The sequence below is a fragment of the Carya illinoinensis genome, chromosome 1 (genome assembly GCF_018687715.1).
Source record: "Carya illinoinensis cultivar Pawnee chromosome 1, C.illinoinensisPawnee_v1, whole genome shotgun sequence".
In the NCBI taxonomy this organism is placed as follows: domain Eukaryota; kingdom Viridiplantae; phylum Streptophyta; class Magnoliopsida; order Fagales; family Juglandaceae; genus Carya; species Carya illinoinensis.
The window spans coordinates 37,653,891-37,725,003 of record NC_056752.1 but is presented as its reverse complement, the minus strand read 5'-3'; the positions used below and the strand labels follow the sequence as shown (position 1 = coordinate 37,725,003).

At 35.9% G+C, this 71,113-nt stretch overlaps 7 protein-coding genes across 19 annotated transcripts; 2 read left to right on the top strand and 5 right to left on the bottom strand.

The window, feature by feature from the left end:
* The first annotated feature begins 7,419 nt into the window (after positions 1-7,419).
* LOC122317396 (polygalacturonase At1g48100-like) lies at positions 7,420-10,748 on the top strand. Its single transcript, XM_043134476.1, has 6 exons — positions 7,420-8,061; positions 8,165-8,332; positions 8,435-8,479; positions 8,578-8,785; positions 9,375-9,456; positions 10,006-10,748. The coding sequence occupies exons 1-6, from the start codon at positions 7,648-7,650 to the stop codon at positions 10,505-10,507; spliced, it is 1,419 nt and encodes a 472-aa protein (XP_042990410.1). The 5' UTR covers positions 7,420-7,647; the 3' UTR covers positions 10,508-10,748.
* A 7,419-nt stretch (positions 10,749-18,167) lies between these two features.
* On the bottom strand, positions 18,168-19,795 carry LOC122317389 (glutathione S-transferase T3-like). The gene is made up of 2 exons (XM_043134463.1): positions 18,926-19,795; positions 18,168-18,844 (listed from the first exon to the last, which is right to left on the bottom strand). Exons 1-2 carry the CDS (start codon positions 19,100-19,102, stop codon positions 18,299-18,301), a joined length of 723 nt encoding a protein of 240 aa, XP_042990397.1. The 5' UTR covers positions 19,103-19,795; the 3' UTR covers positions 18,168-18,298.
* Positions 19,796-24,529: 4,734 nt separating this feature from the next.
* Positions 24,530-37,936, bottom strand: LOC122317366 (probable inactive DNA (cytosine-5)-methyltransferase DRM3). Of its 4 annotated transcripts, none has more exons than XM_043134430.1 (12): positions 37,740-37,936; positions 36,525-36,643; positions 36,332-36,430; positions 36,054-36,158; positions 35,610-35,706; positions 35,047-35,093; positions 33,986-34,093; positions 33,656-33,755; positions 32,685-32,797; positions 27,056-27,158; positions 26,622-26,701; positions 24,530-25,990 (listed from the first exon to the last, which is right to left on the bottom strand). In XM_043134430.1, exons 2-12 carry the CDS (start codon positions 36,525-36,527, stop codon positions 24,680-24,682), a joined length of 2,166 nt encoding a protein of 721 aa, XP_042990364.1. In that variant the 5' UTR covers positions 36,528-36,643; positions 37,740-37,936; the 3' UTR covers positions 24,530-24,679. The 4 variants fall into 4 exon arrangements, with proteins under 4 accessions (XP_042990364.1, XP_042990371.1, XP_042990379.1 ...); XM_043134437.1 differs by having other exon boundaries at positions 36,525-36,613; XM_043134445.1 differs by having other exon boundaries at positions 36,525-36,584.
* A 1,657-nt stretch (positions 37,937-39,593) lies between these two features.
* On the bottom strand, positions 39,594-46,543 carry LOC122317357 (YTH domain-containing protein ECT4). 2 transcript variants are annotated; one of them, XM_043134415.1, is made up of 8 exons: positions 46,369-46,543; positions 44,558-44,621; positions 44,270-44,456; positions 44,110-44,183; positions 43,486-43,959; positions 42,739-43,281; positions 42,391-42,603; positions 39,594-40,752 (listed from the first exon to the last, which is right to left on the bottom strand). In XM_043134415.1, exons 3-8 carry the CDS (start codon positions 44,352-44,354, stop codon positions 40,144-40,146), a joined length of 1,998 nt encoding a protein of 665 aa, XP_042990349.1. In that variant the 5' UTR covers positions 44,355-44,456; positions 44,558-44,621; positions 46,369-46,543; the 3' UTR covers positions 39,594-40,143. The 2 variants fall into 2 exon arrangements, with proteins under 2 accessions (XP_042990349.1, XP_042990340.1); XM_043134406.1 differs by having other exon boundaries at positions 44,270-44,414; positions 46,369-46,542.
* A 978-nt stretch (positions 46,544-47,521) lies between these two features.
* LOC122317320 lies at positions 47,522-62,331 on the bottom strand. Of its 9 annotated transcripts, none has more exons than XM_043134367.1 (6): positions 62,125-62,331; positions 59,153-59,316; positions 58,032-58,102; positions 56,466-57,145; positions 56,185-56,367; positions 47,522-47,904 (listed from the first exon to the last, which is right to left on the bottom strand). In XM_043134367.1, the coding sequence occupies exons 4-6, from the start codon at positions 57,021-57,023 to the stop codon at positions 47,884-47,886; spliced, it is 762 nt and encodes a 253-aa protein (XP_042990301.1). In that variant the 5' UTR covers positions 57,024-57,145; positions 58,032-58,102; positions 59,153-59,316; positions 62,125-62,331; the 3' UTR covers positions 47,522-47,883. The 9 variants fall into 9 exon arrangements, with proteins under 9 accessions (XP_042990301.1, XP_042990327.1, XP_042990310.1 ...); XM_043134393.1 differs by having other exon boundaries at positions 56,466-57,217; positions 59,134-59,316; positions 62,147-62,331; XM_043134376.1 differs by having other exon boundaries at positions 59,134-59,316; positions 62,147-62,331.
* LOC122296285 lies at positions 59,675-60,743 on the bottom strand. The gene is made up of 2 exons (XM_043105895.1): positions 60,103-60,743; positions 59,675-59,852 (listed from the first exon to the last, which is right to left on the bottom strand). The coding sequence occupies exons 1-2, from the start codon at positions 60,741-60,743 to the stop codon at positions 59,675-59,677; spliced, it is 819 nt and encodes a 272-aa protein (XP_042961829.1).
* A 6,015-nt stretch (positions 62,332-68,346) lies between the features above and the next one.
* Positions 68,347-69,222, top strand: LOC122296220. The gene has a single exon (XM_043105785.1). The coding sequence runs from the start codon at positions 68,347-68,349 to the stop codon at positions 69,220-69,222; it is 876 nt and encodes a 291-aa protein (XP_042961719.1).
* The last annotated feature ends 1,891 nt before the right edge of the window (positions 69,223-71,113 follow it).

Sequence of the window (71,113 nt, the reverse complement as noted above, 5' to 3'; positions counted from 1 at the left end):
ATCGAGGTATGATTGATATCTTATTATATTTAACAGCCAGTATACTAGATATTATGTTTAGTGTGTGCTTATGTGCACGCTTTCAATCATTTCCAAAAGAATCATATTTAATTGCAGTTAAGCGCATTCTTAGATATCTTAGTGATACATTTAACTTAGGGTTATGGTACCCTAAGCACACATCTTTTGATCTAATCAGTTTACACAGATGCAGATTATGCTGGCTGTAAAATAGATCGAAAAAACACTAGTGGAGCATGCCATTTCTTAGGTCATGCACTAGTTTTCTAGTTTAGTAAAAAATAAAATTCTGTTGTACTATCTACTGCTGAGGCAGAATATGTTGTTACGGGTAGTTGTTGTGCTCAAGTTCTCTACATGAAGCAACAATTTGAATAATTTAAACTCATGTATAATCACATTCTAATCAAATGTGATAATACAAGTGCTATAAATCTTTCAAAGAACTCAATACAACATTCTAAAATTAAGCATATTAAAATAAGATATCATTTTCTTCGAGATCATGTGCAGAAAGGCGATATAGTACTAGAGTTCACAATCACACACGATCAGTTAGCATATATTTTCACAAAACTTTTATCAGAAGATAGATTATGTATGATCAGAAGAGAAATAGGTATGATGCATGCTATGAATATCTCTTAAAAGATAAACTAGAGTCAATAAAAATAGAGATAGATTTTTTAAATACTTTTACATAAACTTGAGATTCTTAGCCTCATGTTTGAGACGCTCATTCTCTTTATACAATATCATGTCATTCTTATCCATGGGAACCGGCAAGCGGAATGAAGAATCTAATAAAGATTTCAACTGTTTATTCTTCTGTCGAATGATTTCTTCCCTTGTGTGAGATTCTTGAACAATTCGTTGAAGTACAACAATTTGTTCTTTGAGCTTTTCAACTTCATGATTTCTGACTTGTAGCCGCTGGGAAAAAGCAACAATAGAGGAAGAGTAGCGAGTCTCAAGACTCACCAAGTCATAGATAGCATCAGAATCTGACTTATTAGCCAAACTATTATTTTCTTGCTGCAACATGGCACCAATGGCAGCTGCAAAAAGGACATGAGGTTGAGGTGCAGAATGTCTCATGGATGGATCTAGAGAAATGTTAGAAGAATGAGTCATTGAGAAAATAATAGAAGGCTTAAAACGAGAATGTTAAAGGAATGCAGATGAGTTATAGAGATGAGAAAAAAACTTGATGCGGATTGGATGAACTTTAAGACTAATTTTATAGAGATAGCATAAAAAACCAGACGAGCTATCATCAAAGTCAAAGAGCAATGCGATTTTTTTTCCGATCGGTGAAAATGACATTTTTTAGAAACTTGGAGCCTTCAATCTCGTTTGTCAACAACATCAGGCGATTTTTTTAAATCTCCAGCCACACTTGTCGGGTCACGGACGGATCCAATTTTTTTTTCAACTATCTACAGTGTCTACTAATGCACCGTTTTCTTCAGTCCATTTATTTGTTGCGGATCCTTTTTAATGATGTCAAAAGTAGGAGAAGTGTTAGACTAGAATATTAATATTATTTGAATTGCTAAAATTGTTATATATGCTTGGAATTATATTTATATTTTTGCTTAAATAACTAACGCACATTCTCAGGGGGAGCTTAAGTATTAATACAGGTTTCAGGTTCTATCAAGTATTTGTCATCATCAAAAAGGGGGAGATTGTTGAACCTAAGGTTTCAAGTTTTGTGTAATTATATATCTACACATGGATTTTGATGATAACAAATGAATTCAAAGGATAAAGGAGTTTCAAACTCAAGTTGTTTACACAATGGAGCCAAGTATATCAAGGAAACAGATATAAGTAAGAAGGGAATAAGTCCACATTAAAGTCATAGAGTAATGTTGTAAATCTCTTAAAAATTCGAAATTAGGATTAAGGTTCAAAATTAATATTTTATCATAAAACATTCAAATACATTTTCCACATGTGCATGAAGTTTTTGAAAATTAAATTTGAAAATTTTGAAAGATAATTAATTGTCATTTTTCACATGTGCATACTTTGATTAAAGGGTTGAACTTTGAAAATATTAAAGATGATTGATTGTCATATTTCACATGTGCATGTTTTATTTGAATATTTTCAAAAGTGATTGATGTTTTTTTTTACTTATGCAAAAGGTAGATGATTTTGTTTGAAATATTTGAAAATTAAAGTGTGCTCCTTTTGTCATATGCAAATAGTAAAAGATTAGGTTTGAAATATTTGAAAAGTAAAGTGTGCTCCTTTTGTCATATGTTAAAAGTAAAAGATTAGGTTTGCAATTTTTAAAAAATGAATGATGTTGTCTTTGACAATTGAAAAAGAAGAACCTTTTATTTGAATTTTTTGAAAAAGTTAATGATGTTGTCTTTGACATATGAATCTTTCTAAATTTGAATATGAAATCTCATGTGCCTATAAATAGATCATTTGAGAGCTTCACATTTACAACATCCAGACCATACAACATTCATTCAAAACTTTCATTCTCTCTTCTCTAAGCATTGAGCATTAATCTTTGTTCATTTTGAGAGATATAGTTTGCGCTGTATTGTTCTTATTTCACTCATTGATGAATGTTTTCTGATAATTTACTCACTATCAGCTCTTGTATCAGTAAAAAGGTGTGTATAACCCTTGTGCGTGTAGAAAGTTTTCTACACAGGGAATAGTTGAATCACCACGTGTAAGGTGATTGCAAGTGTAGAAGGTGTTCTACACGGATCCTTTGTAGCGGTGTTGTTTAAAGGTATAATAGGTTTTATCTCCATCTGAATGAGGTTAAATAGTGAATTTTGACATCATCAAAGGGTAGCTTGAGGCGAGAACGTAGGCAGTGGGACCGAACTTCGTTAACAAACTGAGTTTGCTTCTTTCTTACCCTTACTCTTTATATTTATTACTGTTTTGTATTTTATTTATATTTTATATTGTATATTTGATTTATAATTGTTATTTTTTTAAATATAATTCAATTCACCATCTTCTTATATTAGTCATTTGGGTAACAAATTTAAAAAATCCTAATTTATGTTAAGGTTTCGAATTAAAACTCTAAATTAGGATAGGGGTTCATTATGAAACCCTAACCTAATTTATGCTGTTAGAACTCCAAACTCAATAGTAGTTTCTAAATTGAAACCCCATAATGTTTTAAATTATTTGACAAATTTAATTTTAAATTCAATCGTTACGGAAACAATTTCGGGAAAAGCAACTCCATCTCGATTTACACAACCGCAATTTGACTTTGATATACCACGTCTTTTAACTTTGTTAATTGATTCTTTGTTAATAATGTTGTTATTTTTCCCTTATTGATATTTTTTTCATTTTGAGAATTTGACAAACCACCATTCATACTCTCATTTTTATGCCTTTGTTTCCAGGTTTTATGATGTTAATTGGAGTTGGCAAATGCTTACTACATGTTGTTAACTTTATTTCATTTTTTTAAAATGTATTGTAATTATTGTAACATTGTTATTCATTTAAGCTATTTGAAAATTTGTGATATTTATAGATTAACTTTTAATAGTTTTAGATTAATATGTAATGGTTTATATTACTTGTAATATGTTAAAATTATTAATTAGCAACTATATTAGGTTTATTTATATTTAGTGATAACATTTAATTTTATATTTTATACATTTAAATTAATTGAAGTAAAAGCAGGCTTTGGGTTAAAATTAGCTTAAAACGGATTTTAAGAGGAAAAAAAAAAAAAAAAAGCCTCAAAAACAAATTCTAGAGCCGATGGAACCATTGAGGCCCACTGGTGGGTGGACAGCCCTCCAATCCTCCCCTGGCATCCAAACGGGGGCACTGCCCAAGGGGCGGGGCCCAGGGCTCAACTCACCCCGTGCGATTGGGGTCCCTCGCCCCTATTATCTTGTTTCTTCTTTTGTATTTCATTTAAGTTTCTTTCGACCATAGTAACCTCACATCAAATACACGAGGAAGCTATGAAACTTTACCAACAATGGTCATTCTTTTCGTATCTTTTTGTTTCTTGTTTTTTTTTTTTTTTAATGCATTGAGCAATTGTTACAATTTGGACCTTTTTACTGTGCCGCCCAGTTCTTATTAGTGGACATACCCACTAGTACAATCTCACTTTTTTTAAAATATTTTTTAAACATTTTTAAATATAATTTTTAAATACATAAATTTACTATTAGTAACATTTTTAAACATTTTGAAAAAATTAAAATGCATTAATGATCAAACATGGGAGACAAACTGACATTTTCCTTACAATATATGCAACAAACTCAGCTTTAACAAAATAGGTGACAGAATTGATAAGATTAGACCAATAAATCGTTCTTGGTGATTATTTCCAAGCCATCTATTTAAGTTTAGATATAAAGATGGTTTTAAATTATTTTATCTTATTATTATAATATTTTTAAATTTTTATATAAAATATAATAAATAATTTAATTTTTTTAAATATTAAAATAATAATAATATTAAAAAATAATATTTTAATAACGTTATAACAAATGACAATTCCTTTTCTGTGACAAGTGATGTCATGTTTAATTCTCTCACCCGTGATACAATAAAAAACCAACCCGTGAGTTCGAGTTTACACTTGTCACCATTTCATCTTCCCTTCTAAAGAGAAGGATCTATTGTCAACCCTATTTTTGTCCCTTTCTTTATTATCCATTGTAGTCACCTCGAGTATCAGCAAAATTAACTTATAGCTGCATTTTAATTGATTTTTTGCTAGGGAACTCTCTCTTACTCTTCTATTATACGCGTGACAATTGTTGATACACTCATAATTTGTTAAGATATAAACTAAATAATAAAATTTATATTTTTTATTAATTTAATAAATAAAAATTTATTTATTTTCCCACGTATATAAATTTAAACAACTATTTTTTTAATAATTTAATATATACTTAGGGATTGATATTGGAATGAAATGAACAATAAAATTAAGATTCGAACGTCACATGGTAAATGGGGACGCCCACAATTGGCTTAAAGTTAAACCATGCATTGAAGTGGAATTTTAGCCGCTTCATTATAAGATAAAGGCTGGCCATTGTGGCAAGCAAGAAAATAAAGAATTATATGCGAAGAGAATGATCATTTGTAATCAAACAGACTTATTTTGATTAAAAAAAAAAAGTCATTTTACAGAAAATAATTGGCCATAATTGAACAGTTTTCTTTTAGTGAAGTTACTATGGTAAAAGAGAGTCTCACCTGACCATCTCGGCTAGGACAAAATATAGAGAAATGAAATCAATCTCTCAATGGATGGGTCTATGTTGAAATGGCTCTTAGCATGTGGAATATTGGAATATTGTCCATGACTCACTCCACCACTGAGGAAGATGATTTCAGACCAAAAGCATTGGTGAAAAAGTAGGTAAAACAACTAAATCAAAATCTAAGATTTACTTCTTGAGGTAAATGCTTCTGCTGTACATTTTATGCTTATGCTCTGATTCAGAATATCTAACACATAAGATATTGATTTGATGTATTATTAACTCATTATTTATCTCAAAAGAAAACTGATAACTATCAATAGATAAAGTTATTTCATTCATATTTTAGGACGTATGAAATCAATAAAGAGAGGGCTTGTGTGAGGTATAATTCCTAGCAGAATCCGAAGTATCATGGCTGAAAACCATGAACTGTCGTGTCACTTGTCTGAGGTAGTACGTAGTTACATAAAGCTCACCCCAAATTCTCTATCACAACTATGAACCAACTCTTTGAGTCTATTTTACTGAGTCCATCCGTGAGAGCGCCTACACGTGACAGATGCAGACAACAACATGTATTTGCCATCCCAAAGTTCTAACTTTTATGGCAAAGAAGTCGACAGTTTAGTATTTCATCCTTATATATATTTCATCCAAATGGAGCTTTGCTTGGTGACAGAAACTTTCCAATCTCAATTTATCGCTGTTGTTATTATTAATGTTCTAATGTATGTGTACTTGGTTTGAAGTGAAGTGTCATGATGTGAGATTTAAAAGCAGGCTGGGAAGGCTTCTTTTCCGGCCTTTGGCCGGCTATGGACCCATGTATGGAATTTGCAGGACGCACCCTGTTTTAATCCTGTTGTCTCAGTCGCACCTTGCTACTATATATATATATATACACACACACACACACACTTCGTGTCTGCTTTTATGGCCACAAGGAGCTAAACAACAAGAAAGAGTCACGAGTCCTGCTGCCTTTGCATGCATCAAAACCACCAGATTCACCCATTTGCTTCTATTCTATATATTTTCCTTTTAAACTCGGCTCATCCGCCAACTACAGGTGGATGTCTCTCTCAGCAATATAAAAGAGCCATGTAGGAAGAATGCAAATATTGATATCACATGAAATTTGGTACGTGATATTGACCTACTCTGCCTTAGAGTAAGTGGCAATGTACTGAGCTAGGGAATATAACATCTCAATCAATATTTGAAATTTATTTTTGGAGAGAGAAAGGGTGGGGGGGGGAGTTCAATAATACAAACGAGGAATTTCTGTACTAAAATTATTGATTCTGGTCTTATTCGGCGGCTGATTATGTCTCTTTAATTGGACAAAAGTCTTTGGAAAAGTTTGAAGACTCGTTCGTACATAACGTTTAAGATTTTAGTCGAGAGTTATTTGGGTGCTCGAGATGCCAAATGCTGACAAAATTCAGTTGCCATGCAATGATCAGGCCAATACTCTTTTGAGTCTTTCTCATTGTATGAGCAAATGATCTTTTATTCTCCTAGTGCATACGTATGTATAAATGCAGGGTTCTGTTCTTAACCAATAATAATAAAAAAAAAAAAAATGTGGCACATTCCAACGTATTTCATTAATCAGAGCCTTAATAGAGGTTGGAAATTAGGACTCAAAAGACTTCTCTTTCCATCGTGACTGCATTCAATTTATTTCAACAAGATTCCAATTATGTTATATCGATGTTCTTCCTTGATGGCACTCCATTTTGGAAATAAGAGCCTCAAAAATCAGATAGAAGCTCAAAACGAGTAAATCTGCAGTTCCTCACAGCTTCACCTCCACTAAAAAACAACAGAGAAGGAATAAACATGAGATCATCTTTGGACGACATGATGCTGAAGCTATAATAAAGAAAAAGCAGGTTTGAGACGACAACAAATAAATCCAGTACTGAAACTGAAGAACAAATACTACTTTGCTTAAGGTTGCCACAGAAGACCAACCTCCAAAAGCCCTACAAAAGCTTCCAACCGTTTTCCTAGCTAGGGACAGTGGCATTTCATCAACCGGAACTTGACACGTGTCAATCTTAGGCATGAGGTCACTTGTTCTGACAAAACTTTTAGCTTCAATATAAATGTGAGCCTTCAAATGTTACTTGCCTGCCAGGATACTTTATTTGAGGCCAGTAGAAAGTTGATTCGTTCATTCCTTCTTGCTCTTCGCTGCAATAAGAATTCTGACCCCTGAACTTTTTGTACTTTCCAGAGGAACACTTGGGTAGCTTTTTGATGTGCTTTCTACTCAAACATCCAGAGACATCCTTCACAGACTCAACAGTGTTGAAGAGTGGCTAGATAACCATAAGCCTTCAAAAAATTTCTTCTCATGGGCCTCGCTCGCAAGCTACTAGTCGTTTGGATCACGGCGAGCCTTCTCTTCCAGAATTCAAGCAATGTGGAAGGAAGATTTCATTACCACAAGAAGCAGACGATTATAAGCTCCCTTGCTTCTTCCCCTGACGCTTCTCCCCCTGACGCTCAAGGCCCTTCATCCCCAGACACTCCCCCTTCTGTTCCGTACCCAAATGACCCCGGGAATTCTAGTACAAACTGTGTTTTTGATGTAACATCTTTTGGGGCAGTCGGAGATGGTTATGCTGATGACACTGCTGCATTCACTGCAGCATGGAAAGCAGCGTGTGCAGTAGAATCAGGAGTGGTCCTAGCTCCCGCAGATTATTGTTTCAAGATCACCCCAACAATCTTCACAGGGCCATGCAAGCCGGGACTTGTATTTCAAGTACAGATTCCTTGTTCTTTGTGGCCATGTCATTCATTAGAGATAGATAGAGGTTTGGTATGTACATCTCAGTTCATTCTAAGCTTATTTCATTTGTGAAAAGGTGGATGGGGTCCTAACACCACCGGATGGACCAGATTCGTGGCCAGAAGCAGATAAACGCAAACAATTGCTTCTGTTTTACCAACTTGACCAGATGAGTTTCACAGGAAAAGGAACCATTGAAGGGAACGGCCAGAATTGGTGGGATCTCCCATGCAAGCCTCACCGGGTAAATTATATGCCAAAACTGTATTCACTGTCATCTATATATTTTACTCATCCATGAAAATGAATTATTACATTACTAAATGCTAGTGATATGCCATTTCAGGGTCCTAATGGATCAACAGTGTCAGGACAATGTGAATCCCCTGCTGTGAGTAGAATTATCAGAATCCCAACTCAAAGATTTCTGATAATCAAGAAGCTTTTTACTGACTTAATTACATCAATCTTATTTTTTTTCTTTTACAGTTAATCAGGTTCTGCATGAGCTCCAATTTGGTGGTCAGCGGTTTGCAGATACAAAATAGTCCTCAGTTCCATATCAAATTCAATGACTGTGAAGGAATATTGGTAGAAAAGTTGTCCATTTCTTCCCCAAAACTTAGCCCCAATACTGATGGGATCCACATTGAGAATACGAAGGGTGTGGGGATATACAACTCCTTGATAGCTAATGGTAAGAAAATAATTAATGTCTCACTCAATCCGGCCATTAAAATTCTTTAACAAGTCACTTACCCTTTAATGATGAGAATATCACGTGTCTAAATTTGGAGACTAAAGCCTCATTTGTTTACACAAATGAGATGAGATAAAAGTTCAATAAAATATTATTATAATATAATTTTTTAATATAATTTTTATTTTGTGATTTAAAAATTTTGAATTATTTATTATATTTTATACAAGAGTTTAAAAAAATTATAATAATTAGATGACATAAAATGAGATAAGATAGATATTTACTATTACATGTAAGAATGGTACTAGCGGACCACCTAGCACTTATTGCTAGGCGTACCACTAGGACAAATATGAGAATTATTTTTTTTATCTTTTTTTCGTAAATATTTTTTTAACGTATTTAATTATTAAGAAAAAAATTAAAAAAATATACAATCTCACTAATAATTACTCATTTAACCATTAAGTAAAAAAATTAAAATATATAAGCAGTAAGATTGAGAAGCTCCACTAATATTTTCCTTACTTGTAAACCTTTTGGAATGATGCGGAGACGTAATAATGGAGATTGATTTAAACAGGTGATGATTGCATTTCCATTGGACCCGGGTGTTCAGATGTTGATATAGAGGGTGTCACTTGCGGACCTAGTCACGGGATAAGGTGCTTATTAATTATTATTTTTCTTAAATGTGGGAAGAAGAAAGCTTGGTTTTTTCAACTCCCAACTCGAGTTGAGCTATCTTCTGCATTCATTACTATTCAGTACTCTTGCTATATATTATGCTAAAATTGAGTGATACTCTCTTATCTTTTAGTTTAGTTTATCTGAAAGCATGCATGTACAAGGGATGATAATTTGTGACCACTAGAATCTTCCGAGTAGCCTCTTGGAAGTATTATCTTCTGATCGTGACCTTTGCCAACCAAAATAAAGGCGGAAAAAGCAACCAAGTCTTGTTTACCAACTTGATGGGTTTCACGCCAAAATCCGTGCAACGGTAACAAAGAGAAAAAGGAAATTAATTTTACTGCTCATCATCTCACACACCACATATCATATATTAATAATAGTAGATATAATCTTACAAAATGTGAAAGTGTCGCGTATTCCATTTAAAAAAAATGGAGCCTACAATTAAAAAATTATTTTTTTTGGTATAGATTTCAGATTTAATATCCCTGACTAGTAGTCTCCCATGTTCTCTGCAGCATCGGAAGCCTTGGAGTGCAAAATTCACGGGCATGCGTTTCAAACGTAACAGTTCGAAACGTAGTCATCAAGGAATCAGATAATGGGCTAAGGATCAAGACATGGCAAGGTGGGACGGGTTCTGTAGCAGGCGTATCATTTGAGAACATTCAAATGGAAAATGTTATGAACTGCATGATCGTAGACCAGTATTACTGCTCGGCAAAGGCTTGCTTAAACCAGACATCAGCTGTACATGTCGGTGACATTTCCTTCAGGAACATAAAGGGCACCTACGATGTGCGCAGGCCTCCTATTCATTTTGCCTGCAGTGACACTGTTGCTTGCACTAATATAACACTCTCAGAGGTGGAGCTGCTCCCAGAAGAAGGGGAGCTTGTGGATGATCCATTCTGCTGGAATGCTTATGGAAATCAAGAAACCTTGACCATACCTCCCATTAACTGCTTGCAAGAAGGAGAACCTGAGACCGTCGTTGAGCAATCCACATATACATGCTAACTTAGGTGTTTTTGGTTTTTGCTGCTAGTTAATTTGCTAGAGAAATGCTTAGTTTACAAAGAAATTTTATAAAAATAAAATTTATAAACTGATGGGCACAATAATTATAAAGTTTTTTTATATTTAAAAAATATATATATTATATCATATCATATCAATATGAGTTTAAAAAAAAAAAATACTTGAGTTTGAACTCTGTAAACCTGTTACTTTGCTATACAAAATAATGTATTAAGCCCAAGGAAGCCCTCATCTGTTATGGGTCTTTATTATTTGCTACATACCTATTTGGGTTTCTCCCCTTATTGTGTGATGAGATGTGCACTGGGTCTACCTTTTTGGGCCTATACTGTATATTGATTAGATGCAGACATTGAAGTAATATTATCATGGCTATTTGATAAAGAATAAGGGAATGTTCAGACGGTTGGAGTATTTTAAAATTTTATAAGTGGTAATAAAATGATTTGGATAAAAATATTATATTGAATCTTGGAAAAAGAGTAAGAAAAAATTAAATAAAAATATTATAAATTTAAAATTTTATTTAAATATTATTTTTGTTTTTAAAATTTGTAAAAATTGTATTGATTTTTATATTTTGTTTCAAGTTTATAAAAGTTGTATTGATTTTTATGTTTGAATAATATTTAAGTAATATATAAATTTCAAATTAAAAAATGTTTTATATTTGAGTAATATTTAAGAATAAAATTATGAAAAATTTTAAAAATTTTAAGAATTATGTGTGTCCAAACAAGCCTCATTGGATTCTCTAAATTTGTAGTTAAAATTTAACCGGAAATTATATCTTGACTAGTTTACGTAATATATTTCCTATACATCACTCAATGTATAAGTTTGCTAAACAACTAAAGTTATGTTTTTTTTAAAATAATTTTTTGTTATATCCTTATTTAACATGTATAACGGTTATATTTATTATTTTATCTAAATGTCTTTTTATTTGCAATCATTTGTTTTAACGATAATTTTTAAATAATGGTAATCTTTACTTATGGACATTACAATTGTGAGATGTCACTAAGTTATATTTAACTATAAAGGACGTGTCTTATTCAAATTTTTGAATTTCGTTTAAATGACCATTCCAGTTAAAGCATTTAAATAGAATATTTGAGTCCGGTACGTTTCAATGTACCATTTCAAAATAGATATTATATGAATAAATTATATATATAATAACTATATTCCAATAATAGTAGACATTTATATACTCCTATATACGATTCTACGTTTCTACCTAAAAAAAAAAATCAGATTCATAGTCTATGATTTAGTCAAAAGCATATCTATTATATATATTCACATCATTCTCAAATTCTCAATACACATAAAAAAGGGTGTAGATCATTTTACATCTAATAATCTAATTATCTAAATCTAAAACCTGTAGATCAATTCTAGAAATAGCGATAAAAGAAAAAAACTATAGATCAACTCAAAGGAGCTGCGTTGAGACTAGAGAGGAGCTGCAGATCAATCTCAAATCCAAGAGTTCACGAACAGGTGGCATCATTGTAGAGGAGCTGCAGCATTGTAGAGGCCGAGGCTCACGACGTTGTGGAGCTACATCACTGCTAGGCTGCAAGCCGAGACTCGAAGCGTTGTGGAGGTGGCATCGTCAAAGTGTGACTATGGAGTTGTCTGCAGTCTGTGGCTCTGCTGGATGTGGGGCTCGGTGCTCGGTGGTGATTCACTAGAAGCAGTAAAGTTTAGCCCTAAGCACTCAAAGCAATTTTTATTTTCTGAATGAATTCGTAAGGGGGAGGAGGAGAATCAAAAAGGAAATGGGGGAAAATAACAAAATTTATGATATGCCATGAGTGTTAACTTAATTACAAAATACCACCCCATCATTCCTCTGTGCAATTTCGGATTGAAATCAGGCCGAAACGTTGGAATCCGGTCAGAATGGACCAAACGAGCTAAAATTACTGGAATTGGGAGCAGTACGAAACATATAGGTACACAATTTCGGCCAATGTTCTAGAATGACAAATTCTGGCCATTCCGGCTGGAACAGAATGAAATTCAAAACTTTAGTCCTACTTTCCTACCACTGAATGTAATTGTCAACCTGCAACTCACTATAGAGGTGGCACTATATGCCTGTGACAACTCCAATACTTAAGTCAATAACAAGTGATGGATAATAATTTGAAAATATGTGATCAGATGATTCAAGAGTTACCTGTCATCTTTATATATAGGTGTAGAGATCTATTAGATAAATGTCATAAACAGATTAGGTTCATGCTATACTTATCCATGAGGAGACTTATTCCTAAGGTACCAGAGTTATTTGATCGCTATATTATGAATATCCATAGGCTGAGAATTTATCCCTTCTAATAATCAGGACGGCTAGGCTTATCTTAAATCACACGACTTTTTCGAATAACCATCCTTTAAGGGTAGTGGGCCTTAGGCTCTGACTTGGGCATTGACCCCTCTACTGACTGAAGTCAATAAAACAAGGGTGATTTTTATGTGCTGCAAACACAAAAGAATATATTATCAAGTTTATTTTAGTTGACTTTAGATGGTTGACTTTAGAAGTTATTGCGATAATATTAATCTTCTTGTGCTGTAAACCCAAAGTAGATTAGAATTGTTTATGAGCATTTTCCTAAAATAGTCAAATCCAAATATTGCATATAATAAGTTTTTATTGTCTAATATTTTATTTTCCAAACATTCCCAAGAATTTCATTTGGGAGTATTTGTTCTTATATGGTCTATCTAAAGTTCTCGAGTATATTACATCACAGTATTGACCATTACACGTAGCTTAATCATAAGAACTAAATTGTGGTAGATAAATAAGAAAAAAACCATAAAATCATAGTGATTCAAGAATATAAGAATAAAATAATAATTTAGAAAAGCAAGTTAAGAATTCTTTTAATGAGAAAATCTATTTGTAAATCTTATTTTTTATAGATCCAACACACTGTCAATGTAGAAGTTTTTCATATAAAACATGCTAAAAAATTATTGGTATTTTAATTTTTTAAATTTTTAATAAATCCCACTATAAGAGGTGTGCTAACACACTCATTTAGAGTACTAGTAGTGAAATCAATTTATTATATTTTAGTTAAAGTTTAATTAAGTTGCATAAAAACTTACTATAATGGACCCAACAAATCTATAGTATTTTTAATCTTGATCATTTTCACTGGTCAAATTTGGTCAGCTCAAGTTGCTGGTCAAATATTATTTTGACATAAAAAATTAAAGTTCGTGCGTGCTATTCGTTTCGCGCGATCCAAGACACCAAAAAATTCATCTTCTTCACAAAAGCACGATCTCATTTCGCCCAAATCCCATGATCTCAACTTCTTACTAACAGCAGAACCATTTCACCCAAATTCCACTCTGTTGTCGTCTCTCACTGTCGTCGTCGAATGCCTCCTGGTAAGCCACATCGTCGTCACTTCAAACAAGTAGATATTTTCCCTTCCTTTCCACTGATTATCCAAACTTCATCAAGTTTTCTGTGAGATTTTTTTCCCAGACTATACTTCAAATAGCGGTTTCAGTATATGTTTTGACGATTCATTCCTTGGATTCGGGTAGCTCTAATTGTTTAATGGCTCCGTTGACTTCTCTGCAATTTCCTCAACGCACTCATAAATTTAGAGATGGAAACACTGGGGTGTGCTCTCCCTCGCAGCCTTGAGTTCTTCCTCAGGTAACAATTTCAAATTTCATAAACGGTGCTCTGTTTGCCTAGAAAATTTGAACGAATAATGGAAATTTTGGTTTTTCTTTTTTTTTTATTCGTCGTGATCTTTTTCTCTGAAGTTAGTTGAATTGCCTAGAAAATTAATGTGTGATTTTTTAATAATTAATAAATATTCAAATTATAATTAGTATTTGTTAAACCCAATGTTTCAAGTTTTGTATAATTATATATCTACACATAGATTTTGATGATAATAAATGAATTCAAAGAATAAAAGAGTCTCAATTTCAAGTTGTCTATACAATGGAGTCAAGCACATCAAGAAAACAAGTATGAGCAAGAAGGAAACAAGTTTACATTAAAGTCATAGAGTAATATTGTAAATATCTTACAAATTTGAAATTAGGATTAAGGCTCAAAATTAATATTTTATCATAAAGCATTAAAATACATTTTTCACATGTGCATGAATATTTTGAAAATTAAATTTGAAAATTTTGAAAGATGATTGATTGTCATCTTTCACATGTACATTATATGATTAAAGATTTGAACTTTAAAAATATTAAAAATGATTGATTGTCATCTTCACATGTGCATGTTTTATTTGAATATTTTAAAAAATGATTGATACTTTTTTTTACTTATGCAAAAGGTAGATGTTTTTGTTTGAAAATTTTGAAAAGTAAAGTGTGCTCCTTTTGTTATATGCAAAAAGTAAAAAGATTAGGTTTGAAATATTTGAAAAGTAAAGTATGCTTCTTTTGTCATATGCCAAAAGTAAAATATTAGATTTGAAGTTTTTGAAAAATGAATGATGTTGTCTTTGACAATTAAAAAAGAATAACTTTTTATTTGATTTTTTTGAAAAAATAAATGATGTTGTCTTTGACATGTGAATCTTTTTAAATTTAAATATGAAATCTCATGTTCTTATAAATAGATCATTTGAGAGCTTTACATTCACAACACTAAGAGCATATAACATTCATTCAAAACTTACATTCTCTCTTTTTTAAGTATTGAGCCTTAATCTTTATTTATTTTGAGAGATATAGTTTGCGCTGTATTGTTCTTATTTCACTCATTGAGAAGTGTTTTCTGATAACCTACCCACTATCAGCTCTTGTATCAGTAAAAGGATGTGTATAACCCTTGTGCGTGTAGAAAGTGTTCTACAAAGAGAATAGTTGAATCATCACGTGTAAGATGATTACAAGTGTAGAGGGTGTTCTAAACGGATCATTTGTAGTGGTGTTGTTCAAAAGTGTAATAGGTTTCTATCTCCACCTGAAGGAGGTTAAATAGTGAATTTGAGAATTCTTAAGGGGTAATTTGAGGCGGGCCAAACCTAGTTAACATACTGAGTTTGCTTCTCTCTTGCCCTTACTCTTTATATTTATTACTATTTCATATTTTTTTTATATTTTATATTATATATTTGATTTATAATTGTTATTTTTTTTTTAATACAACTCAATTCATCCCCCCTCTTATGTAGTCATCTGGGCAACAATATTAAAATAAATAAAAATTTGAAAATCAATATTTTAAAAGAATAGTTATAGATTTGGAGAGTTTGTTATTTAATATTGTTAAAAAGCGACTAGCTAAATTTGTAAAAGTAAATTTTCTAATTAAATTTTGACCAAACTTTGACTAGGCCACTACTAATACTTTTATATATAAGAAACTTATTTGCTAATTTAGCTTGCATAATCTAATGTGGGCCAAGTTTTTTTTATTGGAATTGGATTCATCAGATGTGGGATATGTCCATAACAATATAAAAGATGTGTATTCCGAGCCCAAGTTCTAGGTTTTTCTCTGTTAAAGCATTGGCAGTCATTGCCAAGTCCATAATTTAGCTAGAATGTCAACAAATCTATCTAAAATAGATTTTTAGATTGATTAGTCCACATTGGACTAGCTATCTTGAAATCTAAATAATAATAAAATATTATATATTTTAATAATATAATTTTTTTTTATATTTTACAAATACACTTAATATATTAGTTAATAACTTTATTAAATAAATTATTATTTAACTTCAAATTATTATAAATATACTATTTTTATAATTGACTTAATTATTCAATAAATATTTTACCAACCATTCACCCAACAATCACATATATAAACATACCAACATTTATTCTACCCAAATTTTATATTTAGAATTGTGGTTGAAACCAACAAACATGCCAACAACTTTCTATAACAACCAATCATCATCTACAATTATTGAATGACCTAATTTTTGCCAACAACTTTCTATAACAACCAATCACCATCTACAATTCTTGAATGAACTAATTTTTGCCAACCATTCTTCTTTTACTAACCTTTTTAGTTGTAACTAATAGTTGAGGATCAAATTCTATAAATAGACTCATTCTCTACTCATCTATTGCCCAACCTTCATTCCTCCAACCCTCTATTTTTCTTCCCTTAATTTGCTATGGATCCCTTTTCAAATTTTGATGATGATTATTCTGATCATGAGTTGGATATGATACAAGCAATTGCAATGATATCCGAGGGAACATCTTCTACACCTCGTCGTACTCCTCAACGTCGTAGGTTCATCAGACGTGATTCATTCGAAGGTCATCAACACTTTTGGAATGATTATTTTGCCGAAACACCAACATATCCGCCCCATCTTTTTAGGAGAAGGTTTCAAATGAGTCGTGATCTTTTTTTATGCATACATGCTGCAGTAGTCTCCCACGATGATTATTTTGTCCAAAAGAGAGATGCTAGTGGGAGGCTTGGATTGTCTTCCCTTCAAAAGATGACTGCAGCGATTAGGATGCTAGCATATGGGGTCACCGCAAATCTAATGGACGAGTACATCAAAATTGGAGAAAGTATGGCACGACAAAGCATGAAGAAATTTGTTAAGACAATTGTCTCAATTTTTGGCAATGAGTATTTGAGATCTCTAAACAACAGTAATATAGTGGGTTACTAGATACTGGATGAAGACGTGGATTCCCAGGTATGTTGGGTAGCATTGATTGTATGCATTGGAAATGGAAGAATTGTTCTACTGCATGGAAATGTATGTATTCTGGTCATGTGAATGAACCAATTATTATTTTGGTGGCTGTTGCATCTTATGATATTTGGATATGGCATACTTTTTTTGGTTTGCCTGGATCGCATAACAATATCAACATATTTGATCGATCTTCTGTTTTTGCTGGTATATATCTTATAGATGGTATATATCCTTCATGGGCAACATTAGTGAAAACAATTTCATGTCCTCAGGGAAATAAAAAAAAAACACTTTGCCGCTTGTCAGGAGTCTACTCGAAAAAATGTGGAGTGTGCATTTGGAGTACTCCAAGGTAGATTTGCAATTGTGCGTGGACCTGCGATGTTTTTTTGTCTTGAAGTACTAAAAGACATTATGTACGCATGCATTATCTTACATAATATGATCGTTGAAGATGAGTGGCATCTATATCTCGGGGCTGATCAATTCATTTATGAACAAATGGAAGAGACTCCAGATGAGCCTATTTCACGTGATAATATACCTGAATTCATAGAGTTCATTGCACAACATTATCGAATTAGAGATAGAGACACTCATAGTCAACTCCAGGCTGACCTTATAGATCATTTATGGAATATTCATGGACGTACCTAATTTGGATTTCTAATTCTAATTTATAATTTAGATCTGGAGTTCATGTAATTGCCAATTCAATATTCAACTTGAAGCAAAGTTATGACATTGATTTTCTTTCTAGTTCATGGAATATCCAAGCTTATATAAGATATTTTTTTCTAGTTCATATCCAAGGTTTTTCTAGGAGGCATTTCCACAATAACCTGATTAACCTACTATGTTAGAAAATTGATGATGGAAAAAAAATACAAAGACATCTCAAAAATTAATCAAATAGTTAGAAAGAGATACTATGCTTTGAAATAATACTAACATCTATAATACTTTGTTTGCATATTTCCAATACAGTCCATAAATATACAAACAACAGTCCACAAAAAATGCCACTACAATCAAAAAAATAATCTCCATAACCAACATTTATAAATTAGACACCTCTATAAGGTGTCGAAGGAGATGTAGATATCCCCCCGGTATCCTTCAGATATTCCTCAAAAATTTTTCGTTGAATGTAGCCAAAATATTCTTGTTGCATGGCATTCAGGCTACTTAGATCTAGTAATATCATCTTTACTTCAATTTTTTTTTTTTTTTTAAGTTCAAATACTGCTAATCTCTCTAGGTCTGCCTTCAAGGTCGCATTTCTACGCTCTTCCATGGTCGTCGCTCGATCCTCGGTCATTTTGGCCAAAACAATCTTGATCTCACCATCGTTTCCTTCCATGAACTTCCGCTTCCTCTCCATTTCTTTCTCAGCCTTTTTGCCTGGAGGTCTCTCAGGAAGAACCTCTATGTCCTTCTTCGCTTGGTCAACATCAACAACATTAGTCACTTTTTCAGGTGACTTTCTCTTCTGACTAAAGGTGAAGATGTGTTGCTGCCATTTTGGTTGGTGTCTCAGAAGACACCAACAATGCTCCATTGTGAAATTACTCCCAACAATCTCTTTGTACAACACCTTCGCTTTCTCAATCTACAAAAATTTATTAATTTCTATTAGTTCATAAGTAAGTTCACAAAATAATTAAATGAAAAAAGGTTTTAAGGTAAATACCTTGTCTTGCTCCGTTGCACCACTTGGGTGCAATGACTCTACCTGTGCTATATATGCACAAAATTTATTGGTCCATTTTTGAATCGTGGACCACCGATTCATCAAAGACCCTTCAGAATGATTGGCAATGTTCAGTTTTTTATATTCATGATAAAATGTGGTAATTCTTTCCCACATTTAAGTAGACTTTTGATCAGTACCTCTAATTGTATCGATGCTAATATTGAGCCAAGCTAAGATGAGGAGGTTATCTTCTTCAACGGTAAAAGATGCACCTCGTTGACTTTTTTTTAAAAATGCCTCTTTTCACCGTCATTTGGAGTTGCTTGGACAACAACATTATCATGTTGCGTTTGGGTGCTATCACAACCTCCTCCACTTTGCAATAGAGTGGTGAAGAATAGGTCATCATCAAAATGTTTGTCCATCCTTGAAAATTATTAATATTTCAAGGAGTCAGACAAGTTGCCCAATAGTCAACATCATATTGCAACTTCTCAGTCCATATATCATTTTAAGTGACATCATTTTGTAGAACCAAATGAGAACATTGTTTTGAGATCAAAGGAGAATTTCATAATTGATACAACCAAGACATTATCAGAAACATGGCCAGAAACAGAGAGTTTTGAAGAAAGAATACTAACTGAAACAAAGAAAGAAAAAAAAAAGAGTAAAAAAAAAAAAACTAACTGACAAAAAACACGCATGCATTATCAGAAACATGGCCAGAAACAAAGAGTTTTGAAGAAAGAATACTAACTGAAACAAGGAAAGAAAGAAAAAAAAAAGAGTAAAAAAAAAAAAACTAACTGACAGAAAACTTCCGCATGCATTATCAGAAACATGATACAATTACAAACATCAATGAGGGATTCAGAAACATATAAAAAAAAAATACAAGTATAAAGAAATAGGGAAAAGAAAAGGCATGAAATATATAAGTGTGTGTTTGAACCAAATACATGTATACTGAACATCATCCAAGTATAGTTTGATCCTTTCTCTATCTGTCTATATTGTAGCAGGGGCTATTTAAGTGCTTAATCACATTATAGAATCAAGGGTCATTCTATTTTTTCATAAGCTTTCTTCATGTCTATCTTAATCCCCCTCATTAGTCCATCTGCTAGGAGTTTATTTGAAATAAAACCTCCAATGGTATCAGCACATCTATTACCCAGTTAATTATATTTAATTGCTCTGTAAACAGCATTAAAGACTTCTTTTGATGGCTTAAAATTTTGAGGCAGTTTTCCATCTACTTCCTTTTCCCTCTCTCTTCACTCATCATGGCTTGTTTTTTTTTCTTCTTTTCTCCCCCCTTTCTCCTCCTATATTTCTTCTTCTTTTCTCTCTTCTTTCTCTTTCTTCCTTCATACTTGCTGTGCTACATCCCATACTTCTAGAAAATTTCCCCATTCTTTAATTTTTTCAGTTTGAAAACTTATCCAAATTCAGACTTGCTTAAGCAATCTCAAAAATCTCATATGAAAAACACTTGTAGTCAAAGATGTATCAACAGCAAAAACCAGACTCAAACTACATTTTTCTAAACCGCACACCAAAAAGTATAAGACTGCTTCAATCAAATATGCGACATTGTTACTGGCATAAATTTTATACGACTATAATATGCACGTCCTGACATTAACCTGACTAACCAATTATTTAAATGAGCTTTAATTAGACACCATTTTTTTTTTTATTTATTGATCCTTTCACAATAAATGATTACAACATTTGGACCGGTAATTTTCATTTTTATAGAAGGATACATGATGTAAAAATGTAAGGGCATGGGGCATTGTTTGGAGAGACATATCTAAGTAGGTGTAAATCGCATATGAAGGGAAATAGGTGAAGGAAAGATAATGATCAATACATATTCATGAGATTTCAAAATCTGAGGGGCAAGACATTTTCGTTTACATTTTCCGGATGATCAATACATATTCATGAGTTTCATTCTTTTTACCAAATCCTCCTTCCCAAACCAAACAGGCCCCAGTGAAACCAGTCTCTATTTATGCTCTATTTACAGATTAATAGAGGCATGAACCAACTTCCAAAAAACCTAACTAAACTCCTACTTTGTAACTTTAAATATTGACACAGTCCAAACTGCAAATTAATTCAAGAGAGTTGTAAAAAACAGATCTTCTACTTGTGTATGTCTCCACTTTTTCACTGCCATTTCAGGACTGTTAGGTCTACCAGCACAAGTTCATGCCAACAACTACAGACCAAGAATTTTCCAACACAATGAAGAAAAATAAAATAGCCAAACAACAGATCATTTGCAACAATGTCAAGCAAAAACCCCAAACAACATGATCAAGCAACGTCAAACAATTCTAAAGGGTCCAAGCACTTCTAGATTACACTATGCCACCAATTTCTCGCCCAAAGGCAAGAAAAAATACAAGCAAAAAGCTATCGTATACCATTTCATCTTCAAAAAAAAAAAAAAACTATGCATTTACCCAAATAGGCGTGACGGTAGTGTCGGATTCGTGGAGGAAGAACCGTCGGCGTGAATCGTGGAGCAAGCCGATGCCTTCCAAGTGATTCGACCTGACTGGGCAAAATAGGGCACGATTTAATGAATAATGAAACTCATGAACATTACTTAGTAAATCGGAGAAGAGGGAGAGAAGAGGGCCAACTATCCGACGGATAGCCACTTCAACAAAGAAGAGGGAGAGAAGAGTGAGGAAGAGAGACTTACCGTCAACAGCTCGAAGACGACGGCGTCTGCTGGAGAAGGCGACCGGTGGACCTTATTCGAGGCTGCGGCTGACGAAGAAGGCCGAATGGGGGGAGCACTTCGTTTGGGAGAAGCCAAGAGGAAAATAGTGATTTTGGAGAAAACGAGAAATCGAGAGAAAGAAGGGAGAGCGGGTAGAAGAAAAATAATAAATTTAATCTTTGGACTCGGTACAGTAGCTCTCTAAGTCTGGCGAGCAGCTTACAATCACTGTAGCATTTATGTCAAACTTTTAAAGTTTGACTAGGCCATTGCTGATAATTATTGTATAAATTCTATCTATTTTACACTTGCATATGGCAATGGCCTTAGAGGGTGATGGGAGTGGTGAATCTGTATCTCCGTGTTTTTATTGTCGCTATCGTCGACACTTGAGCTGCGACTCCATACATCTCCATCGGGCGTCTCTACTCAATTCACCACACTCTGTGTGTCTTCTACTTTCACTCGGCAAGTTCGTTCCCTTTCATCTAAGTTGCTAGTATACTGGTTCCAATCGGGATATATGTTTTCGCCTACGAACTGTTCGATAATTAATCTCTGGGAAATTCGGGTGCATTGTAACATAACTGATCCATTCGTTTTCCCTTGATTTGATATATTATTGATTGATAACGATAAAATAGAAAGCACATCGTAAAAGATATTTGAAAACATCATTCCTAGTTTTATTTTTATGTGGTTTGAAGCCAATGGTGACGGTTGTGATTGTCTTTATCCCAGTTATAGCAAATTCAAAATAAATTGGGGAAACATGCCGTCCCTGCAAACCGCGCTGCCTCCTGAACTTGCCAACAATGTGATTAGAGTCAGTATCAAGTTCTTCTTTGTATCTATTTTTTCTGCCATTTATCCTTGTATACTTTAACAATTTTGATTGGAATCGGTTGCGCCTATCTAACAATTACAATGTACACATTATACTATTATAGGATCTGTTGCGCTTGTTTCCTAATTGATGCTTTTTGTTGTGGCTTTACCGCGAATGCCTTCAAAGAGCTAAATATATTGGTCGTGGGGTATGCAAAGTTCTTCTCTCGTTGTCAGATAATGCATGTGCGAGTGGTTAAGCCCGACATTGATTCATAATGATATTTTTGGGTTCAGTAGATGCCCTACATGTTATAATATATTTATATTCTTGATTGTCTCCCTGCTGCAGTCTATATACCGCTCAAGAAAGATGCCCAAATATTAGATACGTTTCATTTCAGATTAAATATTATGTATATCTGCCGATTCAGTTCTCTATCAGCTATGTAGTATGATGCTAGAATTTTTGCAACCACTGAACCCAGTTCTTTTTTCTCTACAACCACGGAGTCGGTTGGAATTTAAGTGCAATATACACCCTTCTGGCACGTCTAACCTATTAGGTTATTGGGAAATGAGTGTTCACTATGTTATATCCAAACGAAACATCGGGTTGTTTACATTAAAGCACCTACTCAAGGGATAGCCCTTCCTTCTTAGATGGTTCTGCATATCCAAAGCCTGCAAATCGCGACATTGGTGGCTGTGGGCCCTTTTCAGGGTTTTATTATTATTATTATTATTATAAATAAAGATATCCGAACTCTTTATAAGAACTAAAATTTTGGACACAAAATATTGTCATCCCACACGAATTGGACAACTGATTACATCGGACCTTAAAGATGATCTCAAGAAAATGAGTTATTATATTATCAAGTAAGTGTATCCATATAACTTAAATGGTAAAGTTATACCACATAAATACTTTACTATACGTGCTCAATACACTAACTTGATAATAGAATTTTTTCTATTGCACGGATTCTTAGGGAATTCGCGATATCAGAAGAACGATTTGATTATTTCTGCCTGTGCACCGTGCAGTCTGATTTGCGATGTGCAACTATGACACTGGGCAAAACATTTAGGCTATATTCGTTTGCTGGGACCCCACGCGACATTACATGTCTATATTCATTTACTAGATAATCATATCATAAAAGAAGCATTTAGCTGGGACATCATAAAACTAGGCTATTCGGATGCAGATGATTTTTCGAAGAGCGGCTAAGTGCATGGCCTAAAAAGTTCACCTGGAATCTGAATACGGTTTTAGCATGCATGTATAATGCAACTGCCACACTTTTTGGTACAAAAGGTTTTTCCATCACCATCGTGATTTCATGTATACGAGAGTGAGAGAGGAAAGAATGATGGAAGAAACAAATTATTTTCCAAGAGGAAGGGGGAAACATTGTGATGAGTTTTTTGAAGTGCATCAACGGCTGTTGGCTTATTGAACATTTGGACTTGAAAGTTAAAACAAAACATCTGTAATACCCAAAGGGAAGGCCAAGCCCTATTAAGCTAACTTTAAGACTAGTCAATAGGAGTCATAAGACAATTAAAACCCCATTGAAATTATTTATGAGATCTTATATACCACCACATCACTTACCTTGAAGTATCACAATCTCTCCTTTTCAAATTTAAAAAATCCAGGACATTTCATTATAGGTGGCACGGCTCAAATCTCACACTTTAGAGTGGGATAGGCTCTAAATACCATTTGCTACACACGGCATGGAAAGGCCCTGGCCATATTGGCCATACTCTTAAAAAGACTGATCAATCGAATAATTGGAGTTCCATTGGAATCATTATAAACACAAAGATGTTCTATCTCCCACGTAATGTAAAATCCTATACACCACCTATACACATCACTCAGCATGGGGATATCACAACATCTGAAACCAGTTTCCATGATATGATCTGACTGCACAGCAAAGGGTCAGCTGCATCTACCAAACGTTTCAGACAAACATTGAAAAATAGTAATTCGTATGCAGCTCAACTACCATCCAAAGTAATTAAGATGCATTTATTTTTTGCTAGAATTAAACATCTCATTTGACTTCTATAAGAACTGTACTATTGGTCATTGATGAATTAGATGTACCAGACAATAGCACAGTAGCAAATAAAAAAATAATAATTACGACTACTCACCTCTTTTTTTCCATCATACTTCTTACACGTTGCAGAACACGAACGAACTCATAAAACAATGAGAAGTCAAAAACTGGGAGAGAGTCATCTTCTGCTGCCATTTTAGAACTTGAAAAGTGAGCACATGGGTTCTGACAAACGACCAAGTCAAAACCGCCAAAATTCTTGAAGAGACTTTCTATCCTGTTACTTGTAAGTCTCTGAATGTCTTCAATCTGCACCAACTCCCCGGTTTGTCCGCTACTTTGCCACCACCTTCTCAGAATCTTCCTCTTTGTTTCAGAAGTCTCTACAGAAACAACACCTTTCAAGTGGATGCCAAGCCGGTTTAAAGCAACTTCTGCCCCACCAATTCCGCTATAGAAAGACAACATTGTCAATCCTTCTGGGTACATTGACTTCAATGCTGAAAGATGATAGCCCAATGTGTCTGTCTGGAAGCCGTATTTGAGTGATGTAAGTCTTTCTATTAAACTACTCTCAGCAGCTTGAGTGTGATTTAACGGGTAGCCCAACATACACTCTATATGTTCAGGCTCTATAGGAGCCAGTTTATACTGACCAACCCATACAAGATTCGATGTCCTGCAATGATGAATGATATCTCTCTGCTGTTCAGATGATGGCAGTCCTCGAGAATCGGCTACTATCCTCCCAAGCCTAGCACAAAGCTGAGATATTCCATTAGTTTCAGAGCTGATGCAGTTCAACTGCTTCCTTGTATCCCATGATGGCCACCACTTCTTTGTATGTGGTACAGCATCTTCGATGGTCATAGGAGACCTTGGAAGGATGTGAAACCTATTCTCAGTTGGAAGGTTGTGTATGTAGCCTTCCTTTCTAATCAAGGCCGAGAACAACTGAGCATTAGCAAATTCAGGCTCAATTGAATACAAGAACTGTGAAATTTTTATCCAAGAGTCATGAGATACATTCACAATGTTTCCATAAAAGAAATATGGAGGTTTAGCTGCCATTCGATCAAGACTCTTGGACGGATTTGCTTTAAAAGGATTTGGCCTTCCGAAACTGATTTTTGGGTCAAACTTTTCTTCCACCCCAGTGGTGTCAGCAAAAGAGCTTGAGTCATCAACGTACTCCTGTTTTGGTCTTTTCCTCTTACTACTTTCCCCAAAATCAGCATGCCTAGACAGAGAAGCAGCACCAGGACAGTCGTCAAAATACTCTTGTTTTGGCCTTTTTAATACAGAGGTTTCTCCTATAGTGATTTTTCCCGAACGAGAAACAGTACCTAGACCAAAATCCTCCGTCTTCACTTTTACTGTACCAAAAGTATTTGAGGAATACTGCAACAAAACAATACAAGGTTTGTCGTTAGTAACCCAAAAATAGATCATAAGGTGACCATACATGACCTTATCATCATAGCATGCACAGAAACAATCAAACCTATAATACAGAAATTTGACTAAAAATTCGAGCACTAAACTTGTTAGACTAACTGAACTGAGAGCCTAAAACACAGAAGATATGTGACAATTGACAAGAAAATCCCTAATTTGTAAGGTCATCCATGGCATAGAGCTCGTAAAACCAGGATTCACAATATATGACATCAACATCAAGGTGGCAAGCAGTGTTGTAAATTTGAATGCGTGGGACCAATGCAACTTTCCAACGTCTCTAAGATCTTAAGCTTTTTCTTTACTATTACTCTCAAGATCGTATAGTTCATATTCATACTTTATCTACACATTTATTATATTCTGTTGTAACTAGATTATCTTGATAAGCACATATGACGCAAGTCATCAAGTAAACCACATGAAAGGGAACTGCTGCAGGCCATTGTGAAACCAGAGAGCACTACCGGTATTAGAAAAAGGATACAAGAAGCTAAATTTATAATGCTTTTAAAACTGAAATTATTAATTAAGCAAACAAATTGGAAACTTTATAATAAGAAGGTACTAAAACCTTATTTCCTCCAACACAGCTACTGGCAACATGATCAGAAAATATGGAGTCAGCAAGCTCCGAAAGTGGAACTTCTATACCTGAAGACAACAAATAACCAATTATCGGAGTTTGGAACAAGCTAAACGAATATGTAGTCTGTAGCATTGGGGACAAAAGATGAAATTGAGTGAATATGAGATTTTTATGTATTTACCAAAGTGACACCAGCTAATCTTCTATAAAATAAAAAGTCTGGATATCATGTGGATTTTTGGGACACATAATTGCCAGCAAAAGTTGAAATAAAAAAACATTCAAAAGCCCAGATTAAATATACATAAGAAGAAGGTAAGTACAAGACTTGTGCAAGGGCAAAGAGTATTATGAGTGACCCATTGTCTCTTGTCAGGTCGAGTGGTGCTTATGAATATTCAAAATTATAAATTACTCACCATACTTCTCAATTGCTAATGAAACTTCATTCTCGGAGAAACCCATCTCAAGCAATCGCAGTGTTTTCTCCATAGTCCCAAACAAGGCTTCATCATTAGTATGCTGAGAATGACAAGGCTAGAAAGTTAGAAATTGCTTAAGTCATATTTAACATAGACAATGGGTAATAAATCTTGAAATAGAAAGACAAGCGAGTAATTTCATAAACCAAAAGATTTAACCATGCGAAACTTGACACCTAAAAGAACGAACATAGAAAGACCATTCATCTACACCAAACAACCCTACCATCGGGCTTGAGTCCTGGGGTGGGTCTGGCACAGAAACGGCCAACCATGAGCTGCGGCTCAAGCGACGTTCGCCGGTGGTCGTACAGTCGCTGGAGGGGGAGGTGGAGGGTCCAATCAACGGGATTGAGCCTAATCTTTCCAGTGATGGGGCAGGAGCTGCTCAGGGAGGGTCTTCTCCTAGTGGGTCATCACAGAACACTCCGGCGACCTGTTCTGGGCCACTAGAGCAGGTGGCTATACCATTAGATCAGCCTGAGGAGAAACAAGAGTCCTTCAGGGTGCCGTGTGAGGGGATTCAAGATAAAACAGTGGCTGCGGTGGATGAAGGGTGTTCTTCGGATAAGGGGGAAGGTATGTTGATGTTGTATGATCCCAGTAATTTTTCAACAGAGGAGGAGGAGGCTGTAGGAGAGGACCCCACCCCTTTAAACGTGGTTCCCCCTAGTATTTCCACTGATTGGTTATTAAAAAAGGTTGAGGATCTTCAAAGCTTGGGGATTTCATGTGTGGGGTACGAGGAGCAGTTTAAAGCTTTAATTACAGCCATTGCAGCAAGACATCAGGGTGTAGGGTCAAAAAGAGATAGGGAGCTGAAGCGTTTGACGTGGTCCATAAATTACAATGGAAAGGAGGGGAGTGCGAGTAGGGGAAGAAATAAGGGAAGGGCTGGAGCAGTTTGTTAATGAAGCCAAAAATTCTGAGTTGGAATGTCAGGGGTTGAATGAGTCTAATAAACGTCTTCGCATAAGAGCTATGTTAAGGAAATGGAAGGTGGACGTCATTTGTTTGCAGGAAACAAAGTTGAAACTTATTAGTAGAAGAATTATTAGAAGCATTTGGAATTGTCAATTTGTAGGTTGGATATACTTACCATCGAAAGGGGCCTCGGGGGGCATATTGGTTATGTGGGATAAGAGGGTTGTAGAGTGCATCGATGAGTTTATAGGGGAATACTCGGTGGGGTGTTCTTTCAAAAATTCCAAAGATGGGTTTCTATGGGCCTTTGCTAGGGTTTATGGGCCTAATTTGGATAGCGAGAGGAGAAGGCTGTGGGATGAGCTGGCTGGACTTTGTTCTTCGTGGGAGGTTCCATGATGCATTGGTGGGGATTTTAATGTAATAAGATTTCCTAGCAAAAGATCGCCCCGGGGGGGGGGGGATGCCAAAATACAGCAATGGCGGAGTTCTCGGACTTTATTTTTGAATTAGGCCTTATATGGACATTCCTCTAATGGGAGGTGAGTACACTTGGTCTAATAATCATACTTGGTCAAGACTGGACAGGTTTCTTATTTCTCCTTCGTGGGAGCTGCAATTTCCAGATCTGAACCAGAAGAGGCTCCAGAGGTTATGTTCTGATCATTTTCCTGTTTTGTTAGATGGGGGTGGTGTGCAAGGGGGTAGAAGGCCTTTTAAGTTTGAAGATATGTGGTTAAAAAAGGAGGGGTTTGTGGATTTGGTTAGAAATTGGTGGAATTCTTATTTATTTAAGGGTAATCCGAGTAAGGTGTTGGCTGGAAAATTGAAAGCTTTAAAGAAGGATTTGAAGACTTGGAATGAGCAGGAGTTTGGTGACATAACTCGATAGAAAAATTGCTTATTTCAAGAATTACAAAGCTTAGAGGGCACAAACGACGAGAACAACCGGAAAGAGCAAGTAGTAACTGAACTTGAAAGATTGACCTTAATGGAGAAGATTTCATAGAGGCAAAAGTCAAGGGCTTTATGGCTTCGGGAGGGGAATAAATGCACCAAGTTCTTTCACCGCATAGCTAATGCATAAGGAGGTTCAATATCATTGAGTCTTTGAATATTGAAGGTTTTGCTTCGTCTGATCAGGCGGAAATGAAGGAATATGTGGCTGGCCATTTTGAAAACTTATTGTTAGAACCTCTTGCATGGAGACCTACGGTGGATGGTCGAACTTTTGAGAGTATTGACCAAGTTAGTATGGTGTGGTTGGAGAGACCTTTTGAAGAGGAAGAGGTATACAACGTTCTCAGGAAAATGAATAAAGATAAAGCTCCAGGCCCAGATGGTTTCAATATGGCTTTCTTTTAAACTTGTTAGGAGGTGGTGAGAGAAGATGTAATGCTAGTTTTTGAGGAATTTTTCACTCATGGAAAATTTGAAAAAAGCCTAAATGCTACCTTTATTGCTTTAGTCCCTAAAAAGGCTGGTGCAATAGAGGTACAAGATTTTAGACCGATCAGTCTTGTAGGCAGTGTTTATAAGTTATTGTCGAAGGTGCTGGCTAATAGAATGAGCATGGTAATGGAAAGGATTATCTCTAAATCGCAAAATGCATTTGTAAGGGAGAGACAAATATTAGATTCGGTTCTCATTGCCAATGAATGTTTGGATAGCCGAATCAGGTCTGGAATTCCAGGTATTCTTTGTAAACTAGATATGGAGAAGGCATACAATCACGTTAACTAGGAGTTTCTGATGTACATGTTGAGTAGATGGAGGAAGTGGATAAGGCATTGTGTGTCAACGGCACTCTCGGTATTAGTAAACGGAGATCCTATGGGCTTCTTTAACAGTTCGCGAGGACTACGACAGGGAGATCCATTATCACCACTCTTATTTGTATTAGTAATGGAGGCTCTAAGTAGAATGGTGACAGTGGTAGTAGGAGGATGATTTTTTTCTGGCTTTTCGATGGGAGATTCACATGGCCAAACCACTATTTCTCACCTTTTATTTGCAAATGACACCTTGATGTTCTGTGAGGTAAATGCAGGACATATTCAATCACTGAAGGCCATCCTACTTTGTTTTGAAGCTATTTCCGGATTGAAGATTAATCTTGCTAAGACAGAAATGGTTGCAGTAGGGGATGTAAGTAACATAAGCAGATTAGCTAACATATTGGGATGCATGGTCTCTTCCTTGGCATTGAAATATCTTGGGCTCCCACTGGGGGCTTCTTTCAAAGCTAAGTCCATTTGGGAGGGGGTTTTGGAAAAATTTGAGTGTAGGTTGGCCGGTTGGAAAATGTTGTACTTATCCAAAGGGGGGCGGCTCACTCTTATTAAGAGCACTCTTTCAAATCTTCCCACTTACTATTTGTCTTTATTTCCTCTCCCTGCTAGCATTGCATGTATAATGGAAAATTTTCAACGTGACTTCTTATGGAGTGGAATAGGAGAGGAGTTTAAGTTCCATTTAGTGGGCTGGGATAAGATGTGCAATTCCATGGGGGATGGTGGACTGGGGGTTAGGAATGTGAGGATTCTTAATAGGTCTCTACTAGGTTCTACTAGGTAAATGGCTATGGCATTATAATTATGAGAGGGGAGCTTTATGGAGAGGGGTGATAGACTTGAAATATGGTTGTGAAATGGGGGGTTGGTGTTCAAAAGAGGGAAGGGGGTCCTATGGAGTGGGGTTGTGGAAGTTCATACGGAAAGGATGGGATTCTTTTGCTAGTAATACTCGGTTGTGCCTGGGGGATGGAAGAAGGATTCGCTTTTGGAAGGATACCTAGGTGGGTGACACAACGTTGATGGATGCCTATCCCGCTATTTTCAGTATTGCAAGGGATCTAGACGCCATGGTGGCTGATTTGAGTGTAACTATCCAAGGTTCACAAGAGTGGAATATCAGCCTTAATCGAGATGTACATGATTGGGAAGTGAATATTCTGGTAGATTTTTTTAACTTGCTGTATAACATTCCTGTTGCTGCCACAACTAAAGATGTGATGATTTGGAGACCCTCTAGGAAAGGAAAATTTACGGTATGCTCGTTTTATGACTTATCTACCAGGCAACAAGGACATTCTTTCCCTCGGAAGAACATTTGGAGGACTAAAGCACCCACAAAGGTCGCCTTTTTTGTCTGGATAGCAGCTTTAGGCAAGATATTGACTAATGATATTCTAAGAAGATGGGACCTTGTAATAACGGACTGGTGTTGTTTGTGTTAAAAGAGTGGGGAAACGGCGGATCATCTACTTTTACATTGTGAGTTTGCTAGAGATATATGGAACTATTTTTTTTAGCAAGATGGGAATAGCATAGGTGATGCCAGGCCGGGTGGTTGATCTTCTGGCATGTTGGAGAGGTATCACTGGGACACCGCAGATTGCAGCTGTTTGGAAAATGACCCCTATTTGTATTCTTTGGTGTATATGGAGTGAACGCAATGAGAGACTTTTTGAGGATCATGAATGTTCCTTGGAAGAGTTTAGGAGTTTTTTTTGGAAGATTTTGTTTTTATGGGCTATTGCGTTAGATCTAAATGGTCTTAGCTTCCATGATTTCCTTGTAACGGTTTCTAGTTCTTAAAAAAGTGTATGCTTGTTTATATCTCTAGTGTATTTGGGCTATGCCTATCTTGATATCAATGAAATATCTTATTACTTAAAAAAAAAAAAAAAAAAGAAGCCTTATAATAAAACAACCCTATCAAGCCTCATCTTCTTAAGTGGTACAAGGTCAAGATCCACATCATTCTCTCATCATTTCAGCTCATCACTTCATTTCTTAAAAAAGTCATAAATGTACATGTAACCAACCTTTATAAGGGTTCACCAAGCATTAAGTAAATGAACCTCTTTCCTTCTCCAGTTTGTGGAAATACTTCCTTCATTAAGTTGTGTTTCAACCACAATAAAATGGTTGCGGTCCTTGTGAGTAAAACAGTGGTACACAATAGGGAATGCTATATATGCATACTCCATACTAACTCTTAGAAGATTTTTTTTTTATGATAAGTAACTCTTAGAAGATCACTTAAAGCAAATCCTAAGGGGCTAAGGAACCACTGAATACTCCAGTAGGGACAGCAATTGGAGCATCCCAATCAAAAGCAATAAAAGCTTCAATAAGTCAATACGTGCCTAGTGCAATAACAAGGCTCAGATTATGTCCTTAACATCCAAAATTATCATCTAATGGATGGGTTGAATTGGGTCATGCCCGCCCAAGAGCATGGTGGATCTTTTAGCATGTTGGAAGAGGCATCATCAAAGCTCACACAGCTGGCTGTGATGTGGAGGATGATCCCTTTGTGTTTACTGTGGTGCCTTTGGATGAAAAGAAATGAGAGATGCTTCAACAACAAGGAGAGAACGGTGGGGGAAATCTGGAACTTTTTTATATTTTCTTTGGTCCAATGGTTTTCTGCTATCGTACTAAAAGGAGGGGATGTTCATGAATTTTTTTATTTCCTTTCAGCTTGCTAGAGTGTAATTAGGTGTCTCTTTTGTATACTTCCTGTGTACATGGGCTTTGCCTAGTTGCATTCGATCAATAAAGTTTATTACTTATCAAAAAAAAAAAAATTATCATCTAATGGATAACCATTTGAATAAAGAATCGTTCACAACCTCATTTCTAACTTCATCATCATGAATTGAATCATCTGTGTCCTTCTCAAATTCTTGAGCAATTTGGGCAGCAGTAATGAAGTCCACTAACTCATTTATTGGAGCATCTTCACCTGATAAACAACATGATGGGATCAACAATCTGATTGGTTATTGAACACCTAATAACACAAATTTTCTAGACTAGAATAAGAGCTATATAAAACCAAAGATGGAATATCATAGTCTAAGCCCATCCATATAATTAAAAGAAACTGTGTACATATCCAATAAATTTGAAAACAAACACAAATATGCTATGACATGTATCAGAGTTGCCCTTGATAAGCATTGAAAACAATAGAAATCTGATGTGATATGTATCAGAGTTGCTGAATCAAAAAGATAAAACTATTATAGTTCCGTACATTCAATTGACAATGGCAAGACACAGACTTAACATGCACAGAAATGCCTAGTTTTTGAAAAAACAAAAAAAAAAATCACTATTATACTCCTAGCAGTTTAACAGTTTTCTTCATGGAGGAGGCACAGGCACATGAAATTCCATATTTCTAAGAGCTTCCCCTCAGCATGAACATATCCCTGACTCCCTGATTGTGTGAGTATTTATAGCCCCAGACCTGAATAAACCATAGGTAATTTAGCATACTTTCCACTTTTGTAGCGTCTCTGTGTTTCAAAATAGTGCATTCCAAATAATATCTCGGTATATGGTATACATTGTATCCGCCACAAACAAGTACAAAATTAAGCTTATGTCAGCATAAAAAGTTTCATTCTGTGAGCCAAGGACGCAAATGTGTTTCCAAAGTTCTTCACAATTTCAAATGCTTTCTAAAAATATTCCAAAATATTTTATTTAAAGGCAAAATGACAAATATACAATGCAAATTGCACAAGGTACCAAACCTAGGAAAAATAAGGACCAACATTCTAAACATTAATAAAAATCTCAGACTTCTACCTACCAAGCTTATCAATTGCAAAATCAACCTCATTTACAGAGAACTTCATCATCAGTAAGGATGCTCTTTTGTCATCTTCAACTCCACTATACGCATCAGGCTCCTGCCAGAGATTGAAGATCATGCCAAACCACAAATGCAGTTTAATTAAACAAATGAATTTCACGAGCTAAATCATGGCCCCATTGGAATAAACAATCAAACTCTTGTTGCCAACATGCTCAGCACCCCTCCCCCTCCCTCCCTCTCCCACCCAAATTTGGGGTTTTCATGATTACGTAACTAAGGAAGCTAAATTTCACACAAACAAGATCATAGCAGTAAGCAGGTTACCTCTTTTGGTTGAATGACTGTTGGGATTTCTGGAGGACTGCTATCTTCCTTGTCATCAAACAAGCTATCTAGAGAATCCGATGATTCAGAATTTGACTTTTGAAGAGCCTATTTCATTTCAAAGCAGGTCATATGTTACCCATTAAAACTTCCATGGCAAAGCACAGGCCAAACATTGCCCATTACAACTTCCATAGCAGCTATCTGATGAATAGCTCAACCCATAACTGGCAAGAGTACTGAAACTATTTTTTTTCCCAGCTGAGGGATGAAAGTAGAGAGTAAAGAGTGACTAAACTGCCTCGTAGACCTGTAAGATAAAAACATCTGACTCTAGTTTACATGATACATTTTTTTTATTGGCACCGGGTGCCCAAGAACAAAATCCCGACTAATCTTGGAGGTGCACAAGCCCTCAGCAAGGATTTTCCCGCAAGTTCACCTTAGGTAATTCAAGGGGAAGTTCTCCGAGTCTGATGGCCCCTAAAATTTGTTTGCACCCAAAGATTCAAACCTTAGACCTGGAGGGAGCATACCACCAAGACCAAGGCCTTTACCACATGATACATTTTAATGCACAGAAAGGCTCTACATCAACCAAACATTTCAGACATATTCACCAAATAGAGGCAAAGGAAAAAAAAAAAAAAAAAACTTTTCTCAAGGTATTTCACAATGAACAGAAAGATTCAAATTGTTCAACTTTTATTTGTCCCATCTGCATTCACACACTTTGGTCAACTAGACACGATTGATGCAATTTGCAAAAGATTTTATCATCACCTTGGAAAAAATTTCAGCTCAATTCATTACTTTGTGAAATTGAAATTATCAGATAATGTCACAATGTACTAACAAACAAAACTATTATTCTACCAACAAAGGGATAAGAGGTTTTGTGGACCCATGGAATGCAACATAGCCACTAAGACCAATTCCAAATTTTCAAGGTTCTATTAAACATGCCAACATATAAACCAAAAGCAGGTCAAACAATTTTATAAAATTTTCTTCAAGCTGAAATGACAAAGATATGATAAAGAAATTATTTGTTTACTTACAGAATATGCAAAGAGGGTTTCCAATAACAAGTCAACATTGTCTTCACCTAGATATAAGAGAATTGAAGACGCTAGTGAATAAAAATCATAGTGAAGATATTGACATGCAATTACAATTATGTAAAGTTAAAATAGAATGGAAAAATTATATGTAAAAGGTATCTTGGGGATGAGGGTGAAGCCAAGGGGGCAAAGGCTTTATAGCATTAATGTGCCTTTAATCCCTAACTTTTAGTAAAGTATATGCCATTGTTCACATCACCATTGCCTCCCCATTTTTTCAATAGTACTGGGTGTTTGAGAACAAAGTCCCAACTAAACCTGAGGGAGCACAGGCCCTTGACAATGAGTTTTCCGCAAGGGCAACTCGGATAATTTAAGGGAAAATTCTCTTAGTCCAATAGCTCCTAGAAATTGTTTGCATCCAAGAGTTTGAACCTTAGACATGGAGGGAGTATACTACCAAGAGAAAGGCTCTTACCAGTTGAGCCAACTTCTAGGGGTTAAATTGCCTCCCCATTTTCAACATGACAAAACAGAAAAAGTATACACTTACAACATACCATTTTCTTCAACCGCTTTGTCAACAAGAGACGGTAAGAATCCCATTCCTATAAAGAATGATCTTATGTTGGTTCCAGATGAACTTGCAACATTGTCCTGTAATTATAAAGGAAGAACAAAACAAGATAAGGAACTTAAAAGGAGTAAAATTACTCATTAGCTGAATTCTAAGAAATTCCCAAAGCTAGTGGATATGTCTGAAGTTCAAAAATAGAAATATAGCAAAAGCATGAGGAATAATATCCTTCAGATAACAGAAAACTTTGCAAAATAATAATAATAATAATAAAGGGAAATTACCAAAATAGAGCTGTTAAGAAAGAACAGCATATACCACAAATCCCAAACAATTTTTCTAGCATTTGATAAAATAACACGTTTTGGAAAATTAGCAAACATAATGAACCAAAAAAGCACCACTAAAGTGAAAGAAAAGGTCATACCCCAACATGCCTTGAGTACAAGGTATTGGGTGGAAAATTGAAGTCCAAGATCTCTTCCTTTGGATTTGGCAGTACTGCTTTCCCACCATTTGAATCTGAGGCACCCTATAGAATTGAAATATCACTATCAATATACACACATACATACAAAAACATATATATATGTACATTCAACTGTCTCTTGGTTATGCTCCCATTAAATAAAAGTAATAAGTGCAGGAAATTAGCAAACATAATGAACCAAAAAAGCACCAATAACTTGAAAGAAAAGGCCTTACCCCAACATGCCTTGAGTACAAGGTATTGGGTGATAACTCAAAGTCCAAGATCTCTTCCTTTGGCACTACTGCTTTCTCACCATTTGAATCCGAGATACCCTATATAAATGAAATGTGAATATATATATACATGTGTTTGTATGTAGATGCATTCAACCATCTTTTGAGACAAAAATAAGGATTATTTGCATACCATGCCAAAATAAAACAATGCTTCGGCGCTGCAAAACAGTAATTAGCACTCCACCACAAACTGCATCAACTCAGCCTTTAGCTAAATGTCTGGTACATAAATAATAAACAAAAATTGGCCTGCAATCAAATCAAAATCACTATATGTAATTTCAATTTTGAATACATAGCCTATGTGCAGTACAATACTCGCTAATTAGAGTTGCATGGCAAGAGAAGTGCAAATTCTTTGACCATTTTCTACTTTATTGCGGATGGATAATGCTTGGTGAAGTGACTTCTTCAAACGGATTAGTTTGGATTGGATCGTGCCCAGAAGGGTAATCTTTTCTATACTTGGAGAGAATTAGGAGGAAGTTCAAAAATTGCGGTGGTGTGGAAGATGGTTCCTCCTTGCTTGGTATGATGTATTTGGATAAAAATGAATGACAAAAATTTTGAGGATCTTGAACTAACGCCGGAGGACTTCAAAAATTTAGTTTTGGCTAATCTCTTCGAACAGCTTCTATTAATTTTAGTGGGCTAACTTTTAATGAATTTCGTGTATCTTTTTCTAACTTTTAAATAGGTAACTCTCTTGGATACGCCTATGTACCTGGCTGGGCGTCTTGCGTAATGTAATGAAGTTTTAGTTCTTAGAAAAAAAATATATTTTTTTGATAAGTTACCTAAAAACACTGCTTCCGAATGCGAAATACTTAGCTATGAAATAACACAATGAAGTAATTACACTAATCTTGGTTATGCGCTAAGTTCAAGGTTGATATATATGCTTCTCTCACAATATGCTGCAATGCGTAGCTAAAAAACTTGTCTTTCAGAAAGTGAGTATTCACCGGCATTTAAACAAAAATTTATGGGCGATAGAGTAAATGCTCCTATAGGCAACGGACAAGTAAGAAAAATAAAAGAAGAATTTCTGAGCCTCCATCACGAACTTTTCTCAAGATGAGAACGAACCATACTCAAAGCTTCAAAAGATTTCCTTCACGCGTCCTTCGTTTTCTCAACAACCAAACAAATGAAAACAGAAGGAAAATACGAGTTTAACGTTAAGTGACCCAATAGGTTTCAAAATTGACGCCATGCGAGAACGAAAAACCGAACGAAGAAAATCGAAACCGTCGACTTCAGAAGTTAGCGAAAATTTGACCAAATGTGGGAGGGGGAAGTGGGAAGCCGCTAGTGGATGTGAATGGGATAGCCAGCAGCGTACCTGATCGGGGATTCCAACCCGGAGATAAAGGCCGAGACCAAGAGAAGCGGAAAATTGCAGAGGGGGAGGAGCATCGGCGCGTGGGACACACCGCTGCCACTGCCAACACTCGTCGTGAGCTGAACAAACAACTATTGGGCAAAGCGTCACGGGCGGTTAGGGCTTAGGCCCATATAAAGCGTGTAATCCAAAAGTCACGGCTCAGTCGCTCAATTTGCAGACTCCACTTCTATGCAGGCTCAACTTCTGACTGACACGTCAGTGCCAGTTCTATTTTTATTTTTTTCAATTTCGTACGGTTTATATAGTAAATTGATTATTTTTAATATTATTATTATTTGAAAATTTAAAAAAATTAAATTATTTATTATACTTTATATAAAAATGTAAAAGAATTATATAATGAGATTAAATACATTTTATATGTAAACGAACTTGATATCTCTTCCATGTATTCTCTTAGTTAATAAAAAAAAATATTAATATCAATTTTTTCACGTTTACACCATTTTGCAGTAATTACACTCAAGATGCAAATTGCAGCATCTTTATGTTCCATATCCTTATTCTTTGTATTTTTTAATGATTACAATATATGATCGTTTTCCATAAATATTAATATAATAATAATAAAATAGCAACAAATTGCATACGAAGTTTAGCACCTCATTTGAAAACAAAATTGAAGATGATTGTTGTGGACATGTTTCATATCTCTGCTAACAATTTCTAGTAATTTTCAATAAAAAAGTATAAGGAGTTGAGTGTGTCTAGGGACACTTCCGATATCTAAATCAGATGTATTCTGGAGAGTATTTTGAGAGTATGGAATTCAAAAATTATATTAAGTATGTTCTTTGACTTCTATTTATGCGGGTGGCTGTATGATAGTAGAGGCTTGCCTCATGATACAATTTTCTTTAATTTTTGTTAGATTGCGTATATTTAAGACTCATAGTCAATCGTTATTTTGAAGGAAATCAATATCTCAGACACGTAATATTGGCGCATATTACGCAGAGAGGCAATCTTACCCGTCATATCATTGATTAGAGATTGATGACGTGTGAATTTGAATCATGAATTGGCACTTCATGGTTATTGACATTCTTTTTTCACGGGCCTTTATCCTCCCGACAATAAGCTCTTGTGATTATAAGCTCATCCTACTCTCCCTGAGAGTCCATTTGGTCCTCCAATTATTAATATAAATCTTCTATTTTCTACTTATTTTTAATTCTTGGATTTTTTTAAATAAAAATGATTTTTGATTTGTCCTTTCATTTAAACATAATTAAGGAACTTAAAAGAATTAATTTTTAAAAAAAATAACTTTTATTCATGGAGTCATACTATTCAGCATCCCACACCTCATCTCTTTTAAATTTTCTTTTTTGATTTTCTTTCTATTAAGTTAATTGAGTTGTTATACTCATTATTCTTACATCACATACCTATATCGGAAAAAAGAAAAAAAAAATTAAAAATAGGTGCAGAAATGCTAAGTTTTCTTGATTGTCAAATTTAGTTCCGAAATGGAGTGCTAATCACATTTATAGTTGCCAACGATCAAACGTCAAATCCCAAAATGAAATAGAATGTCCTTTTTCATTTGTTCTCTTGAAATTTTGTGTGAAAGCCATCGGCGCATGGCCTTCAAGTACATCAAACAGCTCGCATGGCCGCCACACCGCCATCAAATTCCAGGCTCTTTAGATCAAATTGAAGAAGTTGCTCTTCTTTGGGACTAGTCTTCTCTAGCAAGAGACCAAAACTTTAAAGTTCATTTTATTTTTTGTTTTTTTGTTTGTTTTGGCGATAATTGTTGGGATTTTTCATCCTCTCTTATTGTACTTCATTTAAGTCAATGTCTTATTCAGACAACAAAAAATAAACCAAAGTGAAACACATGGGTAATGTTTTTCCCAACACTACAGATGTTCCAAACAGCAATTCTTTTAGAAGAGGTGCATAAGCCTAAACGAGTTAATCATGAACTTTCAGCGTGCATAAATAGAAATTGACAGAAAATTCTCTGCTCTTTTTTTTTTTTTTTTTTTTTTTTCTTTTAATCTTGAATATATTGATGGAAGAGAAAAAAATGCAAGAGAAGAGATTACAAGGTATTCGACTTGATTCGAGCAGAGCAACGACAAAGAAGCCCAGAAGAAAACCAAGACACGAGTATAAGCGTGGATCAAAACAACCGCAGCAAACGTGGAGGGAGTGAAAACCAATCAAGATGATTCGAAACAAGCATTTCAATTTATCAACGAATAAAACCCGGCGATTCAGTATGATGTCCTCGATGTTGACATTAATCTGCCTGCACAAAAGCTAGAGAGAACATCCTCCAACAAAATAGTTCCCAAGACAACGAATGCCATGAAAAATCTCTGCATCATTAACGTTGGGATCCATTGTTGACAGAACCACTCCCCTTGTCAAGCTGCAGTGCCCTGGGATCAAGCGGAATGGTCCCAACTGTTAGAAAACCAGATTCAGCAAATCCATTAACTTTGATAGGCACTGAGCCTACAGTTACAACATCATTATTAGCGATCCCGACAGCCAGTAAGGGCTTAGGCTCAGCTTGCTTGGGGCTTATGGTAACCGAACCAATCTTTAAAGTAGATACAACATCATTTTTTGCCTCGACTGCAATTTGCTCTGCATTTCCATGTTCGATACTTGTGTTGGTAACATCAGAATTATAAGAAACCTGCTTGGGAGCAAAGACACCAATCTTTATTGAGCTATTTGGACCATCATTGGGCTTGGTAATATTTTCATCTTCACTTGGAGGTAGCTCAAGAACACTATTTAGCTTGCGAGGGGGATCCAATGCAGGTACAAAATAAGGACCATCAAAGCTTTTAACAAGTAACCTGGCTTTCTCTTCCTGCATGATTTTCTGACGAGTTTCATAGTACATGAAGTCATCAAGTAAGGACGTCTTTAACGTGAAACTTTTGAAAATCTTCATCATCTCCTGACCTTTCTTATGCATTATCTGCATGGCAACAATATTTGTTTAAAGGGTCAATTTTAGGGAAAGGAACAGAAAATATCCCATTTCAAATGACAGACTCAAGCTCCAAAATCAGACTAATTCCAATCAAGAAAAGTTGTATATTATTAATTGTCACTCAATGAAGCCATGTCCTCTCTACCAGGGGTTGGCTGCACATATCACATTTTTCCAGTCAGCCCTATTTAGGATTGTCTCCTCTCCATTACATCTATCTGAAGTGCTCCAATTTGTCTCATAAACTCAACCGTCTCTAATTATGATGACCTCCACTCATTTTACCAAACCATCAAATATGATTTGCCTAGGAATTCGTAATTTGCAAGATCTAAAAATTAATACAACAAAAAATACGGTTCAACTTGAAGGAGCTATTTGATGATGACGATGATGATAAGAGCATGATCCGATGAAAGTAAAACTTAAAAAGAGATTATCCAGAGGGCAAAGGCAAAGAAAGGCCTTGGGTAGAACATGGTAAAATATGCTTTTACAGGATTTTAATTGAATTAATTACAATAAAAATGTCAAATCCTGATAAAATATTGGAAACAGAACAAAATAGGGGGAATGAAAGAGCATTGGCGAAGGCTCTTAAAAATCACAAATTCACCTTATTTATTTAGATATATTGTCCCAGATACTTGTCAAAAATAAAAAAATTGTCCCACAGACATTTGAATGGTAAAAAGGGATAGCCAACCCCAAAATTGACTATTTTGGGGGGTCAATGTCTAAAATATTGTTCACAGGGCAAAAAAAAAAAAAAAAAAAAACCCATATATCAGGTATTTTCTATAACATTCAATCAACTGTCACTCCATTGTGAGGTTGCCTGGGCTTCATGAGATGTTTCTTTGGAAGAATGGGACTAGCTTGGGTTATGCCTGCAGGAGTGGCCAAGCTTCTGGCCAGCTGAAGAAGCATTTGTGGTATTCACGAATTGCAGCTGTGTGGGAGAAGATTCCTATTTGTATTCTATGGTGCATATGAAAGGAGCAAAATGATCAGAATTTTGAAGATAGGTTTTTTTTTTTTTGATAAGTAAACAATAGTATTAATAAGAATAGGCATAGCCCAAGTACACAAGGAGGTAATGCTCACAAGGAGGTAATGCCCAAGTAAACGATAGTTTTTTTTTTTTTGAAGATAGGTAATGCTCACAGGAGGAGATTAGATTGTTCTCTTTTAAGACATTATTCCTATGGGTTATAAAGTTATTGACTTCAGTGGGCTTGATTTTTATGATTTCCTTGTATCTATTTCTTCCTCTTAATTAGGTGTTCTCTCTTATGTACTTCTTGTGTTGGGCTATGCCTGATTTTCCATAATGAATAAAATATTTTAACTTACCAGAAAGATTTTTCTACAACATTCAAAACAATAATGGCATATTCATGTCTCAACCAAATGGCTCATAAACCATGTTGGTCTATGATGTGTTGATCACATCTCTTTTATCAGTGGGTTCATCACATCTTGGTCAGCACAAACCCACTAAAATCGAGCAAACAATGCAAAACAAAACAAAACCGAATGAAGTTCTAACCACAGTATGCTGCCACATTCAAAATATTTCCTAAAGAAACCCAACGCAGTAAACCCGACAGGTAGACATACCTCTTGTGTGTCTCTGCTATTAGTCACTGGTTTGTTCTCGTTATTTTCTAAAATTATGTGTCTAAAATTGGTGTTCGGGACATCTTTGATGATGTGCCACTTCACAGGGAAGCTCCCACTCCATTTATCTTGCTGCCAAAAATCCATATCCTTATTGAAGTCGACTGGGCCAACCATCTCTGCAACACCACAGAATTGACCACTTGCATTAACCTGTTCAAAACAACCTAACATGAGTACGGCTCATAAAACAAGACACTTTCTGCTTCAGAAAGTTGGAATAGAATAAAGAAATCTGTGAAGTAACAATGTGAATAAATAGCCATACTATACAATAAGAAAACTCACAGAGAAGAAGAGGAAGATAGGACAGCTTCTAGTCTTTCCTACACCTATTCTCTGTGCATCTTCAAAAGCAGTATCCAACTTCTTGTTTCCATGGGGTGTAGATGACCAAACATTATACTTAATACTCTTGTGCACATCATCCTCACTGTATGATTTTATTACAAAAAACTTTGCATCCACGTAATCAATGGGAAATTCATCCTTGTTATACTGATCAGTAGAGATAATAATATTTCCCTGCACATCCTCTCCCATCCTGTTTGTGTAGGCTTTGACAGCCAGTTGATTTTTTGATCTGTTAATTCTAGGGCCCCGATTCTGCTCACCCAATGCATCCGAGCTTCCAATTGCCTCATTCATTGCTCTGCCAACATGAAACTTGGGCCGTATCTTGGCCCCTCCAGCCTGTCCGTAAGCACTTGATCCAAAGCCAGATAAACCATTACCGATAGGGAGAGTTACTTTCAATTGGCTTTGATGAGATAGAACCTTTCCATTGGAAATGTTATCCACAGCTGGAACTGAGCCAGAGGCATTTCTACTCTGTAATAGAAATGAAGAATCAGAAGTACAAAAGAGAACCACTATATGAATGCCAACAGTTTGACACATGAAAATGACTAGATAATGTCACCTAATTTATTTATTTTTTTTTTTGGGTGGGGGGGGGGGGGGGGGGGGGGGGGGGGTGGTGGAAGGTAGGGCTGGGAATTATTAAGACCTTTGACAGAAGCAAAAGCATCATACCTGAAGAACATTTGTTGAAACCAGAGAGGGAAAACTACCAGCAGCACTCCCATGTATTGTAGATTGTTTGCTAGGTCCGACATGGGCTCTCGGGCCTTCTGATACCCTGGCCAGGGAACTTGTCTGATTCGGAACAGATTTTATGGAATTCCTAGGCAAGGCTCCAGTAGCTGAACTGAAGTTCTGTTTCAAACCTCTTCCTTCAGGCCTATTCATTGATGCACCGTTATCATACAAGGGTTCGGCTGAAGTACTAGGGACAATATCTTGTTGAACGAAGAAGGGAACATAAGCAGGAGGAGAGACAGGGTTCTGATAAGGGGGGATAGTGTAATACTGCTGTGCCCCTGCAAATTGACTTTCAACACCTATCATAGCACCAGGTATGTAAGGATTGTATGGGTTGTATGGCGACTGTGCATATCCATAGCCAGGCGTATAATATACATAAGGCGAACTTTCATTTTGTGCACCCTGAAGCAGAATCATTTGAAGTTCAGAACAGTAACATCTTGCATGTTATCAATTAACAACTTGTGGGTTTTGAGTGTGAGTGTGAGTGTGGGTGTGGGTGTTGGGTGGGGGGCCGGGGGGGAGAGAGAGAGAGAGAGAGATTTCACTAACTGTGTACTGAATATCCGGACCATCTACACCAAAAATCCTTTGTTGGTCCTCCCATTCGCCAGGTGATTCAAATCCTATCAACATTCAATTACAAAGATACAAAAAGTGAGAAACTACCAGGCACAGTCCTAGCCTACTGAAAATAAGGCATTCAGTTTACCTGTACAATAATATCCATAGTTGGTGGCAGCAGGATAATACAAGCCCTGATCAACAACAAATTCAGGGGCTCCTTCGTTGTACATGGCTCCAATTTGTTCAAGTAATGGACTTGTCAGGTGTGGGTTTGATTCAGCACCTTGAATCTAAAACTCAATGCATGGAGATGTTATTGAACGTCTACCTAACTAAAAATGATATAAAAACTGACGTTACAAGACCATTAAACAAAGAATTGACAAAGGGACGGCTATAAAGAAGGAAATTCTGCCAATTATTGAGAAAGTACCAGATAAGTCTCTGTGTTTCCATGTTCAGAAACATTATACATTTCCATTCCAGGACTGCCACCCCTATACATGATAAATAAAAAGTAAGCATACACTACATTTCAACATGCCCTACTGAAAAAAAGGGGCATTAAGAGAACTATGCTGACCAGATTCATAACAGGGAAATGCAGACCATTACATTGGAAACACTAACAGCACTTTTAACTTCTACTTAACAAAGAGTAACAAACTCCCAAATAACAAGTCGCCAAAAGGAGCTCAAGACTTTTATCCATCTCAGATAGCTCCACAAGAAAGCAATCAGCATGTTGATTGGTGAAAAGAAAGTGGGGTGGCAAGGATAGCATACCCAAAGACCAATTCCAGACCAAAAATAGCCGTTAAATATATCCTATTGAATCAATCAAATTTTTTTATCCCTTTGGCATGAAAACCTACTCAGCCTTGGGCCCTTGAGGGATCAACTTCTGATTACAAAAAAAAAAAAAAAACCAATACATCCAATAGGATGATGATCTTCAAATCCTAACCATTATTTTTAATTAATGGCACGTTTAGTATGCAGAATGAGTATTCCTATTCTTGAGCAATGCCTATTCCCATTCCTTTAGGAATAGAAATGGAGGTTCCTATCTTTTGACTGGTGGCAATAGATAAGTTTCACATAGAAATTAATGCAGATTCCTGAAGTATCCAAGCCCCAAAAAGAAAACCACCCCCAATGGCAGCACATGAGTGATCCAACCAACACCAAATACCCCCCACCGCTTTGTGGGGGTGGCTGGCCAACTCCCAAATGTCCAAGATTATTTTTTTAGTTTGAAGGTTTGTAAATTTGTTTAAAAAAATGCATTCCACGCCAAGCAATAGATATTCCCCTCGTTTAGAGGAATAGCTATTCCTCATTTTGGGGAATGGATATCCATAGGGAATAGCTATTCCTCAAAACACTAACCAAAAAAGGGGAATAGTCACCCATTCCAGGCAAATTTTTTCATCTTTTCATTTACAATATATATGATCTCATTAATTTTTCCTTGCTTCATATTATATCATTAATTTTTATTATGAGATGTAGAAGTCCGAACCATTTGATCGGAGATAATGATTAGCACCTGAAGAGCACCAACGTGAGGTACCTTGGGAAATCTAAAGATCCCAATCCCCTCCATCAGTCACGACTATTGAACCAAAAACAGCATCAACTATATAACTAAGGACAGCATAAACAAACCACCAGAGAAGCTTTTATAGCAAGTAACACTTTGAATTCCACCCCCCCCCCCCCCCCCCCCCCCCCCCCCCCCAACACAAAAAAAAAAAAAGAAAAAGAAAAAAGAAAAAAACAATAAAACACTATAAAACACAAACAATAAAACCCCAACTCTTAAATTATGTGCCGCAGCTTCTAACTACCAAATACATATGTTTGCGAGTATTTATGTATGCATATACTGTTTAAACTAAACTAGACGAGTCACAAACAGCAAACAGAAACTTCTCAACCAAACATATACATAAATTCGACTTTCAAATCCAAATAAGCATGGCAATCCAATAGTTCAAATAGCGATTCGCACAAATAACAAAACCGCCCTCCCAAATCTATAAAACAAGAGCGTCCACTCTAAGATTGAACAGCTGATACACGAATTCATAAACAAAACCATAATAAAACCCAAAAGAAAAATAATCTGTAATTGAACTTGAAAGCTTTACGCGCCACGGAGTACCTGAACCCAACCACTACAGCTACAAGGGTAGAAATGAAAAATAAAGATGAAAGTCGAGTAGGAAGGATTATTACCAAATAAAAAGAGGAGCTGAATCAGGCCATGGTTTGAGAGGGTAATTGGATTAATTAGAGAGAGAGGAAAGGGTTTTCTGCAGCATATTTTGTGCGAAGGAAACGCACCTAAAAAACCCTAGGGGAAAAGGAAAGAAAGAAAACTTGAAAAGAAGGCGGTTGCAACCAGGGAGGGGAAAGAGATTCCCAATCGATACGAAGCGTTTTACTGTAATTTTCTTGTGACGATAATACCCCTACAAGGTGTCAGAAGTATCTAGATTGCCACGGTCATTAAAATTCGGATTGGGTGGCTATCCTTGTAGCGATGCTTTCGTTTGTTTTTACGATTATTTTTATTTAATTATTATAAATTTTTAAAATTTTAATATAAAATAAAATAAATAATTCAATTTTCTTAATTTTAAAATAAAAATCAGATTAAAAAAAGATATTATAACAATATTTTATTCAACTCGTAATTTTTATTTCAATTTATCTCATCTCATCTTACAAAACAAACAAGAATTACCTACTCATTTTCCTTTTTTATTCCTTTATTACCTTTTTTATCTTATAATGTTGGCAAATTATCATATATTAATATAAGAGGAACTTACCGAGAATAGTTCTTAGTCAGAACCAACGATCTTAAAAACATCTAATGTGCCCAATGAAAAGGATTTTAACATGACTCCAAGGTAAGGCAAACAATTATCACATGAAAAAGGTTTGTAACATACCTAATTCTAAGAAACCTTGCAATGTTGTAATAGTTGTGAGGATAACCAATATCCGAGACTCGGAAGAAATATTATTGGTATATCCAAGAAACATCGTGACTGTACAAGACCCGTAGTGGGAAGACGACTTGAAAGGCATTAAAATGTGAACATAACTGATGGCACAGATTACCAACCACGCCACAATTAGGATACGGTCACGTATTAAAGCAGCAGCTAAAGCAAATAGCTGGCCCCAGTGAAACTTGCCACAGAATCAAGGCAGCCGACAAAAGTCGGGTAAAGAAAACAAGGTCTAGACCAAAATGTGTGCGTGCGTGCGTGTGAGAATACAGCAATCCATGCCACTCGAAAGTCAATGCGAGTACATTGAAGAGAATACACGGAAGAAACCATAATTTCCATCCCAAATCAACAGTGAACAACTCTGGTTAATCACCACAGCAAACACCCTTTCCGATACTGAATTTCCAATATCGAACACTTGATTAGAATGGCAAATTCCATCTGTAAAAATGTTTGGATTTGTATACAATAAGTTAGGAACTGGTAATACATGTGACAAGTTGGCCTGCTGTTGTTTCAGGGGATGATAGCTGTTTCAGGATAATTGGAAATGGTTTCTGGATATTGAAATGTGGAACAACTTATGGTTCGATAGTCGATTGATGGCACGAGTCTATGCCATCTTTGAGATGCTTGCCTCGGCACTTCAATCACTGGCAGCACCGCAACAAGATCAATTTGCAAGATGCATTCCCACACGTGCCACAAGAACTTACTTTAATTCATGTCATTTTCTCTTTTCTGCAGCCTGCTCATCACAGAAGCAAATGAAGTAAGAGGAGGAAAATGAGTGATGTAATGGAGTGGTTTAAAAAGATCAATACTTTTCAAAGTATCTTCTTACACCACTTTTTAAAATATTAAAAGGAATTTAAACGTGTCCTACAAAGTAACATCAGTTCCTCTTTGGACAGGTCCATCCTATAGATAGAGTTTAACGGATACCAATAAGAAACTGCCACTTCAGCATTCAGAAAAATAAAGTCTAAACCTGCTCGCACCCACCTCTCCCTCCCTTCGATGGAAACACAAAAACGCCTCACAGTGGTCTGCGCCTCTCTCTCTCTCTCTCTCTCTCTCTCTCTCTCTCTCTCTCTCTCTCTCTCATTTTCTTCTTTCCATCTTCCCAGAATGCGACCTTCGTCCCCCCCTCTCTCTCTGAAACATTTATTCTCACAGTGGTTTACACTTGCTCACATATATCTACCCGAATCCCACAAGCCGTACGCCACTTGATGGGCTCCAATGTGGACTGAATTTTAAAGATCCCTCGCAAGTTTCAAATGGGGCAATGATAGAATTGAGAGCTAAGAAGAGCAAAAAAGCAATGCAAGGATTAATGCAATCCACTTGGGTCGAGTCTAGTAAGAGACCAATATTCAAGATAGGCTTGAGAGAAGAAGATCCAGTTTTCATTCATATGATACGCTATGAAAGACATGGCTTGGGCTTATTGTTATTGAAGACCTCAGACTTATTTATTTCATTAAAAGAGCATATCCAATATTATTGTTGGGTCTTAAAACGAGTCGATTGGAGTTCACATCACCACTAGCCCCATCACACCCTATCGCAACAACTGCCTTCCATTCCTCCTCCTTCATCACCTCCACACAGCAATCGGGAAATATTAATTCAGATAACTCTACTACTCCCCCACTTGTTATTACTTACTCAAAGAATTCGATAAATTAAAACACCCATATAAATGATTATTAAAATAATAATAATACTACTAATAAAACAACTGGCTATTAGACTTCTAAACAACCCAAATCAAAATCATTACTTGATAGCTGCATCAAAAAAAATCTACAGCTACATATATTTGCTGAGGCTGCTTCATGCACGAGTAACAACATATCCATGAAATGAATTCACATCTTGTAACAATGCCGCTCGCATATGCCCAAGATGCATGCAAATCCACACACATTTGGTTCAAGTTCCCAGGAACAATGGAAAGCACAGTTTTGAAAAAGAAAAAAAGAAACATCGCACTCACCTGAAAATTCACACGATTAAAATCAATCCCATGCCTAAAAATAAAAACCCCTCCAATTAGCGGCAAACGAAGGGAAAAAGAGAGAGGGGGGGGGGGGGGGCAGACCAACCGGGAAAACCAATTTTGTTTCAGCGAGAAAGGGGGGTGGGGTGCAGACTAAGAAGAAAAAAAAAAATCCTCTGAAATGCATACCACAGGCCAACCCATGTATGGCATACATGGCACCTTTTTATTGGACTCTATTATATGGAGAAAAATGGATTAGCCTGTCTGAAGTTATTCTCAAGTAATATACCCAGCTGATTAAAGATCAGTCAACCTGTACCGGTACAATTATGATAACCATAGATAAATTGTAATTTACATCATGAGTGTATTAGATTATTGCTTTTAATATTGACATTTTTATGGAAAACAATAACAGCAGTTACTTGTGTCCTATTGTAAGTCAAAGTAGAAAAATATCTACAATCTTCAGTTAAAAAAGAACCATGCTGTACAAAGAAGTCACTGAAGTTGGACTACAGTAGTTGGTATTGCAAACAATCTTATCTATGTGAAGTTGTAACATACGGGTCCAAAATTACGGATTAGAATGATTATTTTTATAAATTATTATTATTATTATTAGTATTTATATTATCTGTTTTGAGAAAGTGATTGTATTTGTGTAACATATGGGTCTTAAGATTAGGATTTAAATTTGGATTATTATTATTATTACGATTATTATTATTATTATTATTAGAAAACCAATGAATATGTTATGGGTTTAAAATAACATTACTACTTATTAATCTTAGTATAGCTTTGTTAAATTATTTTTATGGCATGATTCTAAGTAATTAGAATACTATGACGTATTTTCCTAAAAATGTTAGTGACGATTAGTGCCGCGTATAGGTCACGAGCTACAACGTGAGGTTGTAGAAGTATCATTAAGAGGTAAGTACAATGTTCATAATTATATGCGTGCTGTAATTTTCCTGATTGTACATGAAAAGGTGATATTTAACTACACTATGCTACGCTACGAGCCAAGTCAAGGTTAGACCCCATTTCACGAATCTCGATGAATTTCAATGATATGTTGTGATGCTATACTATGCTGGTATGGATTGTTGGATGGATGAGATGTTATGAAATTCAAATATATGCCATGTAATGTTCATGTAAGATTTAGATCATATATACCATGTAATGTTCATGTAAGATTTAGATCATGTATACCATGTAATGTCCATGTAATTTTTAGATCATGTTATGGCATGCCTATGTCATGCTATGCAGTATAAGACTCATTAACATGCCATGTATAATGTTATACCATGCACAAGAGTATGTTGTGCCAAGTAAATTCATGAAATAAAACATGTTCTCATGCATTAGGAAAGCTAGTAAGAAAACACATGAAGATATGATGTTTTGAGGTGACATGGACCCAAGCGTGTTTTACCACAGGTTATGATATGTGGTGCCACGGACTCAAGCGTAGTTACCATATGTTAGGTGATAACACGGACTCAAGCATGTTTCACTACATGTTATGACACATTAGACGGTGTCACGGATTCAAGCGTGGTTTACCACATGATTAAGTGATCACGTGGAAGCAAGCGTGTATCACTACAGGATATGACATGTTAGACAGTGCCACGAACTCAAGCGTGGTTCACCAGATGATTAGGTGATCACACGGAAGCAAGAGTGTATTACTACAGGATATGACACATTACACGGTGTCACGGACCCAAGCGTGGTTCATCTCACGTCACAACAATCATATGCGGTCAACAAGAATTGGGCCGATTCACGCATGTAATGATGGTCACTAATAAGTGAAATACAAGATGAACAAGTCATGTATGATTGTTAGGAAAAGTATGGAGTCAGTTTCATGCATCATGTTTCATGAAATTCCACGATGTTGTTAATTCCGCATATGCATTAGGAAAGCTAATAAGAAAAAAATGAAGATATGATGTTTTGAGGTGACATGGACCCAAGCGTATTTTACCACAGGTTATGATACGTGGTGCCATGGACTCAAGCGTAGTTACCATATGTTAGGTGATAACACGGACTCAAGCATGTTTCAATACATGTTATGACACATTAGACGGTGCCACGGACTCAAGCGTGGTTTACCACATGATTAAGTGATCACGTAGAAGCAAGCGTGTATCACTATAGGATATGACACATTAGATGGTGTCATGGACTCAAGCATGGTTCACTAAATGATTAAGTGATCACACGGAAGCAAGCATGTATTACTACAGGATATGACACGTTACACGGTGTCACGGACCCAAGCGTGATTCACCTCATGTCACGACAAGCATATGCAGTCAACAAGAATTGGGCCGATTCACGTATGTAATGATGGTCACTAATAAGTGAAATACAAGATGAACAAGTCATTTATGATTGTTAGGAAAAGTATGGAGTCAGTTTCATGCATCATGTTTCATGAAATTCCACGATTTTGTTAATTCCGCATATGTAATGATACATTAAATTTTATAAATCAAGCCTAATATGAAGCTAAATTAAGTTTACATTATGATTATGCTATTACTGAGTCTTCGACTTATTTGTTTTCTGTCTTTATGTTTTTACGTCTCAGATGTTGATTGTGAGGACGCAGAGCTAGAGAGCTAGGAGTAGATTAGTTCAGAAACCTAGATTAGAATAAGTGTTATTTCCACAAGAAGTTAGCTTATGATTATAATGTTTAATTAAGTGATCACCACATAGGACTAGTTTATGCCTTTACATTATGTTTTCAGCCTTATGTTAGCAAAGACACTTATTTTTAAGTTAATTGATTATTCAATAAATGATGTATTTTTCATGACTTCAAATCTCTTCACCGAGCATCACGTTATGAATGTTCGTAATATTCCTGACCTACGAAAAGGGGTGTTACAATTTGATTGGGTTTCTTCCATTGTCTACACTCGTATATCCCTCTGTTTGTTTTTCAAAGTTGAATAGTTTCCTATTTGGTAACCAATTCACGTTCCAAAAACCACTCCCATAAATCCTCCCTTTTCCCTCACAATATTCCCATCATCAAACCAGCAGCCCCCTTGCGGCCAAATCATTTCTCACAGTAAGCCCACACTTTGAAAACAAAAGCCCTGTTGCCTTCCTTACCTTCCTTACAGCAAACCAGCCCTCAATAGAGCCCCGTAGCCCCTCCTCTTAGCAAACTGAGGTTCTCTCCTCATTGGAAACCACCACAGAGCACGCCGACGGTAAGCCCCCCTTCCTCCACCGCGTGCATTGACCCATATCTCTTTTTCGTTTCCCTTTCCACCATTATGAACCAACAATTGTGTGTGTTGTTACCGCCGCCCATCGTCGACCTGAAAGGACGTTGGACCACCACAGGGTAACCCAGAAACTACCGGCCAACAGAGTCCCATTGGATCCCCACTATTCCGGTAAGCCCACGACCATCTGCCACTCTCCTCTTTTTTTGTTACTTTCAGTTTGACAGTTTCTCTCTCTCTCTCTAAACTCTCTCCCTATGTCGCACCACAATGCTCAGAGAAGCCTCCTATTGCATTGTTGTGACTCTCTACTACCACCCAGACCCACCATCACAATTGGTTCTCCTCCTCTCTCTCAGTGAAAGCACTAGTAGTGGGCTCAACAAAATCAAAATTTGGCCAAAGTTTAGCTAAATTACACAAAAAATAGTTGTAGTGGACTCAACAAATGAACAATAATTTTAGCTTTCAATATTTTCACTGGCCAAATTTATTGAGCCCCAGCTACTGGCCAAAACAATATTTTGGCATAAAAAATTATCCTCCTGCGTGCTATTCCTTTCGCGCATTTCACTTGAAGCACAATTTCATTTCGCGCTTTTCATTCGCTTTGGTCTTCTCCCTCACTCCTGGGCTACGCGACCAATTTTCACAAAGACACTTGAGGCATATGGCAGGTAAAGTCGGTCTTCTCCCTCACTCCTAGGATTACTTCATACGGTTTTTCATCATATTCTCAAAACATTGCATACGATAGTTCCATCCATTTATCACCTCCGATTTCATCTTCATCTCCAAATACAAGTAAACCCACGCCCATATCCTTGCAGGTGACCGACAATTTCATCTATTTATAAACCCATTTACTTGTATTCAGAAATTATTTTCCATACTAGCAGCCGAAGCATTTACATTATTTTCCATATCAGCAGCTGAACCATTATGTTCCATTCACTTGTAAACCCAGGTGACCCACGATTTCATCTATTTATAAACCCATTTACAGGTGACCCATGATTTCATTCCTTTATTTTCATCTTCATCTCCGAATACAAGTAAACCCACGCCCAAGCTGATTTCATCTTCATCTCTGTTTTTTTTTTTTTTTTTCCCATAAAATGGAATGTGGATGTCTTAGTGTTCTTTTCTGGAATGTGGAAATCTGGTTTGTTGGTTCGTGGGCATTGTTGGTTTGTGATGTTTGGGCATTGGAATGTGGAAATCTGGTTTGTTGAGTAATGTGGAAATCTGGATGGAGAAGGAAGAAAAGGGAATGGATTTCTATTGGGAGTGCAGGGGTGAGGCCGGAAGAGATAGTTATATGTGATTTATTCTGTGGCTCCTCTTGTTTCACATGACTTCCCTTTAAAATTATAATTAAAATAAATGAAAGTTTAAAATCAATATTTTAATAGAATAGTGATAGATTTGTTGAGTATATTATTTGGTGTTGTTGAAAAGTGGCTAGCTAAATTTGTAAAAGTGAATTTTCTAATCAAATTTTGGTCAAAGTTTGTTGAGGCTACTACTAGTGCTCTGAGCATCGCACGATCCTCCCCTCCCATAAGCAATAAGCCTATGTGCTTCTCTTCCTTCATTTGTTTTGTTTCAGCCTTCCTAAAAAGCCCATGCATTATTATTGAGTTTTACACAAATGCCCTTAAAACCCTTGTTTTGTAGGCTTCCGTAAATCCTCTTGAAGAAACTTTTTAGAGTAATTACATTTGTGCCCTACAATGTCTATGAAAGATTTCATGTTTTAAACTTGTTCATTACGTCGGCTGATTTCCTACGTGGCTGGGTTTGAGGTCAATTAAACATGTAATTTTAAATTGGACTTGCCTTATTTGTGGGCTTGTTTTAAGAGTTATTACTCTAATGGTCTACATTATGTTAATCAGGGTGAAGTTTACAAACCATTTTACAACAGTAAGTTTTAAGGGATTTAAAACATATATTATTGGGTAATAAATTATGGTTAGCCTATAGTATCATTGAGTCTATTTTGTGAAGTTAATATTCCATTGTCCATTTAGTCGGAGTTAATCATTATGTTATGCCTTGAATAGAAAATTAAGGAATGTGTTATGAGTTTGAATAATATTATTATGTAATAATCTTAGTATAGCTGAATATTTATTAAATAATCTCTATGGTATGATTCTAAGTAATTAGAATGCTACGAAATGTTTTCCAAGAAACAATAGTGACAATTAGTGCCTCGTATAGGTCACGAGCTACGACATGAGATTGTGGAAGCAACACAAAGAGGTAAGTAGTATGATCATACCTTATGTGTGCTGTAATTGTTCAGTTTTTGTATGAAAAAAATGTGATGTTTACCTATGCTATGCTACGAGCCAATTCAAGGTTAGCCCCTTTTCACAAACCTCTATGAATTATGATGTTATGCTTTTAAATGAGCCTATGTATGCTATGCTGATATGGATTGTTGTTAGATGGATGAGATGTTATGAAAATCACATATGTGCCATGTAATGTTATGTCATGCCGTGTAATTTCATGAAGTCAAACATGTTCACATGCATTATAAAAGTTAATACGAAAATACATGAATGACAAGCAACCTTTAAAATTGGCCTTAAGTTATCGGTGGATGTGCAAGCCACGGATTTAAATGTTGTCCACCACATGAAAGATATGATGTTTTATGGTGACATGGACCCAAACGTGCTCCACCACAGATTATGTTATGCAGTGTCACGGACTCAAGCGTAGTTCACCATATGATAGGTGATAACATAGAGCCAAGCAAGTTTCACTACATTTTTTTTTATGTCGGGGAACCTCTCTAAAGTAGGACCCTTCGGATCCACCCCTACAGAGTAAACCCCGATCCCGTGCACCACACTCTCAGAAGTTTCTCTACACGAAATTGATTAAATCGGAAGTTTCACTACATGTTATAATATGTTAAACGGTGTCACAGACTCAAGTGTGGTTCACCATATGTTAAGTGACAAAACGGACCCAAGCGTGTTTTACTACATGTTATTATAAGTAACACAGTGCCACAGACCTAAGTGTGGTTTACCCTATGCTATGATATGTTATGTACGATCAACGAGAATTGGACCAATGCACACATGTTATGATAGCCACTATGTAAGTGAAAGACAAGATGAATAATATACATACAAATGATAGGAAATGCATGGAGTCAATCATTCATGCATCCACGTTACATTTATCGCCATGATCATATATGATTCCACTTATGTTACTAATGAATGGTATATATGTTATGTGAATGTGTGTGACAATATATGTAAGTTTTCAAAATTAAGCCAAATGTGAAATTAAGTTACGTTTATAGTATGATGTGCTATTACTGAGTCTTGATTTTATGTTTTAATGTTCCAAATGATGGTTTTGGGGATACAGAGCAGGAGTGCTAGGAGTAGAATAAAATTTCCAAAGGCTTAGTGTATGATTTAGACATTTAAGTAGTGTTGGTATCACATAGAACTAGCTTATGTCAATTCTTTTATTTTTCAAGCTTTTATGTATGAAAGACTGTCATGCTAGGTAAGTTTTATGATTCAACAAATGAGTTATTTTATGAGACTGAATCTCTTTACTGGGTGTTATGTTACGAATGTACGTAATATTCCTAACCTACGGGAAGGGGTGTTACAGAAGTTCATCAAGCTAATACTAACTTTTGATAGCACTTCAAATAAAAATATAGTCTTCAATCGTAAAAAAACATAGATCTTACCTTTTGGAGTTTCATTAAAATGGCATCTTCAAAAGCTATATAACCAGCCCCAAACAAATTACTCAGCCTATCAGGTTTTGCAGATCTTGATGCACTTGGAGCCTCTGTCACCATTGGTGGTTGAAGAGGTAATACCAGCAATGGATTAGAAAGATGACCAGACACACTTCCCGTAGCAGCAACCTAGCAAAAAGAAAACCAAACATTAGTGGCATCAAAGAACCAAAAAGCAATACTACACCTCAAAGGATGAATATATAGTATTATCATATCAAGCTCACTACTGCATCTTTATTCTCCATTACAACAAGGGCTGAACCTTTTTTCTTAGCACTCTTAATGACAACATCTTCCACCTCACCAAACTTCAAAAACAACTCTCTCAACCCCTCTGCTGTGTAATCTTCACCTATCTTCTCCCATGAAACCTTAAGAAGCTTCTCCTTATCCACCCAAGGCTTAGTAATACTTGTACTCTCCTTCTTCACACCTGGGAACTCTCTAATTGTAGCCAATGTCATATTTTCTCCTTTACTTGCATACATTGCTCGTATTCTTGCAATCTCTTCTCTCAACTTCTTAGCAATTCTATCCTCTTCTTCTCGCTCTTTTGCAAAAGGGTCAGGAGCAAAAGCTGCCCACTCCCTTTCCTCAAGGTCAGAAAACATCTTCTGTCTCTTTGCATCACGCCTGGATTCCTGCTCTGACCGTCGATGTTGTTGCTCACGCTTAACCTGAAGAAGATCATCGAACAGTTTCCTGGCCTTTTCATCCTTGAGAATCTCGTAGGATGACTGGAGCCTTTGAAAATTTGCAAGGGCTTGCTTGTTGCCTGGCATCTTATCTGGGTGCAATTCCAAAGCTTTTGATCTGTATGCCTTCTTATCTGGGTGCAATTCCAAAGCTTTTTATCTGTATGCCTTCTTAATTTCATCCATGCTAAGCTTGGCACCTTCCTCACCTGAGAGCAGCCCAAGAACACCATAATGATCTACATCAATATCCATATCTAACGACACAACACTACGCAGTTCTGCAAGCAAAAGGGGTCATAGATTTTCATTCAGAACTTTATCAAACACTTTTATGACGAAATTGAAATGACGCCCCAAAAACTATTTACAGCAAGTAAAAACTTGCCGGAAAAAGTCCTTTAGATAATTTTTAAAAATATATATATATAATGATCTGATCAACAAATCCTAAACCAGATTTTATTTCTAAATATCAGTTGTCCAATTGGGCATTAAAAATGCTTTAAATATAGAAAACTAGATGTCCAGTGTGGGATTAGAAAAGTTATCATAATCAAAATCGAGACATGGCACACAGCATGGTAAACACAACTTAAAAACATCTTAAGCCAAATTACAGGTTACAAGCAATTTAAAGAATAGAACTCATATTTTTTTAATCAACAAGTTGACCACCAGGCTGCACCCTAATGGATGGAAATAGGAGTTATCATATCCAAAGAAGTTGCACAAAACTGATTTGGTAATTACACCTTAAGTGCAACAGAGAATTCTGAATGCTCTTTGCTTTCACAATTCATGCAAACCACTGGGAGAAGTGTTGATAGAATTACTGTAAGGTCCAGCAAGCCATCACAAAAGTAAACTAGCACCAAATGAATTATATTTGTCTAATAGTTTCAACATAGGATATCAACAATCGTGAAGTGAACTGCAATGCTTCAATAGAATTGAAAAGTCTGATAACAGTTTAATTTAAGTAGAAAATCGCAATAAATAAGAAACATCCATAGTAATTGGTCTAAAGCACAAAGAACAGAGAAATTTGATAAATAACCATCACTAGAATAAGCAGCCAAGCAAGAAACTCACTAGTCAAGCAAATGTGAGCCTATTGAAACAAGTAGGCTTGCTGCAGGTCTTTGCCAATCAGGATTTTGCTCCTATATCAAAGAGAATCATAAAAGTTGTACCAAGGAAAAGTCAATTGAGTGTGAAAAGGCCACTTGTAAATTGCAAGCAGCAAGCAACAGAATCACCAATATAATTTTTTTTGTAAGTTGATATCAATATAAATAATAACTAGAAAAAATAACTTTTCATGAGAAAAAACAGAATAATAATATAAAGCAAAGATCATAAAGCAGAGAATAGAAACAATTTCACAACCTAACAACAGATTGCTTCCTATATCCAAACAAAAACAAAACTCAAAATCCAACCTCAATGCAATCCTAATTCACAAATGATATCATCCTTGGAATGCTCAAAACAAAATCCCAGCAAAGTATTGAAGAATCATTAAGAAGAAGAACCGAGATACATTTGTTCTACAATAGTTGAATTAAAAAGGCAAAAATTCACTTTGATCCAAGGAAAACATAGAGGGAAAATGGTATGGTGGATTTTAAAACAAAGGGGGAAAACATAGGTTTGATGAAAAATAATCACAGTATACGATGTCTATTTTTTGGATAAATAAAAGTAAAGAAAAAAGATTATGCATGAAGTGTAACTATTAAGCTGGTTACAAAGAGAACAGAGCATGTAGCTGTCATGGTGGGCTTTGGACATAGTCTTAAGCAGCTGGTGTGCTTACTTTATCAGTCAAATGATATGATTTCTCAGGAAAAATATGTCAGATATGAAAAGAAGATAATACGAGAGAGAGAGAGAGAGAGAGAGAGAGAGAGAGAGAGAGAGAGAGAGAGAGAGAGAGAGAGAGAGAGAGAGAGAGAGAGAGAGAGACATCTCTACATAGGGTTTATCCATGTTATAGGAATCATGAAAGCTGAAAAACATTATACAACTATGCAAACCCATGTCTTCAACCCCTATGAATAATTTTTTTTTTTTATACATAAAAGAGATTTTATTCAAAGTAAATAGGCATAGCCCAAGTACACAGGAAGTATACAAGAGAATACACCTAAGTATAATCTAAAGCAAAAACAGTACTAAGAAAAAGCATTACAAATGTTGATATCCCTCACAAGATTATTCACCCAAAAATTTGAAGTGTTGAAGAAAAAGTCCCTAAATTCCCTCCTTCTGCGTTCACGATCTTCAAAACACCTCCCATTTCTCTCAAGCCATAAACACCAGAATAAGCATAGGGGAATCAGTCTCCACTCCTCTGAACTTTCTCCACTTCCAGCTGCACCTTGCCAGAAAGCCAAAAATTCCACCACATGAAAAGGCATCACCCAATCGATGCCTACCTTAACAAATAACTCATCCGACAAAGCCGTAGCCATTTCGCAATGAAGAAACAAATGGTTAACAGATTCACCATCATTTTTACACGTGCAACAGTCCATCACATAAAAGCCCATTTTCCTCAAATTATCAGTAGTTAAAACTTTTTCAAGCGATACCAAGCAGCAAAAAAATGCAACTTTACTGGGCACTTTAGCTTTCCAAATACATTTCCAGGGAAATGTTATATTACCATGACTAATTAACACCTTGTAATAGGATTTCACAGAAAATCTGCTTTTCGTATCATGACTCCACTACAACATATCATCCATGTTCTGATCAATCTTAGAATCATAAAGTATTGCATAGAAATCAGCAACTTCACTCACTTCCCAGTCCTGTAAGTCTCTAGTGAATTCCACATTCCAATTTAACATGTTGTTAGAAAACAAGTAAGAATCCGCCACAATAGCCCCTTTACATTTAGTGATCCTGAAAAGGCTAGGAAATGCTAATTTAAGAGCTAAATCACCACACCAAACATCATGCCAAAAAGAAATATTAGACCCCGTCCCCACTTTGAAATTAGTGTTTCTGATAAAGCCCCCCATCCCATTCGAATGACTTCCATAGACCCACCCCAAACACCTCTTTTATTTCATTAGTACACCAGTTCCCCCACATCCTTCCATATTTAGCATCACAAATTTGTTTCCACAATGCATTATTCTCATTGTTATACCTCCAAAGCCACTTCCTGAGAAGAGCTTTATTAAAAAGCGTCAAATTCCGCACACCCAAACCTCCACAAGTCACCGGAGTACAAACCTTTTTCCAATTCACCAAGTGAAATTTTCTTTGCTCTCCAGTACCATCCCATAAGAAATTTCGAAAAATCCTCTCAATTATTTTTACCACCCCCATTGGAATAGGAAAAAGAGAGAGGAAATAAGTAGGTAAATTAGACAAGGTGCTTTTAATTAATGTAACGCTACCCCCTTTGGATAAATAGATCTTTTTCCAACCAGCTAATCTCGTCTCAATCTTCTGAATCACCCCATCCCAAATAGACACAGATCTATGGAGAGCTTCCAAAGGTAATCCAAGGTATTTCATAGGTAAAGAAGATACTTTACAGCCCATAATATTGGCCAAATCATAAATATTGCTGACTGAACCCACAGGGACGATTTCGGACTTATTTAAATTTATTCCAAGCCCAAAAACAGCTTCAAAGCATAACAATAAAGCTCTTAAAGCTCGAAGATGATCCTGATTAGCATCATTGAAAAGTAAAGTGTCATTTGCGAAGAGAAGATGAGAAACAGTGATGCAGCCCCTAAAAACATCTTCCACCTTGAAGCCCCGACATGAAACCTCCATCAATTGCCACTTCAATCATACAACTCAAGGCATCCATGACTAGGACAAAGAGAAAAGGAGACAAGGGATCTCCTTGCCTTAAACCACGGGAACTACTGAAAAAACCAGCCGAACAACCATTCACCAAAATAGAAAACTTGGTCGTCAAAATACAATGTCTTATCCATGAGCACCATTTCTTCCCAAAACCAAATCTCTTAAGCAAGTAGAGAAGAAAATCCCAATTGACATGGTCAAAAGCCTTTTCCATGTCTAATTTAACTAAAATTCCAGATTGACCCGTCCTTATTCTGCTTTCCAAACACTCGTGAGCAATAAGTACCGAATCAAGAATTTGTCTTCTCTTTACAAAAGCATTTTGAGACTTTGTAATAATTTTATCCATAACTACGCTGAGATGGTTGGCTAGCACCTTAGAAATGATCTTATAAACCTCATTAACTAAGCTGATTGGGTGAAAATGCCTTATTTCAACAGCACCCACCTTCTTAGGGACAAGAGCTAAGAAAGTAGTATTAAAACTCTTTTCAAATTTGCTGAAGGAGTAAAATTCATCAAAAACTTTCATAATGTCATCCTTCACAATATCCCAACAAGTTTGGAAAAATGCCATGGAAAAAACCCCTGTGAATAAATAAAATAAGATGACATTTGCACTCTCTATAACAAATAAAGCCCACCCCATACACACACACACTTCATCGATCGTCTCATGCTTCTAGACTTCATTATTTTTGTGTTTCTTCTATATATATGTACTTTGGGGATGGTTTGTTATTGATGGCCATAAAGCGTGAGAATCACAAAACTTTGCAACACCAGGGACATCGTCATAGTGAACGGAATATTTCCAGAACCAGTAATATATGCCCAAGAAAATGATAGAATTATTCTCAAAATTACCAAATAAAAAACTGCAATCCACTGGTAAAAACCCCAATGCTTTCCTCAATTTCAGAAAATAACCAACTTTTAAAGACAGTACGTCCGATATATTATCTCAATGCTGGCAGTACTAACACCATCATACAATTACACATAACATGAATAACATTACAAACTAAAAACAAATTTTGATATAACATATATTACAGGAAAGTTGCATCCAAACTCTCCTTTCCATTTTAATTAAGAACTCATATTTTTTAACTCTGTTTTCATGAAAAGCTAACAGAAAAAATCTCCCAAACATGCTAAAATGGATATCAGTCATGGTATAAGCATTTCGATTGTATAAAATCAGCCTGATAAACAATGGAATTCATTAAGAACAAACTTAAAATAACAAATATCAGCAAGAGGAAAAGTCAAAATTTATAAAAAGAGAGAGTCCCAAAAGCGGGACAAGGAAACCGAGAGATGGAATCGAGAGCGGAATTACCGTAAGCGGGAGAAGAAGATACCTATAACGACATGATGGCCATATCGAGAGTTCGATTCGGCACGAGTGAAATGGGCAGGAACTGCTAAAGAGCAGAAGCTCAGCCTTGGTGAGGGGGAGAGTGAGAGAAACAGACGGAGAGAAGGAGAGAGAGAGAGGGTGTAACGGATTCGGTCTGGTTTTGTATCATTTTTGGAACCGAATCGATTATTGCGATTTTGTATTTTCAATAGCGCCCGTTTGTTTATCTAAATTTAAATTATTTTCTATTATTATTATAATTTTTTTAAATATATATAAAAAATATAATAAATAATTAATTTTTTTAAAAAAATAATATTAAAAAATTATATTATAATAATATTTTATTCAACTTTTAACAAAACATCTCATCTCATTTCATCTGAACTGTGTAACCAAACGAGGCCTAACCGATTATGTACCAATTATTTTCATAAACCGGTACTTCTGGTTTTACCAATTTTGATCCAGTTCTATCCCCATTTTCGATTTTAATATAAATATATTATTATAAGTTATAGGGATTTAATATAGTATTAATATTAGAAAAATTCTATTTGCAGTCTCTATTTGAGAATGACATATGCAGACTTTTTATTAAATGAGAAAAAAATCATTTTAAGAGTGATATTTTTATAGTTTTAAAAATAAAATTGCCTAAACTTGTATTGCAATTCCCAAATATGGACTGCACATAACATTACTCATATTATTACTATATAAAAGTGATTATATAACTATTTACTACTATTTTTGTATTTGACTTTTTCTTAATTTTTTATTTTAATTAATGTTTAAGGAAGTGCCTATTAGTAAAATTCTATATTTTTAAAATTTTTTCTTAATAATTTTTTTAAAAATAAAAACGCATATTGCATTTATTGAAATTGGGGGTTACAATGTAGACTTGCAATTCATATTACAAGCCAACCATAACTTTAAACGATCCCCAGTACACACAAGTGACTGGCATGGCCTAGCCCTTGCTGCAGCCTCTCCAGACTATTGTTTGAGAGACAAACACCACTCTATCCAAAACAAAGTGTAAGCAACCTCCTACAAATTCAAAGAACAGAGGAGTATACACCCTACAGACTAAAAGTCCTAGGGAATAACTATTCAAAGCTAATGTCTAAGAAACTTGTAATTTTATTATACTAAAAACATAAACCAAACAGAGAAACATAAAGCACCGGCAAAGGGCTGCATAGGAGCGTTGGATTAGGGGTGTAAAAAAAACGATAAACCAGATTAGACCAGACCAAACCGGTGGGATCGGTCTGATCCCGAGTTTGGTTCGGTCCGATACCGGTTTTATTTTTCTTAAAACTAGTCAAAATCGGTCTGTTTCCAATTTTTCTTTTTCTAAATCTGGACCGACCTGTTTATATGTATTTTTTAATTTTTTTCTATTGTATATAATATTTATATATGATATATAACTATATATAAAATAGTTTTATATCATATGATAAATTACTAATTAATATAATATTAAAATTTAAAATCTTATATTATTTTTTCTATTGTATTAATAGTTATACTAATACTATATCACTATAGATTATAATATACTATAATATATATTATAATATACTACAATATATTATCACTATAATATTATATACTATAATATACTACAATATATTATCACTATAATATTATATACTATAATATACTATATTATATATATAATATAATATATTAAAACTGAAAAACTAGACCAAATCAGACCGGAAACCGGTAAAACTGGAGTATCGGTTTAGGAGAGTAACCGTTGCGTAATCGATTTTGAAAAATGTAAAACCGGTACATACCACTTCAGTCCTAAATTTTATCCAAAACTGAACTAAACCGGACCGGTTAGACCCCTACGTGAGATTCATCCGCCGCCCTCAGAGCATGAACGACAGTCAACTCTAGAGAAAACGCTTGCCCTGGTCCTAGAGAAGCTGCGCATGGCGGCAGAAATATATCACTAGCGGTGGCATTTGAACTTCATTCATCCCGCTTCGGATCGGGCGTGCGATCCACTCGCCACTGTGTTAGGTAGACTTCTGTTCCCTTCCGACAGATTGACGCATTGGGAGGTCCGTTGTGGTGCGCATGGATGCCGTCAAACTCTAAAAGCCAATAGATCAAAACATCTCTACCAAAATCGCTGAAACCAACCAGATGAAAACCACAAGAAAACCAATGAAAGAAAGGGAATAGTATACTAATTTATTAATATTAATAAGTTATAATGATTTAATATAGTATTAGTATTAATATACTATTATATTCCAATTAATTAAAGTAAAATGTAATTACTATACTAATATATATTAGTATTACTAATGCATTATATATTTATCAAAACGATTCAAATGAATATGTTGAGAATTTATTAGCCCTAAAAATGTAATTAATATATATATATTTTATATTAATAACATATGATCAAACAAATATTAATGTTTAATATTATAATTTTATGTTATAAATTATAATATAAAATTATTTCATATATAATGATATATTATGTATAAAAAATTATATTAAAAATTAAATATATATATATATAAACACGAACCGGTCCAATCCAATTCGATCCTAAAAATCCTAAAATTTAAATCGGACCGATTATATCTAGTTTGTGGAATCATGAAACCGATCACAGACAAAATCGGTCCAAAATCGGATCAACAATCTAGTCCGAGTCGATTTTTCGATTTAAACTTTCACCCCTAGACGAGACAAAAAACAAGTATAAGCAAAAGACTAGTATGGGGAAGAATAATGTATCAAAATTTTAAATTTTTAAAAAGTTAGTTTTATAAAATAACCTTGCTACAGCCACATAGAAACGAATAAGCAATTTTTTTAATTATTTTTTTGCTTTTTTTATATTTTTGTTATATTTTTAAGTATTATTTTTTTAAAAATACTTACTTAATTAATAAGTAAAAAAATCAAATAAAAAAAAATCAGTGGCTAAAGCCCATATTAAAAAATCGGTGACTTTTCTATGTGGATAAAGCATTATCCTTTATAAAAATTCATATTTAAAAATGTTTTTTTATTTTTTTTAATCTTACGACATACAAGTTAGTTTTATAAAAGCCCATATTTAAAAGGGAAATGATTTACATAGGATGCATAAGTTTGATGCATTCTTTTTAAATTTTTTAAAAAAGTGCATAAATATAATATCTATATATTTTAAAATATATATATATATATATATATATATTTTAAGAGTAAGGTTACTATGTCTAGGCCTGTGCAAAAACATTGGACTGATCTGCCCGTCTGACCCAATCAAATCCCTCCAATAAAAGAGTTTTGCTTCAATGTCAGGTTGAACCTGATAAATGACGAGTAGACTCGTCTCTTAACATTTTTAAAATGCTTCAAGCGTTCAGACTGATCAAACCCTAGCAGCCAAGAAGATGAAAGCACTTATGCTGCTAAAATGAAGAGCAAGCAGAAGAATGAATTACTACAGTTCCGTCGCAAGGTCAAAGATGCAATTATTGGGAATTATCTTCTAGGCAAATGAGGCAAGAATCCTTCAACTACGACATATTGCTTGAAAGGTCACACGGCGTAGCTCAATTTCCTCGACTAGGTCCAGAACTTGTCGAGGTCGTCCACATGCACCGCCAAGGATATCTAGGAGGTAGCATTGAAGGCTGCGCAACCCTAGGTCAGATGGTGAAGATTTTGGGGACGAGATTGAATTGTCGGAGCTTATGACTAGTCCTGGGTGTCATTTGAACTCTTGTGGGTGGTCGTTTACCTACGATGACTCGTGGCCAAACAGAGATTTGGCGCAACCATTCATGGCATGCCTCTAATGTGGATTAAGAAATAAAGGGCAGCTTTGTTAGGGTTTGTTTTCTTTTCTGGGTTTTGTAGTTATTGGAATCCATTTCTATAGGAAAGCAAGGTTCTTGTTTTGATTGAATTTGAAGCTTGACAATTTACTTGAAAAGAGTTTTGCAATAAAGTTCTGGTTCTAGATATGGGTATTTAAGAAACTTGAGAATTTGGTTTTTCGTTTTGCTTATGGGGAATTTCTAGATTTTGGGGTTTGAAGGCCTAACGAAAGTTTTGTGATTGGGGAATTGGAAAAGTAGGATGGATGATTCTTGGGGTGGTTTGAATTAGTTTTTTTTTTAGCTGTTATTATTCATTTTTAGACCATACTCAACCCGCATATTACAGGTTGAGTTGTTTGAATCTAGTATGTGGTCGAGTCCAAAACCAGTGCAGGTTAGACGGATTGCAAGCCTAAAGTCTATGCCCTTTAAATAATACCATTCACTTTGCCCTTTGATGTGGCAATGTGATGCCACATATCTTAATAAAAAGATTAAAAAACTCTTAAAAATATAAATTCAAAACAAAATGGCTCTCAAAGACATAAAAAGAGTAAGACTAAAATGCTAGATTTTTTCTAACATTTTATGTTTGTGTTTAATTTTTTTTTATAATAAGCCACGTAGCACCACATTATGGTGCCAAATCAATGAGGCATAATTGATTATATCCCCAAATTGTAGGAGTGTTTTCTCTTCTGTCGTGAGACAGAGTAAAACTTTAGTGCTTTTGGTCTCCAAAAGTTTCAGGTCTCACACCTTGTGAGTTTTAGTTATTATGGCCGGCTGGTACTGTCCAACGTTTTTGAGGGAACGAATGAAAGTAGACGAACTGGCGAGACGGTGGGAGAGGATACGATTGTCTACGGATGAGAATGAATGCTTCCATGTGAAAGAATAGAATCTCAAGAATATTAGCAGAAAAGGAAAACACTGCATTGTGGGTAAAGCTCTAACCGAGAAGAATGTTAATACCGAGGGATTCAGAGAAACAATGTCCCAAGTGTGGAGGCTTGAGGGATGGGTTAGCTTTAAGGATCTCGGAGACCAGAGCTTTTTGATCGAGTTTCAGAACAGAGAAGATAAAGACAAAGTGCTGAGTGGAAGACCATGGTTTTATTATAGAAGCCTGCTAACGTTACAAGAGTTGGATGGCACGGAGTCCATAAATGGTCTGAAGTTCAAGTATGAACCCTTTTGGGTCCACCTTCATAACTTGCCTTTAGACACAATGACAGAAGAAGTAGGAGAAGAGCTAGGGGCCTCCATCGGGCATGTCATCAGAGTAGAGATCGAGACAGATGGTCGTGCATGGGGAAGATGTCTACGGGTTAGAGTTGCAGTAAACCTCCACAGACCTCTTTTAAGGGGAAAATGGTTGTTTTTTAACAACCAAAAAATCTAGATCTCCTTTAAGTATGAGAGGTTGCAAAACTTCTATTTCCAGTGTGGTACGTTATTTCATAAGGGGAAAAACTGTATAAGGCAGTGCTATGAACAACAAGGTATTGAGCTAGAACACCAGCAGTTGGTGCATGGCTCAAAGCTCAGCCTATGCACAATAGTATCTCCAATGGGCGCAGGTACGGCGGCACTAAGGGTGGTAACCAGCATCGACAGCAGCAGGGAGTCTATGAGCACGATGTAGAGGAGAAGTCTAGGCCAGAAAGCCATGCTATCAAACAGGAATTTGGCGCCAAAACAAGATATGACTAAACAGGAAAGTCAGGAAAAAGTCCACGGAGTTAGTAGAAAGCAGGAAGATATGGGCGTGAAACTGACCAATGGGAAAGTAACTGGACATACGGATGAACCTCACATCACGAGACAGCTGGACAGTCAAACTTTTAGGGATCAGGAACCAGAACACATACACGAGGTAATCTCTCTGAAAATTGAATCGGAGATGCAAAATTCTTCCTTCCTATCTAGCATGGAACTGGACCTTATCTCAACTGAAGAGCCAAATGGTGGTCAGACTGTAGTAGGAAACAATTTAAATGAAAATAACAAGGAACTAACTACCATTGGAGGAACAGTAGAAGGTATCTTGCATGACAAAAGAACAAAAAAGTAGTTAGTTAAAGGGACTGAGAAAACACAAGGAAAGAAGTGGAAAAGGCTTGCTAGAGGGGGTCTAAACCAAGATGAAGGAGGAGGGGGTGGTGGCTTTGGAAGATGTAACAAATTTCCCTCTCAAGTGTCAAACCAGAAGTAGTCGAAAAAGAAAAACTATAGTGAGTAATGTTAATCCAAGACGCCAAAAGAGGAAGAATGTTTCCATGGAGAACAACAACACAATGGCAGAGGCTGGTTTCTAGCCCTGCCAAAGACAATGAGCCTCTTAGTGTGGAACTACCGAGGGCTTGGGAACCCTCGGTCAGTTAGGATCCTTAGCAAACTTGTTAAGGAAAAGGGCCCACTCTTAGTTTTCCTGGTGGAAAATAAGTGTAGTAAACAAAGGATGGAGGTAGTCAGGAGATCTTTGAAGATGGATGGATGTTTTGATGTTGAAAGTGTTGGAATGAGTGGAGGTATTGCTTTGCTGTGGAAGGAAGAATGGGAGGTCCAAGTGGTTAGCTATACCAGGTGGCATGTTAGTGCAGTGGTTAAGGAAGAGCTCTATGACAGAACATGGCATTTCACTGGGTTTTATGGCCATCCCGAGACAGCCAAAAGAAAGAGTAGTTGGCAGCTACTTGAGATGTTAAAGCCTCAATCATTTGTGGCTTGGTTATGTGCAGGAGATTTCAACGAAGTGTTGCATCAAAAAGAAAAGCAAGGAGCATCCAGTAGACCATACAACCAAATTGAAGCATTTAGACAAGCTGTTGAGAGATGTGGGCTCTATGATGTGCATCACCTGGGACAACACTTTACCTGGTCAAATAACATAAGGGGTAAGGAATTTACCAAGGAAAGAATAGACAGGGCTATGGCTAACAAGGAGTGGAAAGAACTCTTCAGAGGTGCAACATGTACTGCACTAGCAGCAGTAAAATCAGACCACTCCCCTCTCTACATAAACAAACAGTCCCCAAACCAAAGTAGGAAAAGGTGGAGTCCAGGATTTAGGTATGAAGCTGCGTGGGATCTACATGAAGACTGTCATAATATAGTGGCAAATGGATGGAAGAGTACCAGACCAGCTGGTCTCTCAGGCTGCACAATGAGGCACAGATTGGAAACATGCCAAAGGGCCCTACAGTAGTTGAGGAAAAGAACAAAGCAGGATAACCATAAGCACGATGCAGAGACTTTACAAAGAATACGCCACCTTCAAAACAATGGTACTGGCTCCCATATAACAGAAATGCAATAGCTCCAGAGGAGAGTACAATCATCCCTGGCTGCAGAAGATGTGAAGTGGCGTCAGAGGGCAAAACAACACTGGCTAAGACTTGGTGACAGGAACACACACTTCTTCCATCAGCAGGCCTCTCAGAGAAGAAGAACCAACACAGTTAGAAGCATTGAGGACCAACAAGGGAGAGTAATTGCTAACCAGGCAGGAATAGGTGAAGTGTTCACAGGTTATTTCTCTACATTATTTTTCACCTCTTGTCCCACTAGTTTTGATGAATGCTTGCATGCCATGGAGTCAAAATTAACAGGAGATATGAAGTCTTGGCTCTCTAAGCCATTCACCAGAGAGGAAGTCAGAGGTGTTGTGTTTTAGATGAATCCATTAGGGTCACCTGGACCTGATGGTTTCTTAACTCATTTTTATCAAAAACATTGGGAAGTGGTGGGAGAGGAAGTATACTCTTATGCACTCGAAGTCCTAAACTGTAGTAGGTCCCTCCAAGATGTTAATGACACTTATATATCCCTAATTCCCAAAGTGAAAAACCCCAAGAGAGTAGCTGAGTTAAGACCAATAAGTCTTTGTAATGTGTTGTATAAAATTGTGTCTAAAACCCTTGCTAATAGAATGAAAGGTATTCTCCACAACCTTATCTCACTGAACCAAAATGCCTTTGTCTCGGGTAGGCTCATCTCAGACAATATATTAGTAGCTTATGAAGTTTTACACTCTATGAACTCGAGAATGAAAGGAAAAAAAGAATGTATGACACTAAAAATTGACATGAGTAAGGCATATGATAGGATAGAGTGGAGCTTTGTTGAAGCTGTAATGGTTAAGATGGAATTCCCACTAAGATGGATTAGGCTCATTCAGTCATGCCTTAACTCAGTATCCTATTCTATTTTAGTTAATGGAGACCCACAAAGGAAATTCATGCCATCGAGGGGACTTAGACAAGGAGATCCAGTGTCTCCCTACATTTTCATCATGTGTGCAGAAGCCCTCTTCTCACTGTTGAAAAGAGCTGAACAAGCTGGACAGATCACTCCTGCACCTGTTGGAAGAGGCCCCATCACAGTTAATCATCTGTTTTTTTGCAGATGACAGCATTCTCTTCTGTCAAGCAACAACCAAGGAACTATCATGTGTCCTCAAAGTCCTTGAAGTCTATGGAAAGGCATCGGGTCAAGTCCTGAACAAAGATAAGTCTTCAATCCTTTTTAGCAAGAACACACAGACAGTATGTAGGACTCAGATTTTGCAGTAAGCAAGTGTTAAAGCAACAAGCAACTTCGAGAAGTACTTGGGACTTCCAGCTGTAGTAGGGAGGCAGAAAGTGGCAACCTTTCACACACTCATTTGACAGAACCTGGGCTAGAATGGTCAACTGGAAGAATAAGTTTCTGTCAAATGCAGGGAAAGAAGTCCTCTTAAAATCAGTGTTACAAGTCATTCCCTCTTATGCAATGGGGATTTTCCTGCTACCAACCTCGATTACAAACAGGCTGAACCAACTTATAAGAAAATTCTGGTGGGGATACAATGAGGATACCTCAAAGATACAATTGGTTAGGTGGAATCAACTCAGCTACAGCAAAGGGGCAGGTGGTCTTAGGTTCAGAGATTTCAGAAGCTTCAACCTTGCTTTACTTGCTAAACAAGGATGGAGGATTTTACAGAATCCATCCTCTTTAGCTGCTATGGTCTTAAAACAAAAACACTTTTCAAAAACTGGATTCCTAGATGCAACACTGGGGGCAAGACCTTCCTTTGCATGGAGAGGAGTGTGTGT

Excerpts from the sequence above, each read along its gene's own strand:
- LOC122317396 (XM_043134476.1), top strand. The coding sequence starts at position 7,648 with ATGGGCCTCGCTCGCAAGCTACTAGTCGTTTGGATCACGGCGAGCCTT. Across the intron at positions 8,480-8,577 it reads GACAATGTGAATCCCCTGCT|TTAATCAGGTTCTGCATGAG; the intron begins GTGAGTAGAATT and ends TTTCTTTTACAG. Across the intron at positions 8,786-9,374 it reads CAACTCCTTGATAGCTAATG|GTGATGATTGCATTTCCATT; the intron begins GTAAGAAAATAA and ends TGATTTAAACAG.
- LOC122317357 (XM_043134406.1), bottom strand. The coding sequence starts at position 44,605 with ATGGAAATGTATAATGTTTCTGAACATGGAAACACAGAGACTTATCTG. Across the intron at positions 42,604-42,738 it reads CTATCTTCCTCTTCTTCTCT|GTTAATGCAAGTGGTCAATT; the intron begins GTGAGTTTTCTT and ends TGTTTTGAACAG. Across the intron at positions 40,753-42,390 it reads ATAGCAGAGACACACAAGAG|ATAATGCATAAGAAAGGTCA; the intron begins GTATGTCTACCT and ends GTTGCCATGCAG.
- LOC122317320 (XM_043134367.1), bottom strand. The coding sequence starts at position 57,023 with ATGCCAGGCAACAAGCAAGCCCTTGCAAATTTTCAAAGGCTCCAGTCA. Across the intron at positions 56,368-56,465 it reads TGGAGAATAAAGATGCAGTA|GTTGCTGCTACGGGAAGTGT; the intron begins GTGAGCTTGATA and ends TCTTTTTGCTAG. Across the intron at positions 47,905-56,184 it reads TTTTAATGAAACTCCAAAAG|GCTGCAGAAAAGAGAAAATG; the intron begins GTAAGATCTATG and ends TGTGATGAGCAG.
- LOC122296220 (XM_043105785.1), top strand. The coding sequence starts at position 68,347 with ATGAGCCTCTTAGTGTGGAACTACCGAGGGCTTGGGAACCCTCGGTCA.
- LOC122296285 (XM_043105895.1), bottom strand. The coding sequence starts at position 60,743 with ATGGAGGTTTCATGTCGGGGCTTCAAGGTGGAAGATGTTTTTAGGGGC. Across the intron at positions 59,853-60,102 it reads CTCAGGAAGTGGCTTTGGAG|GATCACTAAATGTAAAGGGG; the intron begins GTATAACAATGA and ends TAGCCTTTTCAG.
- LOC122317366 (XM_043134430.1), bottom strand. Across the intron at positions 32,798-33,655 it reads TTTTGCAATTGATAAGCTTG|GTGAAGATGCTCCAATAAAT; the intron begins GTAGGTAGAAGT and ends GTTGTTTATCAG. Across the intron at positions 27,159-32,684 it reads ATGATGAAGTTAGAAATGAG|CATACTAATGATGAAGCCTT; the intron begins GTTGTGAACGAT and ends TGTCATTCTCAG.
- LOC122317389 (XM_043134463.1), bottom strand. The coding sequence starts at position 19,102 with ATGTGGGAAAGAATTACCACATTTTATCATGAATATAAAAAACTGAAC. Across the intron at positions 18,845-18,925 it reads GTGCAACGGAGCAAGACAAG|ATTGAGAAAGCGAAGGTGTT; the intron begins GTATTTACCTTA and ends AAATTTTTGTAG.